Source organism: Sorex araneus, chromosome 5, assembly GCF_027595985.1.
Source record: "Sorex araneus isolate mSorAra2 chromosome 5, mSorAra2.pri, whole genome shotgun sequence".
NCBI lineage: Eukaryota > Metazoa > Chordata > Mammalia > Eulipotyphla > Soricidae > Sorex > Sorex araneus.
The window spans coordinates 109,117,225-109,188,420 of NC_073306.1; the positions used below are offsets into that span (position 1 = coordinate 109,117,225).

Here is a 71,196-nt window from a genome sequence, read left to right on the forward strand (position 1 = left end):
GGCATTCCATATGGTCCCCTTGAGAGCACTGCCAGAAGTCATTCCTGAGTGCAGAGCCAGGAGTAACCCCTGAGTATCGCCGGGTGTGACCCAAAATGCCAACAACAACCCCCACCCCACCCCCACCAAAACCAAAAAAACCCACAAATGTCCATACTCGATTTACTTATATACTTATATATTTTGTGAGCCTCCATTCCGTGATGGAGGCTTTCACATGATTCTCAAGAACAAATACTTGGGTAGGAGAGTTCAGAAGGCTGGAGCCGAGTTTTGCATGCAGACCCCAGCACCACATGGTCGCCCAGGCAGAGTACTGAGCCTAGTTGTGGCCCCCAAACAAAACTTTTTCGGTGGTAAAAGAACCTTGTAACTTCTGGAGTACTGAAAAGGTGGCACTTTTCAAGTGACCAGTGTTTGATTCCTTTCTCTGACGGTCGGGTAAGTCCCGGGGGTTCTCTGGGTGCCCGTGCGGTTGTCCCGCGGAGCCCCGCCTCGAAGCCGTGCCTCCCGCAGGCAGAGCAGGCGCGCGGACCGTGTTGTTCTCTCTCCGGCCTCGGGCTCGCATTTACGAGAAGGCAAGTAATCGAAATCAGGAACAGCTGAGTCTCTGGAGCTCCTTCCAGCTCCAGGCTCCCCCCCCCCGGGCCGGAGCCGCCTAGAGAGCCCGGGAGCCGGGCCTCTTCCGGCTTCCGCAGGAAGCGCGGCGCTGCCGGAAGTGACGACAGCGGGCGGGGGACGACCTGTCTCTTCCTCTCCACGCGGTGGACGGGAGTGCGCGGTCGCCGCAGCCGGTGCCGAGTGATGCCGGGGAAGCTTCTGAGTGACGCGGCCTCGGAGTCCGACGAAGCCATGGGGAAAGCGGAGAAGCCGCGCAAGCAGAGCGAGAAGGTGCCGCCGAGGGCCCGCGCCGCTGGGGCGCGGGAGGAGGGGCTCGGGGAGGCCGAGCCGGGGGCGCGCGGCGCGGAGCCGGCGGGTTTCGAGACCCGCGTGTGGACTTGGTCGGGGGCTGCCCCCCGCTCCCCCGCGGGCAGCTCGAGCCCCGAGGCTGGGCGACTCAAGAGCTCGCGGGCTGCGGACCTGGACCGGCCGGCGCGGGCCCCTCCGAGGCCGTCCGCGTGCCGGTCGGGTGTGCGCGTGCGTGGAGGGAGTGCTCGGGCCGGTGGGCACACGTGGGTGGCGCCTGCCGGGGCATCTGGCCACTCCAGGAAGGAAAGTATTTGGGTTTAGGCGATGAAGGATTTCGGTTTCTCATATTTATCGAGCGGCATTCCCGTGGCAGTATTTTTTTTAAAAAGTGTGCTAATTGCACCACTTTTTTTTTAAAAAAAAAGAAACAACTTATAGGGGCTGGAGCGATAGCACAGCGGGTAGGGCGTTTGCCTTGCACGCGGCCGACCCGGGTTCTAATCCCAGCATCCCATATGGTCCCCTGAGCACCGCCAGGGGTAATTCCTGAGTGCAGAGCCAGGAGTAACCCCTGTGCATCGCCGGGCGTGACCCAAAAACAAAAACAAAACAACATATATTTTTTATGGAGAGCTGTAAGTGTGTGTGCCCTAACAACCCCTCCTTGCTGTTGCTACTTTAGGTAGTGGTATTATTGGGAGGGTTTTTTGTTTGTTTGTTTGTTTTTCGGGGGAGGGGTGAGTTTGAGCTATACCCAGCGATGCTTAGGGAACCATATGTGGTGCCCGGGATGGGCCCAGGTGAGCAGCGAGCAAGGCAAGCTGCTGTATTTTCTTCACACGCCCTAGAAAGTAGTGCCGCAGACTGTTCTGAAATAAGGTCTCAGGGAACAAAGATCACCTCTGAACTTATGTTGTGACTTCTTAGTTTTTTTTCTTCTCTCTGCTTTTTTTGGATCTTTTTGATGAGGAGCTTGTAGAACAGCAACGTTTAGCGCAAAAGTGACCCTGGTTTACTTGGGCAAATTAGGAAGATCTTAACCAAACTTAATTACTTTCCAAAAAAGACCATCCGCGTAGGAAATTCATTATTACATCTAAAGGAAGGACCAATTGAAGGGTTGCGGAATGAGGATGGGACCGGATTATTTTTTTCAGTGTCTGAGGATGGTGATCCGTTATCCCTAGTTTGTGAACCTAGGGCTACTGCAAACCTCAGGTTTGGGGGAAGCCCCTGTAATTCTGGAATTGGTCGAGCTCCACCAGAGAGCTTTGAACAGATCACAACAATATTTGTTTAATTGTTTACAGCGATACTAGGTAGCTAACTTCTTAACACTTGGAAATGTTACAGAGGGTCAGGCGTCCCAGGTAAGAGCCTGGTTTGGTTCTGAGATTTCACCTATTTCATATTCTTGAAACTTGAGAGGGCTCTGGAAATTCACTTGCACTTTTGAAATTGGCAAGATACTGGCAGGAATTTTAGCAGAGAAGGAAATCTTAGGCAGCTGTGACTAGAAACAACCTGATTATTCACCGTTAAGATGAATTGTATTTGATCACTTTCTGTACTTGCATTTGGTTTAGAGCAAATTTGGTTTGTTGGTGCACCCCACACACAACCCTAGATATCTTCAGAAAATTTGATGGTAAGACCTATTCCATCCTACCAAAGTTGGAAGGCATTTTCCAACATACAAACATTGCATTGTTTGCCTCAAAGTTGCTAAGACTTGGGACTTAAAAGGGCATGGTAGGGGGCTGGAGAGATAGTCCAATAGGTAAGGTGCTTGCAGATGACTACTCCCCACATACCATATGGTCCCATAAGCCTGTCAGAAGTGATCGCTAAACACAGAATCAGCCCCGGGCACCATCAGGTGTGGCAAAACAAAACACACATTAGGCCGCTTGAGATTGCTTGTTGCAAGATGAAGATTCAAGTGGGAAATGCCTCAAATTGTGTTTGTTATCATATTACTGTGAAATCAGCCAGAATTGCTATAAATGAAATGGAAATTTAATGTTTGAATTTCACTTTTTTAGAAAAGTAAAAAGGAAAATCCAAAGCCTAACATGATTGAAGAGGCAGAAGAACAGGAAGAAATTGTTTCTCCCAAAGCTAAGAAAGTTAAAAGAAAAGCAGAGCCTTCTGAGGTGGAAATGAATTCCCTTAAGTCCAAAAAGGCAACAAAGAAAGAGGAGCCTTCTCCAGATGACATGTCTCCTAAAAGCAAAAGTGTGAAAAAGAAAAAGGAGTCTGTAGAAAAGAACATTAATTCCTCTAAAACCAAAAAGGTAAAAATCGAGGAGCCCTCTGAAGAAGAAATAGATACTCCAAAGCCCAAAAAGATGAAGAAAGAAAAAGAAATGAATGGAGAAATTGGGGCGAAAAGTCCCAAAATAAAGAATGGATTCTCTCATTCTGGACCTGATTCTAACTCCAGTGAAGCTGCCAGTGAAGAAAGTAACACCGAGTTACAGCAGGTAAAGTTTTGTTTTCATCTGTTGTTTCAGATAAGTTACGGTCACACATAGGATTGATAATTGGAAGGTAATTGAAGAGGGGTGACACCTGGTGGTAGGGAGTGCTCAGTGTGTATTGGGGGGGGGGTTTCCCTTGGAGTTGCCCAGATTTTATAACAATCTCACTTGGCATAAGAGTACTTCCTTTGGGGGCTGGAGCAATAGCACCGCGGGTAGGGCGTTTGCCTTGCACGCGGCCGACCCGGGTTCGATTCCCAGCATCCCATATGGTCCCCTGAGCACCGCCAGGAGTGATTCCTGCGTGCAGAGCCAAGAGTAACCCCTGTGCATCGCCAGGTGTGACCCAAAAAGCAAAAAAAAAAAAAAAAAAGAGTACTTCCTTTGCAAATCAGCGTGCCTGATTAGTGCAGGAACGTCTTCCCTCCACATTTGGCCTGCTTATATGCAACTCTCTTCCTAGTTTTCTTCTGCAGGGCTTCCCAGGTCATTAAGTGAGTCATTTTATTTAGATTGTTCATTGAAGAAGATGATTATGTGTCTAGAAGTGAAAAGAAAAATTTGTTTATTTCTTGCAGGAGGGGCTTGGGGGGGGTTCCCAAGTGGTGCCTAGGGAGCCTGGGGTTCCCACCAGCACAGTTGGACTGGGGCTTGGTTCAAGGGCATGAGTATCTGGCCTACTCTGAAAGTACTTGGGGGAATGATCAGCCACATGAAAGGCATTGCCTTACCCCTTATACTCTCTCTGGCCCCATGATCAACATTTTAACAGGTCTCCTCTGCTCTCCCTGTCCCCCCCTCTGATTATGGCATGTTCATATGATCAAGAGCAGTGTTTCTCCATCCACTCTTCCTAGGCCAGTGCTGGTCAGCAGGTGTCAGAGGTTAAACCTTTCTGGTATGCCTTGGCTGTAACTGCCAGTCTGGACTGGTACTAACTTGGACAGGTGCCGGTGTGCAGGTGTAAAGAGTCTCAGCAGCACTGAACTAGAGAGTTTAGAAACAGAAATTACTGGCCCTTTTGGCCCTGCTGCGGATCGAGCATGATGGAAGAGCCCAAAAGAGCGCCCTTGGACTCCAAGCAACCCACTGAACTAATTCCGGCACGGGATCAGAGACCCCACGGCGGGCTGCGACAGTGGAAACCGGGCATCCCCGAATTCTTTTAACCTCTCTCTCTTCAACCCCTTCCTCCTGAGCACAGCGCAGGGTCCACGACTTTCTGAGCGCAAAATGGAGACACCGAGCCAGCTGAAACAGGGCGTGCGCGGGAGACCCCAGGGGGGCGGGGGCGGGGGCGGTGACTTCCACCCACCGCAGATAGATACTTAAACCTACCTCCCCCACGTGTGCGTCTCCTTTGGCCCTGCTGCGGATCTCTAGGTTTCTCCATCTTATGAGCACCATAAAAGGGTAAAAGTTTGTAGTGATGTTATTTCTGGTTGTACTTTCCCTGAACTTTATACAGAAACCCAAAACCACGCGGCCTCGGCAGATGACCTAATGTCATCTTAGCATCAGCAATATGTAATGGTTCCTTTTTAACTGGTCGGACTTTGGTGGGAAATCCAACAAGAATAGTAAGTCTTTTGCTGAAATATTGAAGGCAATCAAAGTGGTAGCCATCTCTCTAGACTGAACTAAGCTATATCCCCACGCCGGCTGAGGAGAAATATCCTTCTTTCTCGGGAAGAAACGCGGCGTGGCATCAACCATAGTGTGATGTCCATTAAGCAAACAGACCTGGTGGCGTGGGAATGGGATATAAGGGGAAAAATTATGTACATGGAACAGCGGGACGCTGGTGGAATCTCGAGCCGGAGCCGATACCAGCGCAATACCTTTGGTTCCAGAAACTGCTTGCAGACACTCTACTAGTCTATCAACTAAGCCAGAGCCCCACGCCGGCTGATGATGGGAAATAACCATCTTTTTCGTTTTTTTTCCCCCTTTGTCAGGCAGCGTGGCGATTACTAAACAGGCGTGAACGGTGGCACGGGGCAAGGGGGGAAAAAGAAAAGTTATGTAACAAACAGCGGGACTTAATATCTCTATATTCTTAGCGATGGAGAACTATCAAATGCTTCCTTGGCAATAGGACTGTCTTTTTCTTTTTGGGGGGAAACCCCAGCAACGGTAGTGAGTTGTGTGTTGAAACATGGAATGTAATCGAGATAAGGCGTAAACGAAGTGAAACTTATCACTTACAAGGGTGGGGACTGGGGAGGTGGGAGGGGGCGGCAGGTATACTGGGGGGGTTGGTGATGGAATATGGGCACTGGTGAAGGGAAGGGTGTTAAAAAAAAAAAGAAAAAAAAAGAAACAGAAATTACTGAATAGAAAAAAGCTCTCGGGAGTTTCAGCGTTCTTTCAGTAAGTGCTGCGCTGCTTTTCAGGTTACAGAGTATTGTTGAAATTGTATTGCTTCCTTCGAGTAATTTAAATTCAGTCATTCTTATTTATTGTTCTGCAGTGTTGGGGATTGAACCTGGAGCTTCATAAATGCTGACACGTGCTTTACCACCAGTTCACGCTCCTCGCCCCTGAATGTGTTTCACTAAGATTTTATGAATAATTGCAATGCATTTTCTTTTAATTTTATTTCATTTTACTTTGCTTTTTGGGTCACACCCAGCGATGCACAGGGGTTACTCCTGGCTCATGCATTCAGGAATTACCCCTCGAGGTGCTCGGGGGACCATATTGGATGCTGGGAATTGAACCTGGGCAGGCCATGTGCAAGGCAAACGCCGTACCCACGGTGCTATCACTCCAGCCCCCTCAGTGTGTTTTCTTTTAAGGTCATATTTTAGAAAAAATTCTTTCTCAGAATATTTCTGCATATTAGCTTTTAGGGATAAAATTACTGATTTCTTTCTGTGGTTCTTAATTTTATAGGAAATGTCTGTGGAACAAAAAGAAGGCGCTTTCTCTAACTTTCCCATATCTGAAGATACTATTAAACTTCTCAAAGGTACTGTTTTTAGAAATACTGTATAAAGTTAGTATTATTGGAGCACTATTTTTTATTTTTAATTTGTATTTTTTGCCATAGCCAGCACTGTTCTGGTTATGTGGCTCTGTACACTGCTCTTCAGGTTCTGTGCTTACAGCTCCGGGGACCATATTGGGTGCTGGGGATTCAGCCTGGGTTGCCACATGCAAAAACAAGTACCCTACCCTCTACTATCTTAATAGCCCTTGTTGTGGGGGTGGGGGGGGTCATCACACTGTTGGTACTCAAGGCTTACTCCTAGCTCTATGCTCTGGGTCACTCCTGATAGTGACCTTATGCAGTGGCAGGAACCAAACCAGGGTGGGTCATATGTAAGGCAAGTGCCTTAACCCCTGTAATATCTCTCCAGCCCTCTAGCTGTTTTTAAAATTAGGCCTGGTGTACTCTGGATTCAAAGCATCTGATTTTTATGCTTGTCCTGATGAGATTTCATGACAAGTAGTTTAATCTTTTAGAGTATAAATATTTATGATAATATGGCACCTTAGAGTTTATTGACAACTTTATAAAGTTAAGCAGATTCCTGACTACAGAATGTTTGGCCTGACTTCGTTGATGTTGCCTCGAAGGTAGAATTTCTTTAATTCTGTAGCACCAGCAGCGTGGGGATGCCTCAGACCACCAGTGGGATTGGTGTTTTAGAGCTGCAGTGTCAGATAACGCTGGTCCTTTGTTTACAGCGCGTGGGGTGACGTTCCTGTTTCCTATACAAGCAAAGACATTTCACCATGTCTATAGTGGGAAGGACTTAATCGCACAAGCACGGACAGGAACTGGCAAGACCTTCTCCTTTGCCATCCCTTTGATTGAGAAACTTCTGGGACAATTGCAAGACCGGAAGAGAGGTCGTGCCCCTCAGGTAACTCTTAAGCGCAAGGGACTCTGAATCTGCAGAGGAAAGAAACTTATTTGGGGGTGGGCTGGGAAGAGACAGTGGCTTTGTTTTATTTGTCCTCATGGATGAAACTTAGACCACTCTGGAATTCAAAACACCCTCCCATTTGGTCCTGTTGGCTTTCTCTATGTACATTCAGTAGAGTGTAGAGGTTCAGGCCGGCAGTTTTGGAGCATAACTTGAGTTAAAGACCAGGCTTAGCTTCATAGCCTTTACTAGGTATAATACAGTTTTAATTGCCATAGTGAATATTACTGGTTTTTCACTCCAGTGGCGTATTTGATATGCCAAAAACAGTAACGACAAATCTTACAATGGAGATGTTATTGGTGCCCACTCGAGCAAATCGATGAACAACGGGATGACAGTGCTACAGAATGTTTTCCAAAGATGGTTCTGAAAATTATAATAAGAATAATGAATGTCAAGAATTTAGTAGTCTGGTATACAGTCCAAGCTCATATTTAGCTAATGCTATCAATGGTATTTTTGTTCCTTTCCTGGAATGTAGTTCTATTAACTCCACACAGCTTTCACTGCTCTGTGCAGTGAAATAAATAAATGGTGGAGCACCTTTTGGAGCACCATTTATTTGGGCACCTGCTTCTCATAATTGTTAAGATACAAACTTCTGAGTAGATTCGTCAGGTCTCCACAGATTGTACAGCACGTAGATATGTTGAAAATGCTTGGTAGGGTGAGTTTTTAATTTCCTGGTGAATTACATATTTGTTATTCATATTTGTTACGATAATACTGCTTAATACTTTAAACTCAGTCATTAGCTTTCCCTTTCCAGGTACTGGTTCTTGCACCCACCAGGGAGTTGGCAAATCAAGTGAGCAGAGATTTCAGTGACATCACAAAAAAGCTGGCAGTGGCTTGTTTTTATGGTGGAACTCCCTATGGAGGTCAAAGTAAGTAAATGCAGAAAAGTTTGAAAAAGCCATCCTTGGCTGAATGTCCTGATTGGGTTTCCTCTAATCTTGACAATTGACTTTACTGTGGTTTTTGGTTTTTTTGTTTTTTGTTTTTTTTGCTTTTTGTGTCACACCTGGCGATGCACAGGGGTTACTCCTGGCTTTGCACTCAGGAATTACTCCTGGCGGTGCTTAGGGGACCATATGGAATGCTGGGGATCGAACCCAGGTCGGCTGCGTGCAAGGCAAACCCACTGTGCTATTGCTCCAGCCCTTGACTTTACTGTTTTTGTTGGTTAGTGATGATCTTATTGCTAATGTTAAATTTGTATGTAGTTCTTTGAACTCCTGTATTTCTTTTAATTTAAAACCTGTAAAGGCATTTTATTGGACCCAAGGAGATAAGATTACAATTGCAACCTTTTTTGTTGTTGTTTTGTCTGTCCGCTGAATATTGCTGCCCCTGTTACATAGTGTTCTCTTTATTTCAGGAAGGTATTTATATTGATAGTATTTTAGCATTGACTTGCTGGGCTTGTGATTATTTCTAGCTCTGAATATAAGATAGGATTTACAACAGCCTGGATTTGAATCTAGGTCCTGATCACAGAAAAGCTTTGTGATTATAAATTACTTCTGACTTGATTTTTCTGTCCTTTAAGCCCATCTCAGGCACTTTTTTGGGGGTCTTGGGGAGGTAGGACTTAAATTCAAACCCAAAACTGAGGGCCTTACTAAGCTTGCAAGGCTGTGTCTACCACTGAACCACATCCCCATCCCTGCAGGCAATTTCTAAATTGGGGTTTGGGGGTTTGGCTAACTGGGCGGACAACTCAGTGCTTGGCCTGAGGATGCAGGGCAGCTGGAGTCCTATCTGGCAATGGTGGCAGGGTGGGATACCAGCCTTGAACCTGAGCCAGGCTCCTGGACATGCTTCGAGTGTGCCCTGATCGCTTATCGTCTCCCCAGCCCTGTTTTTTTAATTAAAAAAATTTCTTTCGGTGTGGGTGTTCTGGGGGTTGCTGGGTGAAGGGACCGTGTGGTACCATGGCTCGAACTTGGGGCTCCTGCATGCAAAGCATCTGCTCCAGCTTTTGAACCATATCCCCAAGCCCTCCTAACACTTAATCTCACTTTGTGAAACCTCCACACTTTCCACCAGCAAAGAAAGTTGTGTCTTTCCTTGTGCTTCTGTTAGTATTTTGTGATGAAATGCACTGGATTGTTATTTCTTATTTTCCCTACTATATTAAAATTTCCTTGAGTTTCCACACCTAGCATATTACCTTGTACTTGTAGCTAACAAATATTTTAGAGTAAAGATATCCTTAATTGGTATCTCAGACTGCTGAAAGAACTTAAAACACAGCATATCTTCTTTTGTGTTCTCCATAGTTGAACGGATGCGGAATGGGATTGATATCCTGGTTGGGACACCGGGCCGTATCAAAGACCACCTACAGAATGGCAAGTTAGATCTCACCAAACTGAAGCATGTTGTCCTGGATGAAGTTGACCAGATGTTGGATATGGGGTTTGCTGATCAAGTGGAAGAAATATTAAGTGTGGCATACAAGAAAGGTAAACTCCAAGTTTTAGAAACAGATGAATGAGTGGTGATTTACTAGTCTCTGGGATTAGGGTGTGACTTAGCCCCAATTTTTAAATCAACAAAATCTGATTTAAAAAAAAGCCGTGATTGTCACATAATTGCAGTAAAAGGAGATTGGGGAAGTAAAAGAAAAATTTCATATTGCACCAACTTCAGTTTTGTTGTATTTCTTCCTGACTTTGTGCTATTATATATATATTAATGTATATATGAAAATGTCATATTTCTGTGTTGTGATATAATTCATCTACACTTTTTTTTTTACTTTTTGGGTCACACCCAGCGATGCTCAGGGGTTCCTCCTGGCTCTGTACTCAGGAATTACTCCTGGTGGTGCTTGGGGGACCATATGGGATGCTGGGGATTGAACCCGGGTTGTCTGCATGCAAGGCAAACACCCTACCCGCTGTACTATCTCTCCAGCTCCTACACATTTTAATTTTAATATGTAATTATACATATTTTTATTTTTATTGAATCCGTGAGATAAAGCATGAAATTCTTCGATTATATTTTAATTAAAATATTTGTTATATAATTGCATTCTTTAAGCACACTAATTTATATTCCTGCAAACATAATAGAATGCAGATAGCATTTTCCACACCTCAGTGTTAGGAGTTGGGTGTTTTTGGTTTTGAACCAGACTTAGCAGTGCTCAGGAATCATTCCCCTTAGCAATATTCAGGAGACTGTATGTGGTATCAGGGATCTAATTGAGATTGGCCTGGCCTCATGCAAGCAAGAGAGCATGTTCACCCCTGTATTATCACAATGGGCCTGGAGTTAGTCTTTTAGATTAGATTTACAGAAGTGAAGTCACTAAATTGGAAGGTTAAATGTTAATGCTAAGTTATTCTTTTTTTTTTTTTTTTTTTTTGCTTTTTGGGTCACACCTGGCTATGCACAGGGGTTACTCCTGGCTCTACACTCAGAAATTACTCCTGGCGGTGCTCGGGGGACCATATGGGATGCTGGGAATCGAACCCCGGTCGGCTGCGTGCAAGGCAAACGCCCTACCCACTGTGCTATCGCTCCAGCCCCAATGCCAAGTTATTCTTTACTTTTGCTTTTTGGGTCACACCCAGTGTTGCTTGGGGGTTACTTCTAGCTCTGCACTCAGGAATTACTCCTAGCGGTGCTTGGGGGACCATATGGGATGCTAGGGATCGAACCTGGGTCGGCTGCATACAAGGCAAACACCCTCCCCACTGTACTATCGCTCCGACCTATGCCAAGTTATTTTTAACTGTTCTATCAGCTCCTACTGCCATTTTAAATATATGAATATGCAATGTTATTCTCAGAGCAGACCAAAATTTTATTCACCTCATGGTTCCCAAACCTCGCCAGGATGATCCCTGAGCACAGAGCAAGGAGTAAGTCCTGCGTGTCACTGGTTGTGGTGCTTTCACCTCCCCCTAGTCTCCCCAAATAGTAACGAAATGCAGAGCCAGAGAAATAGTACAGGAGGTGGAGTGCTTACCTTGCATGCAGCTAACCCAGGGTCTATCTCTGGCACCCTATGGGGTCACCTGAGCACTGCTGGGTGTGGGCATAGACATCCCTCATAGAAAAAAAAAATCCTTGGGAGTATAAGAGAGCGTAGAATTTGTTCTGGTATTTACTGCAGATTATTTGCTTATTGTTCTAAACTTGGTTTGTGGGCATATCATGATGGATAGAGTTCACTCATGCTTCATTAAGGCCAGTGGACAGAAATCCATGTACGATTTACTTAAAGTCCTTTTTTTTTTTTCCCCTGTTGGTTTTTGGATTACACCTAGTGATTTTCCTGACTCTGCACTCAGGAATTACTCCAGGTGATGCTGGGGATCAGACCTGGGTTGGCTGCATACAAGGCAAGAGTCCTCCCTGCTATATTATCTCTCTAGCCCCAGTGTCAGGACTTTTGAACATAAATTATTTTGTCAGTGTGTCTTTGAATTTGTCTTTCTCCTATACTGCCAGGCTTGGCCATAAGTGGTTGCTGAGGAATGTTGGGGAGCTGGATAAGATGCTGCTGGTTTAAGTTGTTTATATTATTTATGTTGGCTTCTCCCCCCCCCACACCCTCTCAAGATTCTGAAGACAATCCCCAAACACTGCTTTTTTCTGCAACTTGCCCTCATTGGGTGTTTAATGTTGCTAAGAAGTACATGAAGTCTTCATATGAACAGGTGGACTTGATTGGCAAAAAGACTCAGAAAGCGGCAATAACTGTGGAGGTAAGTGATCCATTTGGATGGGTGCACTAGTAATAAATTATGTATCTTTTCCCCCTATTAGATACTAGGAGTTAAATCCAAATGAAGAGACAAGTGAAAAAATACTCTTGAGATCTGCATATGTTTTGCAGATCTTATCCCCTGATCCTAAAATCTGAGTTAGATAAGCAGAAAGAAATTATACCTAGAATTTAAACATCAGAGGGCAACAGAGAAATGGATACTTTGTGTTGAATCCATTTTCATCATGGACTCTGAATTTTTTAGGCGGGATGGATGGGTCTTAGGAACTTTACCCAACCCAAGGAATTCTAAACTCAGGATACTAAAGAATTGACCTGGGTGGTAATTGGCCATTCTTAAGTAAATGAATTGGGGGTAGGGTGGGGGAACAACCCAAAAACAGCATACAGAAACAAAATCTTGTCAGTTATTTGACTCTTCAGGACTAGGAAATAGCATTTCTTGATCTACATTTACTGATTGTTAGGAAATAAAGGAGCCAGGTGCTCCTGGAGGGAAGGGGAAAGGCTTCAGTGCTTGACTGCCGGCTTCTGCTCCTCTGCACAGTGCAGTAGCAGCTCCCCGAGTTGGCTTCAGTACTCACTCTCTGCCCACTGTGGGTGGGCAGGTGATTGCAGGTCCCTGCACAGCACAAGTAACGGAAGTTTCCTCTTTCCTCAGCATCTGGCCATCAAGTGTCACTGGACTCAAAGGGCAGCAGTTATTGGGGACGTGATCCGAGTGTACAGTGGGTTTAACGGACGCACTATCATCTTCACTGAAACCAAGAAAGAAGCGCAGGAGTTGTCCCAGAGTTCATCCATTAAGCAGGTTGGTCTTTTCCTCCCCCTTTGCCTGGGAGGAAGTGAACTCAGCCTGCAGTATCAGACTCTGTCAGGGTTAGCTCACAGCCAACATACAAGCCAACAAAATGGACTTCATCACACTGGTTTATGGTTTTCTTTTTTTATAATGTAGGAGTACTGCTATTTATTCAGCCATTAATTAAGCTGATTGAACTGAGCATGAACTCCACTTTACTCTTTTTTTTTTTTTCTTTTTGGGTCACACCTGGCGATGCTCAGGGGTTACTACTGGCTCTGCACTCAGGAATTACTCCTGGTGGTGCTCGGGGACCATTGGGATGCTGGGAATTGAACCCAGGTTGGCCGTGTGCAAGGCAAACGCCCTACCCTCTGTACTGTTACTCCAGCCTCCCACATTACCTTTTTTTTTGTTGTTTAATTGAATCACCATGAGATAAGTTACAAAACTTTCATGTTCGAGATTCAACCATACAATGATTGAACACCCATCCCTCCACCAGTGCACACTTTCCACCACCATGTCCCCAGAATATCCCCCCTCCTCTTCCCAGTTCTTACCCTGCCTCCATGGCAGGCAATTTCCCCAATATTCTCTCTCTACTTTGGGCATTATGTTTTGCTTAAATTTTCTGGTGAAATTGGCTGGGTATGGTGCCTGGAGAGATCGCCGGCTCTGTGGTGTCTTTTGGGACACGCTGCTGTGTCTCTGGCTTTTGAGATTTATTTATGGGTCTCTGAAGCAAGGCCAGTAATAGAGTTTACAGGGTGGCACTGTGTAGGATAACATGGGGTTGTCCTTTCAGCCTTGCCACTGGGAACTTAGTTTGCCTTAGAGCAATGGCCTTTCTGTATGGACACAGGAGGACAGTTAATATTATGCTTTGTAACTTGGGAGCCGATTGACTCCAATAATACTTTCCTGGGCATTTGCTTTTTTTTTTTAAAAAAAAAAAATCCACTTAAATTGTTGTAGTAAATCTTCAAATATTTCTAGGAATGTCATTCTGTATGAGCACAGTAAGAGAGATATCAAACTTAAAGTGTGGTTCTTTCTGAGGACATCTCACTATATATTCCAGACCACAGTCCTCAGGTCAGGTTAGTCTTCCTAACCCCAGCAGGGTCCTGGTCTTGTCGTTACTTTTGGATCATGACAGCATTTGTCTATGACCATGCTCTCAACTTATAGTTGAGTATTGTGGCTCTTTGGTCTGGCACATTTTGATGCCAGGGTAGCTCACAGCTTGCCCTGGACCCATTCCGTCCCTCATCAAGACTCTGCTTTTGGGGTGCTAGGAACTAAGGGCAACTGAGTCGAGAAAGCCGATACCCAAGAGTAAATATTACTGGAGTCAATTAGCTCTCAAGTTACAAAGCATAATATTAACTGTCTTCCTGTGTCCATACAGAAAGGACATAGCTCTAAGGTAAACTAAGTTCCCTGAGGCAAGGCTGAAAGGACAAACCCCATATTATTCTACAGCGCTGGAGTTGGTTTGTGGGGGTGACTGCCAGTGCTTCCATGTGTATTGGGAAGTCGGGGGAGGTAGCCCACTCCAACTCCGTGAAAGCCTGGAGATTTCAGTCACAAAACCTGAGATACCTGAATTTTCAGCAGATTATATCTTGGCAAGGTCTGTCCTGAGAGGGTAGAGTCAGTCCCGGATATGGAGGCGATTTTGTATTGTGGAAGTAAGCAGCTGGGGGCACTGCTTGGGCGGGCCACCAGGCCAACTCCCTTCCCTCTGGTTTATCCCGTCTATTCAGCCATGTGCGGATCCGAGTTTAACTGTGGCTTTTGGTCTCTTTCAAGAGTTATCTATGGGTCTCTGAGATAAGGCCAATAAATGAGCTTGTATAGCTGAGCCGGAGGTGGTTTGTGGGCATTGCTCGCACATACCTAACTTTTGGCTGTTTAATTTTTTGATAAGTTTGGTCCCAAGTTGTTGGGGTCTGGCCTAAGGCATAGCGGCAATTTGCGGTGTCAGAAAGCCTGACCCTGGTGCACTTGCCCCGCAGGTACAGGCTGACCTGTTGGCGGCATCATACCCCCATTGCTTTTTTTTTTACCTATAAAAATACAAGGATACTGTTCTCTTCAGGATTAATGTTTGGAAGTAATTTTTGAGTTTTGCCCATGGAAGGCACATTTGAAGCAGCCTAAATATGTCTTCTAACAAGCCTGAGTGGTAAATTTATTTCTTCGGGTTTTGGGGACATACCCAACAATACTTAGGGCTCTGCACTCAGGGATCGTATCTGGCCAGACTGGGGGACCCTATGGGATGCTGGGGTTTGAGCCCAGGTTTGGCTGCATTTGAGGTAGGTGCCCTTCCCTTTTTCTCTGGGCCATGAATTTTTTTTTTCCCACATTCAGAGATGCTCAGGGGTACTCTCGCTGTGCACTCAGAAATTACTCCTGGTGTATTGGGGACCATATTGATGCTAGAAATCAAACCCAGGTTGCCTGCAAACACTGTTCGCTGTACTGTTCCTCTGCTCCTGATTTTATTCTTTCAATTTTTTTTTTTTTTGCTTTTTGGGTCACACCTGGCGATGCACAGGGGTTACTCCTGGCTCTGCACTCAGGAATTACTCCTGGCGGTGCTCAGGGGACCATATGGGATGCTGGGATTTGAACCCGGGTCGGCCGCGTGCAAGGCAAACGCCCTACCCGCTGTGCTATCGCTCCAGCCCCTATTCTTTCAATTTTTAATTTTGGCTACATGCAAGATAAGTGCTCTACTTGTGCACTATCTCTGTGGGCAATGATTTATTCTAATTTCTAAATTATTTTTAAATTTTGGGATTGGGGTCATAACTGGCAGTGTTTGGGCTGTTCCTGCCTTTGTATTCAAGGTTCATTTCTGGCGGCAGTCAAGAATCATTTGTGATGTAGGTGAGCAAATGGGTATGACTATGCAAGACCTGTGCCTTCTTCCCGATACTACTTTCCAGACCTAAAAGATCCCCCGTAGATCTTCATGTGGTTCATAAGCATAAGAATAAAGTGTCCAAGATCTCCATGACATGCTTCCTGAAGCCTGGTTCTGAAATTGACATATTACCTATCTGAGGTGAATGGGGAGTAGTACCCTATATCGTTGGGTCTGTTATTCTTAGCCATGTATTTCTTTGGCAGGATGCCGAGTCATTACATGGAGACATTCCACAGAAGCAAAGAGAAATTACCCTGAAGGGTTTTAGAAATGGTGATTTTGGTATTTTGGTTGCAACTAATGTTGCTGCTCGTGGGTTGGACATCCCTGAGGTTGACCTGGTTGTTCAAAGTTGCCCACCAAAAGTAAGTATTTTTATAACTTCCCTTATTTGGGCGGGGGTTGTGGGGTTCTAAGACAAATGAAAATAGTATACTTTCATGTGATTAATAATAGCTGTCTCTGGAGTAGTGGAGTACTAAGTCTGATTTATTTTTTTCTATGACTGTCATGGGACTGTGCCCTCAGACTGTAGTGGAATGTTGTCAGTGAGGAGAGGTTTGAGTAGAGAGTTCTGGAAGGCCGTGCAGTTTGGAGAGTAGACTTTCAAAGGGTGGGGCCAGAATAGATGAATCAGGAATTAGAGTTCAGTGGAGGGAGAGAAAAGTTACAGGACACCCTGTGCTTTAAAAGACCCTCAGCAAGTTCCTCCAGATTAAGGGTTGTTTACAGTGCTATAAAGACACCTGATCACTCTGAAGTCACCAGTGCTTCTAAAGTGTGTGACATAGGCCTTATGGAGTAACACACAGGACTGCTCAAGCCATAGAATGGCTGCTGAGCTCTTGAGATAACTGCAACTCCGATTTAAAATGTTTTTTTTTGTTTTTTTGCTTTTTGGGGGGGGGGTCACTCCTGGCTCATGCACTCAGGAATTACTCCTGGCGGTGCTCAGGGGACCATATGGGATTCTGGGATTCGAACCCAGGTCGGCCGCGTGCAAGGCAAACGCCCTACCCGCTGTACTATCACTCCAGCCCCATCCGATTTAAAATGTAAGATACACAGTGGGTTACAATAGTCTGTACACTGCATTTTGGAGACTTGCGTGGGGGGAAAACATCTCTTGGATAACTTGTAATTGAAGCTGAGCAGCTGTCTCCCCCAAGTTCCTGTACATGGTCGCATGTGGGCTCTGCATGGACTGTCCGGGTCTTTGTTTCTGTTGTTCGAGCCCTTGATGTTTTTACCTCACCAGGATGTGGAGTCCTATATTCATCGTTCTGGGCGAACAGGAAGAGCTGGAAGAACAGGGATCTGCATCTGCTTTTATCAGCACAAGGAGGAATATCAGTTAGTGCAAGTGGAACAGAAAGCGGTAAAGCGATTTTGGCCTTCAACAAATAAGATAATGTTTGGCTTCTCCATTCCGTTGTCAGTAATTTCCTAGAAACACACATGCTTTTATTGTGCTGGGGCTTGAGTCCAGGCATAGCAGAGGCTCTGCTCCGTTGCTTTTATTTCTTTTTGTAGCACGTTACCATGATTAAAAGCATTCTAGGATATAAACCAGAGGGTGGCCAAAAGATCAAAGGGATGAATTTTGAAATGAGGAAATAGCCGCTAATTCCTTAATAGGATTCTACCATTGAACTGTACCTCCCTCCCTTGTAGAAGAATTATTCTATGGGTATTTTGTCCAGGACATGGACTTCCTTAGCCAGTTTCCCCTTGAGTGGACTTTACTTAGTGAGTGACTTACTTACAGAGAAAATAGGGTGGGGAGGGGCCAGAATTATGGGACAGCGCTTAAGGCACTTGCCTTGCATGCAGCTCACCTGGGTAGTATGGTCCCCAGAGCCTCAGTTGATATGGCCCATAGCACTGTGGCACTGTTGTCCCGTTCATTGATTTGTTCGAGTAGGCACCAGTAACGTCTCCATTGTGAGATTTGTTGTTACTATTTTTGGCATATCAAGTACGCCATGGGTAGCTTGCCAGGCTCTGCTGTGCCAGCAGGATACTCTCGGTAGCTTGCTGGGCTCTCCGAGAGGGATGGAGGAATCAAACCCAGGTCGGCCGCATGCAAGGCAAACACCCTGCCCACTTTGCTGTTGCTCCAGTTTTATGGCTCATAAACAAAACAAAATAGAAAAATAGGACAAGGAGAAAGTGTGTCTTGTGTAGGAAGTTGATGAACAGTAGGTATTGTCATCATCAGTTGGAAGTCCTTGTCCCTGGTGAGATGGGCATTGTCTCTCGTCTTTGTCCAGAACAGCCTGTAACCCTGGGAAAGCAGGTGGCAAACATGAGCCTCTGTTCATGGCATTCTATGAAAAACCTGACAAGCACTCCATAAAATAGTTGGGGGCGTGGAAAAGCTCACAGGTCAGAGCACACTAGAGGCAGAATGGGAAATTATAAGTGCCTGGTTTGGCTGTTAGAATAGAAGAAAAAAGATAATGCTTTTGTTTCTAAGTTGTGACTGTTGTAACATAGTGTTAGATTTAGTAGGGAAAATAAAATGATACATCATATGCAGGGATTGCAGTACAATCTTGGTAGTTTCTCTAAAATCGAAACTATTCTAAAATGTCCTGGGCCGGAGCAATAGTACACTGGGTAGGGCGTTTGCTTTGCACACAGCCAACCTGGGTTCAATTCACGGCATGCCATATCATCCCTTGAGCATTGCCAGGAGTAAATTTTTTTTTTTTTTGCTTTTTGGGTCACATCCAGTGATGCACAGGGGTCACTCCTGGCTCATGCACTCAGGAATCACCCCTGGCAGTGCTCAATGGACCATATGGGATGCTGGGATTCAAACCCGGGTTGGCCGTGTGCAAGGCAAACGCCCTATCCGCTGTGCTATCGCTCCAGCCCATCCAGGGGTAATTCTTGAGTGCAGAACCAGGAGTAATCCCTGAGTATTGTGACCCAAAAAGCAAAAGCAAAAAAAAAAAATTCCTTTTGGTTGGGAATATAGGTCCATGGTAGGGTACTTGACTTACTTGTATGAGATCTTGAGAATAGATGGCCAAATACTTGTAATAAATGTATTCGTGGGGCTGAAGCAGTACCATAGGATGTAAAGCGTTTGCCTGGCATGCAACTGGCCCTAGTTCATTCCCCAGTTCTGCATGTGGTTATGATCAGTCCTGAGCAGGCTGGTGGTATCCCCAAGTACCCCCGCCCCAATAAAACATATAAAAGCAAGGAACTAATCGTCTCATTTTTTTAGTTGACCACATTGTACATTAAACTGAGATTTGTTTCCTTGTAGGGAATTAAATTTAAACGAATAGGTGTTCCTTCTGCAACAGAGATCATCAAAGCTTCCAGCAAAGATGCCATCAGGTATGTCTCTTAGCACTGCCATGGGCTTTTGGATGCTTATTCTAATGCTGCATAGCTTTATGCAATAATGCTGTTTGTTTTGATTTTTGGGGGGCCATATACAGCATTACTTAAGGGTACTATATGGGATGCTGGGGGATCAAACCCAGGTCTCTCTCCCTGGCTCCTGAGATAAAACTTGAGGGCTTTTTAAAAAAAAAGAACGGGTTTGATAAACAAAAAAGTAAAAAACTTTTGTTTGATGGAAATAAAAGTTATTTATTTGGAAGATGGCTCAGAAGAAGAAGACTACTGAATTGTGTTCAGTCCCCTGCACTCAAGATCTTCCAAGCACTGCTGGGCTTAGCGTGGGCAGCCTTGGCACCCCTGGCCTGAGCAGCACTGTATCACTGGGCTTGACTGATGACAGAATCATCAGGACTGCATGTTGTCCAGAATATCCCCTGGGCCTCAGAACCCCTGGGGAAGCCAGAAATACTGAGATGCTATTGGTCTTAAATATGCGCGCTTCTGTCCTGTGTTCTACTTTCTCCTAACAAATACGTATACCCAACTGTAGGCTTTTGGATTCTGTTCCTCCTACGGCCATCAGTCACTTCAAACAGTCGGCCGAGAAACTGATCGAGGAGAAGGGAGCTGTGGAAGCCCTGGCCGCTGCGCTGGCCCATATTTCAGGTGCCACCTCAGTGGACCAGCGCTCCTTGATCAACTCACAGGCGGTAAGGGGCCCTGTCACATTCCAGGATCCTTATATATTGGTGTTAGAACAGGTTCTGAAAGGCAAAATCAGACCTGACAAATAGTTTCACCTTTGGCATGATGTTGGTGGGGGCGGGGGGTTGTAGTTTAAAGGACATGGCAGAAAAGTAGATGGGCAATACCAGGCGCTCAGTGGAGGGGAGAAGGCAGTGGCTGCTGACGGCTGTCGTTTGGAAAATAAGGAAATGAGCTGGAGTTTAGATGGTTATTTTTGTAAACTCTGTAAACGTTCTAAAATGCCAACAGTTTTACACCTTCTTAAGTATGTGAGCTTATATGTAAATTATGACAACTTGTGAAAATAGATATAGGGACTAGAGCCATAGTATAGTGGGTAATGTGTTTGCCTCGCACACAGCCAACCTGGGTTCTATCCCAGCATCCTGTTTGGTCCTCTGAGCAATGTCAGGAATGATTCCTAAGTGCAGGGCCAGGAGCAGCCCCAGAGCATGGCCAGGTGTGACGCCAAAACCAAAAACTAAATAGTAATCAAACTATTTTTTTAAAAAGTAAAGAAAAAATATGGAATATACTTAACAAGCATGCCTCCAGACAGAAATAGTTTACTTCTGTTTCTTTTGAAGTGGGTTTGGCAGAGGGGGAGGGGGCGGGGGTGTTGTGAGGACGGCACACCTGGCAGTGTCTGGGGACTACTATGGTCTGTGCTCAGCAGTTTACACTCACAGTATATGTCTGGGGCGGTGGGGGGGGAGGGTGGTGCCAAGGGGGACAGGACCATATGAGGTACCAGGGATTTGAACTGGGGCTGATGGGATGCAAAGTAAACACCTTCAGCGCCATACTGTCTAGTTCTAAGAAGAATACTGAGAGATCCCTTATGTGCCTTGCCAGCTTTTCCCAGTGACATCTTTTGCAGGACTATCATGCACGGGGCTGGAGAGATAGTAATGCCGGGTTCAATCCCCAGCATCACTTATGGTCCCCCAGCCTTGCCAGGAGTGGTTCTGAGCGTTGCTGGGTGTAACCCAGCTCTCGTGACCTGGGGTGGCTCAGAGGTCTGAGCTCATTGTGCATGGTCCAGCCGCAAGGTCAGTCCTGGTACTTCATGTCCCCCAGCCCTGCTGGGTGTGCAGGTGTGGAGGCGAACATTGGCAGTCAACAGAGCAGGCCTCTGTCTGGGTTTTGGGTTTTTGTTTTTGTTTTTGTTTTTTGCTTTTTGGGTCACACCTAGCGATGCACAGGGATCACTCCTGGCTCTCCACTCAGGGGGACCATATGGGATGCTGGGAATTGAACTCGGGTCGGCCACGTGCAAGGCAAACGCCCTACCCGCTGCGCTATCACTCCAGCCCCTGGTTTTTTTTTTTTTTTTTCTAAGGAATAGAAGAGTTTACTGAAAAGCCAGTTCAGTTTTATTTACAGTATTCTATCTGTGGGTATGGAGGAAGTTTTCTAGAAATAATTTTGAAACACAAGGGCAGGTACTTACCAGTTTTTGCTGAGACGTTTAACTTTGTTCTCTCTTTTTTTTTTTTTTTTTTAACTTTGTTCTCTTTTCCACAAGGGCTTTGTGACCATGATCATGAAGTGCTCAATTGAAATGCCAAACATTAGTTATGCATGGAAGGAGCTTAAAGAGCAGCTGGGAGAGGATATTGATTCCAAAGTGAAGGGAATGGTGTTTCTCAAAGGAAAGCAGGTAAGACGGAGCTCTCTTGGCGGCCTTGCTGGGCTTTGGCTTTCTGGGACCGCTCTCACAGAAGGGCAGCCTCTCCCTTATTCTCTGCATCTTTCTCTTTTCCGGAATGGATGCACATTTCTCCGTTTTGCAGTATCTTTTCCCTCTGTGGCATCATTTACAACGTGACAGAGCCTCAAATCTCCCTGAAGTGCTTTCTCTGGCCTCAGAGCAATGTCTGAGACATTTTTTCTGTACTTCAGCATCTTTAGGGCACGAGTCTATTCTTAGCTCCATGAGTGCCTTAGAGAATATGTGAATAAAGATTCCCCAAAATTTAAAAATCAATCATGACCTGATGTTGCTTGCTGGTAATGATTGGGTAAAGTACTGGCTAGAAGGGTGCTCCTCATTAAAGCATTGTCATTAAAGGGGCCAGAGCAGGGCTAGAGTGATAGTACAGCAGGTAGGGCGCTTGTGCCTTGCACACAGCTGCTCCGGGTTCAATCTCCAGCATCTTGTATTGGCTCCTGAGCACCACCAGGAATGATTCCTGAGTTCAAGAGCCAGGAGTAATAAAAACTGAGCGCAGGAGCACAGCTGAAATGACCCAAGAAACCCAAAAGTCATCCAGAACTGCCAGGCTGGAGAGATAATACAGCAGGGGGAGGGTGTTTGCCTTGTATGCGGCTGACCTGGGTTCAGTCTCTGGCACCTCATGTGGTCCCTCGAGCGCACCACCGGGAGTGTTGATTCCTGAGTGCAGAGCCAGGAGAAAACCCTGACAACCTCTGGGTGTGGCCTAAAAAAACAAACAAAAAAACCCAAAACAAACAAACAAATAAAACCCCGCTCACCAGCAAGGGTAGTGGAATCAGTTATAGGAGTAGTTTGGCTATATTTGTAAAAGTCCAGTAAATGAGAAGAATCCTTAATTAAAGGCGATGGCAGTATTGTAACACTGTATCACTGTTATCCCTTGCTCATCAGTTTGCTCCAGCGGACAGCAATAACGTCTCCATTGTGAGATTTGTTACTGTTTTTGGCATATTGAATACATCATGGGTAGCTTGTCAGGCTCTGCCGTGCGGGCGAGATACTGGGTACCTTGCCGGGCTCTCTGAGAGGGACGGAGGAATCGAACCTGGGTCGGCTGAGTGCAAGGGAAACGCCCTACTCACTGTACTATCACTCACCAATAATGTCCTTTAAGGGTTTTCTTTTTCTTTTTCTTTTTTTCCCAGTTTTAGTATTAGTATTTTTAATTGGGGACCGTACCCCATAGTGTTTAGGGGCTACTCCTGGCTCACTGCTTGGTGCGGAGTGAACCCAGGTTTCTTGCATGCAAACCATTTGCTTAGCCTTTTGGGCCATCGCTGAACTGTTTTGTGTTTGGGGCCACGCCCAGTGGTGCTTTGTCCATGGAAAGGCCTCAGGTTCGGTACTAGGGATGGAACCGGACCTCCTGCATGCAAAGCACATGCTCAGCCCATCCAGCTCTCTGGCTTTTTCTTCTTTAATAGGGTCCACTCCTGGTGATGGGTATGGGCCTGACAGCTCGCTGCTGGAGTGCTAGGGGTAGGACTCAGAGCCTTCAATATGCTAGTGTGTGCTCCATTACCTTTGAGCTGTCTTTCCAGCTTACATTTATTTATCTTACAGATTTTTTTTTAATAGAATGATGGGAGAGATAGCAAACTATTAAACAAGATTTTTTTTTTTTCCCCTCAAGATCTTTTTTTCCCCCCCTCCCTGTTCCTAGTTTGGTAGTCCTGAATAGCTTATATTCGATTTGATGGAAGGCAATATATTTTTTCATGGTTTGAGACCCTAAGGTTTGGAACCATATTAGCATATTTCAAATACTTGTTCCTCAGAACTGGAGGGAGAAGTTCAGATGTCTGGAGGGCATGCCTGGCACGGAGAGGCCCCAGATTCCATGCCAGCAGGAGGGAAGAAATCAAACCAGGAACCAGTGTGACAAAGCACCCCACATAATTGTCTATTAAAAAATACTTCTGGAGTCAGAGAGGTAGTGTCCAGTTAAGGGCTTGCCTTGAGGGCCGTCGACTAATTTAGTCTTCAGCACCGTCTGGGCTCTCGACATCTCCAGGAGCCCTTCTGCCCACTGCACACACAGACCCACAAATAATTATACACATTTGGCTTTTGAGGGTGCCTTCTGGGGGGCAGGGTAGGATGTGTTTTTTTTTTTTTTTTTAATCTTGGTCTTTGGGAATACCACTTGATACACAGTGTGAAATTATAGTCAAGAACTGGGTGAAACTAACTGGCTTTTGCTTTGGTTTCCAGGGTGTGTGTTTTGACATCCCGACTGCTACAGCAACAGAAGTTCAGGTATTGTTCTCTTCTTGGATTTTGAAATCATTTAAATTGTAAAGTGTTCTTTATTGAAAATACCTAATAATAGAATGAGAAACAATGGCCCTAATTCTTTTACTAAAAGATACTATAAAACAAATCCCCTCTGCCCACACACACCTAAAAGATTTTTTTTTTTCCTTTTTGGATCACACCCGGCGATGTACAGGGGTTGCTCCTGGCTCTGCACTCAGGAATTACTCCTGGCAGTGCTCAGGGGACCATATGGGATGCTGGGAATTGAACCTGGTCGGCTGCATGCAAGGCAGATGCCCTACCCGCTGTGCTATTGTTCCAGCCCCCTAAAAGATTTTTATAGGGGCCAGATAAATAGTAAACAGCAGATAAAGCACTTGCCTTGAATCCTGCTGGCCCAGGTTCAGTCCCTGGCACCCCCCATAGCAGGAGTGATCCTTGAGCACAGCCAGGTGTGGCCCCAAAACAAAAAATTAGAAGCATGGGAGATGACCGCAGATGGCTGGGCCTGTGCTTCGAGTGTGGAAGCCAGCTTCTGGCCCTGGCAGCGCAGGTCTGTGGACTATACCACAGCGGAGCACCACAAAAGCCAAAACTAAAAAGAAATTCTGGGCCTTTCCCCCTGATATTTTTATTATTTGACTCATTTTCCTTGCTTTCTTCATGTAGACAGTAGTATCCAGCTTTTCTTCCTTGTATGTTATACGGGCATTGTAGAGACATTTTCAATTGTTTTGCCTTTTTTGGTTTTTTTTTCTGTGTGCTGTTGGGAATTTGTGTGATTGTGTATGTTCTGTTTTACTACCTCTATATTTTACTCCTGCAGTTAACCTTAGCCAGAAGGTACAGACACGATCTCTGTATTTTTTTGTTTGTTTGTTTTTACACTTTTTGAGTCACACTCAGCGACTCACAGGGTTTACTCCTGGCTCTGCACTCAGGAATTTCTCTTGGCTGTGCTTGGGAGACCATATGGGATGCTGGGAATCGAACCCGGGTTGGCTACATGCAAGGCAAACGCCCTACCTGCTGTGCTATTGCTCTAGCCCCACAATATCTGTTTTTCTCTTGGTCTGACATGGCATGCTCAGGGCACTATCTGGGATGGTGGTTATTGAACCCTGGTTAGCCACGTGCAAAGTGTTGTGCCAGTTGCACTCTTTTCTTCCCCTCATCCCTTTAAAAAGGCTAATAAGGAACAGAGGAGATAAAAACAAACTCTTGTTTCAACAGGAAAAATGGCATGATTCTCGGCGCTGGCAGCTGTCCGTGGCCACAGAGCAGCCAGAGCTGGAAGGACCCAAGGAAGGATATGGGAACTTCCGGGGACAGAGGGAAGGGAACAGAGGCTTCCGGGGACAGCGGGATAGAAGCAGAGGCTTCCGGGGACAGAGAGGAGGTGGCAACAAGAATAACAGATTTCAGAACAAAGGCCAGAAACGGAGTTTTAGTAAAGCCTTCGGTTAGTCAAACCCAGGGGATTTACAGGGCATAAGAGAACTGTTTGGCAACTGAACATTATTTTTCATACAGAGTTAAAACACATTGTGTTCCTTCCCAACTCCTTGCTGTCTCTGTTCCCCATTTCTTTGATACAAGCTTCATTTAATTTTCTTCATCTCGCTATTAGTGATGTTATTTTGACTTTCTGTGTCAGGTTGTCCTTTAACAAGGTATATGAATTCAGTTTTATTCTGATGTATTGTCTGTAGATTGCAGGATGAAATCAAGCGCACACATGCTTATACTTTTAAAGGTGATGTATCTTCGTACTTCAAAGTGTCTCAGTAGTGTTCTCTCCTCAGTACCTGTGGGGAATGCAGCAGTCCTTGGAGAAGCAATTTGAGGCATCCAGGCTTTCTTCTGTAATTGGCGTTCCTCGGCGACTGCCTAACCACTGGGCATATGGCCCTAGAACGAGTCTCCTGAGAACTGATACTGAGCAGCATTTTAAAGCAGAATTTTAAGTTTAGCTGAGATAATCACGAGGTTCATACCAGCACATGGCCTCTGTTGGGGAGGTGGTGGTGCAGCTGCTGGTGGGCAGAGATTAGCCACTGTTGTGTATTTTTATACAGTTTAATTTCTCAACATAAGGTGATTCATTCTTCAGATTTTACATATGTATTGACTTAAAAAATAGTAAACAAATTTCTACAAGGAATTTCAAATGATGACCTTTCTTCAAAAGGAGGCTGCACTAATTGTGACTAAAGATAATGTACTTCGTGTTGGAAGATGAACATTCTTAGCAAGAAGTAATTAAGGGAATGGTGGGCTCAAATTTGAATTGTTGAGCGTGTGTTAAATGATAATTAGTGAATATGCACTGTAAAGCATTCTTTTACTGGTGAAAACACTGGGCTATTAATGTTAGTAATTTCAATGGGTATAAGACAGTTTTAGATAGAAAGATCCAATTTAGCTTCTCAAAGACGTGGTTCCTATTTATAGACATAGTATCAGATGCCCCCCACTCTATTTATAGTCACACTGCACACAGTGCAGGGTTTTCCCATTTTGGCTGGTTGGAGACTTAATTTTTAAGACAAAAACCTGTGGGTGTTTTTTTTTTTTTTTCCAGGTTGTTTTGAGGTAATTGAGTAGGGCTGGCTAGATAAATATTTCTCCGGGAAACTTATGCATGGTTTAGGAGCTTAAAATACATTGTTTGCTCACTTTCAATTCCTAGGAATTCTGTGTTGGGAGGGACCGGAGCATTAGAGAAGTGGGTATGGTGCTTCCTTGCATGTGGTGCCACAGGTTCTATCCCTGGCACCCCAGTTGGTCCCCTAAGCCTGCCAGGAGTGATCCCTGAGCATGGCTAGGTATGGCTCAAAAACCAAAACAAATTCTCAGGGAATAAACTGGTAAAAAAAAGTTAAGAAACATGACCTGTCTTGTTTTCATTTATTAGTTTTCAATAAAATCTAGGTCCTGGCTTCTCATGTATTGGATCTTTCTAACTGCCTCTCCACTACCTAGTGGCAAGGGACTCAGTAGCCATCTCCACTCTGGATTCTTAAGGCAGTCTCCTTTTTGTGTTTGCATTTCATTCTGTTCCCCTTGAATCTAACTAGATATGTTTCGAATTTTCTAGATTTTTGAGGCCAGATACATGATTCATGACAGAGCCTCACTTGCCTTGGTCCCCCGGCTTGCTTCCCATCCCCAAATAATTCTCATTCCTCCAGCCACTTATCAATTTTATCACTTTTCATCCTACTCTTGACTTCTCAACAAGCCACAGGGACTAAGATGGTGTTCGACTGTCAACACATGTGCCTGTGGTTTAGTTTATTAAATTCCTGAGCATATTTTAATAACCATTACATCACAAAAAGGGGAGAAAAAGGATATGTGCCTATCCTTGATGCTGGAACCATGATAATGCAATTAACCTTAAGAATGATAAGCAGAAATCAAGAGTTAAGGGGGAAGGTTAATAGAAGTTTCTTTGAAATTTAAGGAAAACATGACTTTGAATAAATGAAGCTAAAATTTATCCTGAATCCTGGAATTCAAACCGTATTTATTACTGTAATTCTTCTACTATTTGGTTTAATTTGGCTCGTTGGGCTAGCCTGGGATATGTTAGCATTTTTACTATTTCTACAAGAGAAAATATTTTTCAATTTATGTATCAGACAATTTAAAGACCTTTTAAAATACAACCATTTTTATGTTGGAGCTATCTGTACAGCAGTTTATTTACAGTTGTACATAAAATGTTTTTACTATAAAATTGAGTTAATGTATAAAATACTGCTTTATGCCATAATAAAGGTATTGGTACTAACTGATGTTTCACCAGTGATATTTACCTGAAACTTGTCCCTCCCTCCTGTTGAAAATTGCTGTGGTGTGGTCTCAAAACAAGTTAAGATGCTTCCCAATCAGAGAAACTTCATTTTCTTGCCATTTGTGACCAGACACTTGATGTCGGCAAGGCACACAGATGGGTGCCAAACTCAGTGACAGTAAGTTTGTGAAGGAATTTATGTAGCCCCCAAATCCCTCTCTAAATATATCAGCAAGGGAAAAATTGTCACTGCAGGCGAAGCCAGTCCTGCAGCATTGCCTTATGTACCTGATGAAGATTGGTGCCAGCCATCACAAGATGTTGATATTATGCTCCCACTGAGAGATGCAGTGTGAAAGCCACATCTGATCTTCTCAGTCTAATGCAAAGAGGCCAGGATCTGCCAGTAAGGTCTAAGGGTCAGAGTTGGTTTTAATTATTTCAGGGGTATGCAAATACTTGGTTCTAAAAGTCAAAACTACGGACTGGGGCTGGGCGGGGGGGGGGGGGGGGGGCAGTACAGCACGTAAAGTGCTTGCTTTGCAAGCGACTGACCAGGGTTTGATCCCTGGAATTCCATACGGTCCTCAAACACCTCCAGGAACACAAAGTAAGCCTTCGGCATGGCCAGGTGTGACTCTCCCTCGTTCTTGAAAAGAATTATACAAATGGGTATAGTCAGCAAGATGACTCCTTCACTGTCATCACATTCCCATTTTTCCTTCCCATCCCCTGAATTCCGTTACTTGCACTTCTGGTTTATCAACTTCCTGTGTTTTTCTGTTCTGGCAGTTCTTGAGGAACCATATATGGTGCTGGGTATCAAACCGGCATTGGCTTGCATTCAGGACATACACCTTAGCCTGTATTTTCTCTGGCCCTATCCTTGTCTTTTTTTTCTATGCAAATGAGCTGATTATATATTCTTATTCTTAACTTTTGGGGGTATATGCAGTGCTTCTGGGGTGTCCAGAAGTGCTGGGGGGCCATGGGGTTCAAGACTACTGCAGAAGAAGCCTTCCATATGCACTCAGCTCCTTGAGCAATCTCCAACTATGTGTGTGTGTATATATACGTATATATGCATATATATATGTGCGCGCGCGCGTGTGTGTGTGTGTGTGTGTGTGTGTGTGTGTGTGTGTGTTTTCCATTTTTGGGTTACATTTGGTGTATTCAGAGCTTACTCCTGGCTCTGCTCAGGTCAACCCACTGTACTATGTCTCCAACCCTACCAGTTACAGTGTGTGTGTGTTGGGGGGGGGGGGCTTTGGGGAACATATATATGAATATGCATAGGTTGGAGGTTTTTTTTTTTTTTTTTGAGTTTATTTCTGAGTAGATTCCTAGGAGAGGAAAGGCTGAATCGAATGGTAAGTGCCTGGGGCCGGAGCAATAGCACAGCGGGTAGGGTGTTTGCCTTGCACGCGGCCGACCCAGGTTCGATTCCCGGCATCCCATATGGTCCCCCAAGCACTGCCAGGAGTAATTCCTGAGTGCAGAGCCAGGAGTAACCCCTGAGCATAGCTGGGTGTGACCCAAAAAGCAAAAAAAAAAAAAAAAAAAAGGTAAGTGCCTAACTTACATCAGCAGATTCCCTACTGGGAGGGTTCTACCATTTGCGTTCCTACTAACAATATCTGAGAGTTCCTGTTCTCCCATAACTTACCAACAGAACCAGATTTCAGGAGAGCTCAGAGGGCTGGAGTGCATGCTCAGACACAGGAGGCTGAGTCCCTGCTGTCTCATGGTCACCATTTTCCGTTTAAATACCATTTAAAGGTATTTTGCTATTTTAGTAACTATTATCTGCCCCACTTAATTCCTTATTTATTAAGTATCTTTAATATAAGTATCATTAAATACTTAATATTTAATATTAAGTATCTAATATCTGTTCAACAAAGTCTGCACAGTGCATATGGGTTGTTTCTTTTCTCTTTAAGTTTTCATTTGTTTGGTTCGGTTTGGTTTTTGGGCCACACCTGGCAATGTTCAGGAATTGCTCCTGACTGCATTCAGAGATCACACCTCGTGGGATTTGGAGTAATAGGGAGTGCCAAAGATCAAACCCACATCTGCTGTGTGCAAGGCAAGTGCCCTACCTCTACACAGCACCCTTTTTTTCTTTCTTTTTTTTTTTTTTTTGAAGTAAATAGATTTTATTCAGAAGTTTCTGAGGGAGGGAGGAAGGGATAAGTGGGAGAGAGAATAGTAAGAATATTCGCGCTCAAGAGAGACCTCGGGCTTCTCCAAGGGTGGAAAGAGCTCTGCACACATCCTAGCACTGGACATGAAAGCATGAAAGTACACATCTCAAGGGGGGAGATGCGGGCGACACATGGGCTCGGCCACATGGCACAAGCAGCACATGGGCTCAGGCAGCATATGCGCGCCCCTTGTTTTCTTTTTTAGTGCTTGTAATCTAAGTCAGCTTCACCTGTGAGGCATGTTATCTCCTACCAAGCTACATTTCCAGCCAACTTTATTTGGGGAGCACTACCTGGCATGCTCAGGGGTTACGCCTGGCTGTACTCAGGAATCACTCCTGGTAGGCTCGGGGGACCATATGGGATGCCAGGGATCGAATCCAGATTGGCAATGTGTAAGGTATGCACACTACCCTCTATACTATCTCTTCAGCCCCCAGACAAATTTCTTGAAGTCCTAGTTTCTCTGATTCTTTTTTCTTTCTCATCTCTTCTTCCTCCCTCCCTCCCCAGCTGGGGAGGAATTTAGTATAGGAATAAGTTCTTTTATTTTTTAAAGCCAGATCATTTGTTCTGTACATTCTGCCACACTGTAATTCTATCCAGATTGGAATTCTGCTGAGTCATCTCCCATCTGTTATTTAACAAGCTACTTTGCCATTGCATTTAAGATGGATAATTAGGCTAGAAGCTAATTAAGGATAATTAGCTGATCTGATTCTATTGTTTTTTTTCTTCTCTTTCAAGCAAACTTAATTGTAGATGGCAGAGTTTATTTCCATAACTGGGCAATGTTCAATTGTATCTGATGTCAGTACCAAGAGAATCCTAAATCCAAAATTTTGTTGGCATTCTAGCAAAATTGTGATAGTGTCCAACTTTTCATTCATTCACTGGAATACTGCTAAACAGAGAAACGAGGTTTCCTGGATTTCTCTAAAGGTGGGAAATGAGTTTTTCATTGTTACTATTGATTTATTATAACTTCATGGATTTTAACATATTTGATGCACTTTAATCCATTGCAGTTTTTTGGTTATGTTTTTGTTTAGCAAGGGCTGCTTAAAGTTTTTCATCAAAGCATGCATGCAGCCCATTGAGCCATCTCACCAGCCCAAGAGCCTCTTTAAATTGGCACCTTTGAGAGCAGAAAGATAGTGCAGTGAGAAAGTTTCTTGCCTTGCAGGAGGCCAATCTAGGTTTGATCCTAAACACCTCCTGTGTTCCTGTAGACCCACCCGGAGTGATCCCTGAGCCCAGAGTCAGGAATAAGCCCTGAGCACCACTGGGTGTGGCCCAAACCTCCCAAGTAAATAACACCTTTGGGGCTGAGGAGAGATAGTTTATCTGGAGTGCTGGGTACATGCTGGAGTGCATGCTTTGTATGTAGTTCTGGGTTCCCTATCATCATCATCATCATCATCATCATCCCGTTGATAGTTGAATTTCTCGAGCAGTCTCAGTAATGTCTCCATTCGTCCTAGCCCTGAGGTTTTAGAAGCCTCTCTTTACTCGTCCTTTCCAATGGTGCCGTGTTGGAGGCTCTTTCAGGGTCAGGGGAATGAAACCCATCATTGTTACTGGTTTTGGCATATGAATATGTCACAGGGAGTTTGCGAGGCTCTCCCATACAGGCAGGAAACTCTTGGTAGTTTGCCAGGTTCTCCCAGAGAGAGAACGAGGCTATAAGATGTCGCGCACTTCCAGGAGCTTGGTTTTATAGTCTGGATGTTGGCCGTTGGTGGGATTAAACGATGCCAGGAGAGGGGGGGCAGTCCCTGGGTGTGACTGCCTAGCTACTAGAAAATGGGGGATATGGGCGGAAGAGGCCCAGTCCTGATCCGAGCAGGCTTGGAGATCTCAGCCCCGGGTCTCACACACCTGGATTCCTCTGTTGGTTCCTTCATGTGTGAGGCTTGTCTGAATGTGTGGAGAGGAGCCTTGAGCATGGTTGTGGCTGGACTCCGGAGGTCTTCGGCCGTGGGGGCTCTGCTTGGGATGGGGAGGGAAACTGAAGCCCACCCCCTCTGAGGGGCCCCGGTGAAGACAGCCAGGTGCAGGGGCAAGAGACTCTCTGCCCTGGGTTCCCTATGGTCCCCTGAATACCAAATCAGTAGTAGCTTCCAAGCATGGCCTGATGTGACCCTCAAGTAATATCACTTAGGTTTAGGAATAGAAACATAAAACTTAGAAAAGTTAACATCAATCAGAGCAGATCAGAGGGCCCTGAGAGAGTACAACAGATCTATCACTTGCATGGGGCTGACCCATTTTGATCTGCAGCATCCCATATTCCCCAAAGTCTCTCAAGGAGTGATTCCTGAGCAGCCAGGTATTAGCCACAAAATGAAAGGAGCAAATCAGATTTAAGACATCCCACCAACCTCCATATATTCCAGCCATTTTGACTTGACAGTTGAAGAAATATTAGGGAAAAAGCCTTGTATGAGGTGGCTTGACACTACTTGAGGACATAACTCTTGTTATTTGGGAAGTAACCACATTCTAAAAATCTGAATGGATTTTGGATGAAATTCTGGATTTTCATTTTCACTGGATTCTGAAAATCAGTGTCTTAGGTCATTGTAATTGACCTACCATGTAAAGGTTTCTGCCTTTCAGCTTATAGAGTAAGCCATGTTTTTGTTTTGGGGCAACACCCAGCGGTGTTCAGGGTTTATACCTGGCTCTGTTCTCAGAGATCACGGTGGCAAGCTTGGGGGACCATATGGGATGCTGGGGTTCAAATGTGTGCGTGCAAGGCAAACACATTACTTGATGGACTAGTTCTCTGGCCCCAAGCCAAGTATATTTAGTATTCCCAATTATTCCCAAATAGTATTCCCAAATATTCTGTTACAGTAAGACTGTATTAGATATTTACTTTAAATTAAAAAAAAAAAAAAAAACTTTGGGCTCCCAAGAGATGTTCGCGAAGGGGCCAACTCCAGCAATATTGCCTGGTCTATTGCTAGCAGCCAGAGGATACAGAGCTGCCGGCCGGGCTGCAGGGGCTTTCACCCGCTCCATTCGGGGTCCAAGTGGGGCTGGGATTCGAACTTGGCATTGGCTCTTGTTTGGCCGAATTGCACTGCCCAAGCCCTAACGACTTCAGCTACTAGCTCACCGGGTGCAAGCCGAGATGAGCTCACCCCCGCCAAGGGCGGGGCCCACCGCACTGACGGCGTCATTTCTACGACAACCGTTGCTATGCTGACCAACACGCCTTCCCATTGGTCCCTGCGGGACGCCGCGGGCCTCCCGGCGGATCTCATTGGTCCCCATTCGGCCGTGCCGTAAGTGAAGTGTCGTAAAGCGGCGGGCGGGCGGGAGTCCCGGGCTGCGGAGGCCGCTATGGCGGGGGTTCCCTGGGCCGAGGTTCGTGAGAAATTCCAGGCGGCGCTGGCCCTGTCCCGGGTGGAGCTGCACAAAAACCCCGAGAAGGAGCCGTACAAGTCCAAGTACAGCGCCCGGGCGCTGCTGGAGGAGGTCAAGGCGCTGCTGGGGCCCGCGCCCGACGATGAGGAGGAGCGGCCCGAGGCCGAGGAGGGCGCCGGCCCCCCCGCGCCGGCGCCGCCGGCCGACGCGGCCGAGGCCGAGGGTCCCGTGGCCCAGGCGGCCGTGAGGCTGGCGGTGATCGAGTTTCACCTGGGCGTGAACCACATCGACACGGAGGAGCTGTCGGCAGGCGAGGAGCACCTGGCGAAGTGCCTGCGTCTGCTGCGCAGGTTCCGGCTGGCGCGGGACTGCGTCTCCCTCTACATCCAGGCGCAGGTGGGAGCCGTCTGCGGCGTGCCTCAGTGCCCTTCTCGGGCCTTTTGTCCGGCCCCGGGTGCTTCCATGACGACGAAGTGCCAAGGCTGGCTTTTTCACGCCCCTGTGGTCCCGTGGTCGGTTGGTTTGTCTGTCTGATGACAAATCTGTTTAATGCAGTCTTACTGTAACAGAATATTTGGGAATACTATTTATTTGGGAATGTTTAGGAATGCCAAATATACTGGGCTCGGGGCCGGAGAACCAGTCCGTGGAGTAACGTGCTTGCCTTGCACGCACACATTCGAACCCCAGCATCCCTCTGCATCTCCCTCTCGCCCCCTCCCTGCCCGCCCTCTGGAGAAGTCTGTCTTCTTGTTTGCTTTGTTTTGGACCACACCCGGCAGTGTTCAGGCATGATTCCTGGCTCTGTGCTCAGGGACCACCGATGGCGGGGCTCAGAGGATCCCCTGGGGTCCTCTGCGGGGGTCCAGCCCGGTTGTGGACCTCCCTGTTCCCTGGTGGGTGAAGTCAGCGCAACTGTTGGCTTCTCTCAGACAGAGCAAGTGAGGGGAAGCGGCCAGGCGAGAACAACAGTGTTTGAAACCAAACTTGGAAGACCTTCTGGCCCCTTTTCGTTGTTCTGTTGAGGCTGTCATCAAGCCCAGCCTGTCCTTCAGGGGAAGAGATTGTGTAAAGGCTAGAATACCTCGAGACAGGATCATGTGGAATTGTTTTAGCAGTTGCCTTCCCTACTACATACAAAGAATAATTAGTTCGTTGTTAATTAGACTCCAATACTCTGCCAAGAGTAGATACTGACTTTAAAACTATGAAACGCAAATTGGAAGATTTATAGTACCATCATTTATTTCTCTTCTCGTCATTTTCCAGAATAACTTGGGTATCTTGTGGTCTGAAAGAGAAGAAATTGAAACTGCACAAGCTTACTTAGAATCATCAGAAGCACTGTATAACCAGTATATGAAAGAGGTATGTTTCATGTCGGCAGTTTTGTTTTGATATAAAACAGTTCAAATTGAGGATAAGAATTTTTTGCTCATAATATTAATGTCATTGTTTTGTATACTTTGGGACTTCTTTGGAGTGCTTAGTATATTAGTCTGGTTGATCATCTATTACCTGAAATTATCTTATAGGTTTTAGGGTTCTTTAGTTTGGATTTGCGTCACACTCTTTAGTGATTGGGGGCTATCTTGACTGTGTTTGGGATTTGAATCAGGATCTGTGCCTTTCGTGACAAGTGCCTTATCTCCTCTCCAGCCCTAGGGTTCTTTTATTGGGCTCACCCAGTGGTGCTCAAGGCTTACTCCTGGCTCTGTGTGCAGGGATCATTCCTGGCGGGGCTCGGGACCATATGGGGTACAAGTACGTACTATACTGTCTCTGCAGTCCCAGTCCCAGAGTTCTTAAAATGAGTCCTTGGGTCGCGTCGAATAGCGACCTTTAAATATAGATGGATAGGAAATATTTTAATGTTACCCTAAAATACTTGTATTTTTATATTTTCACTTACAATATTTTTGGTTTGTTTTTGTTTTGGGGCCACACATGGAGATGCTCAGAGCATACTCCTGACTCTGCCCTCAGGGATCACTTGTGGCAGGCTCAGGGGACCATATAGGGTGGTACGGGATTTTACCCAGTTTGCTGTGTGCTGGGTAGACGCCCTACCAGCAGTACTGTCTCTCCAGCCCCCAAATAATCTAAAATGTTTATATTGATTTTCACTGAGAACTGCAGGGCTTAAAGGAAAGCAAGTGTTTTCCTTTTGAGAGAGGAGGGGCTGGGTTTGGGCCACGTCCAGCATTGCTCAGAGCTTACTCTGGGCTCAGGGACTCCTGACAGTGCTGGGGGACTGTATGTGGCCAACGACTTGAACTAAGTTTTGAGATGCACATCCTTAACCATGGTACTGTCTTTTCTCCTCTTACCCTTTTTTTTTTTTTGCCTCCCAAGCAGTGCTTAAGATGCCCAGAGGCTCCTCTTCGTGGTTGTTAGCCAGTTGGGCCTGTGGTTCAATGCGAAGGCCCGAGGGTATGGTGTTGCTTGGGACCAGTGGTGCACAGGGGCATTCAGGGCCCCCTCCAGGGCCTCTAGGACTGTGTCGGCTTTGCTTCGGGGACCGTATGGTGACTACCTGGGGGTCAAACCAGGATTGATGGCTTGGAAGGCCTGTGCATAAATTCCTGTGTTACCTCTTCAGCCTAGAGTTTGCTTTTTCAGTCAGCTACCAGGTGATGGTGATGATGCTCAGCTAGATAGGATGCGTCAAACGTTTCCTGCCTATAACCCCTATCACCAGAGGAACACGGGGCCAGAAGCACTCAGACTCATTCTGCAGCTGATTTTCAATTCTTTTTTGTTTGTTTTGGGGCCATACCTGCCAGTGCTCAGGGCTAACTCCTGGCTTTGTGTTCAGGGATCACTCCTAGCTGACTGGGGGGACCATATAAGGTGCTGGGAATTGAACCTGCATCAGCCTCATGCAAGGCTGTATTCTCAGTATTTATGACAGTTCCAGTTTCTTAAAGTCAATGATATTGCTTCATACCCATTCAGATCAACTCCAGGAGTATCAGTAATTCTCAATAATTGTTTTGTTTTGTTTGGGGACCATACTCAGCCATGCTCAGGGCTCACCCCCGGCAGGGCTTTGGAGAGTATATGTGGTTCTTGGGATAGAACCGAGTTGGCCCCATGCAAGGCAAGTGCCCTATCTGCTCTACTGTTTCTTTGGCCCCATTAATAAAATATTTTTAATGTTTCATAAATTATGACTTAATGGCAGAAGTTAGAATGTCACTTAAATATTTTATAGATTAAAAAACAAGGCTGGCACGATAGCATAGCGGGTAGGGCGTTTGCCTTGCACGCAGCTGACCTGGGTTCAATTCCCAGCATCCCATATGGTCCCCCAACACCGCCAGGAGTAATTCCTGAGTGCAGAGCCAGGAGTAACATTAATCATCACTGGGTTTGACCCAAAAAGCAAAAATAAATTAATTTTAAAAAAGTGAAGTAGATTAAAAAACAGATCTAAGTAGCGAAGATGTGTAAACAAGTGGCCCAGGATTTAAAATTGGTAGATTTAAAATTGGTAGGAGTTGGGGGCTGGAGCGATAGCACAGCGGGTAGGGCGTTTGCCTTGCACATGGCTGACCCGGGTTCGATCCCCAGCATCCCATATGGTCCCCTGAGCATCGCCAGGAGTAATTCCTGAGTGCAGAGCCAGGAGTAACCCCTGAGCATTGCCAGGTGTGTCCCAAAAAGAAAAAAAAAAATTGGTAGGAGTCAAGGACCCAGACTTTGTCCATTTCTCATATGTCAGATGGGGGAACCTTCCTATTAAGAGAACAAACCTTGTGGGAATCAGATTGTAAAGAAGTTGCTGCAGAGAGACTAAAAATGGGCTCTACAGAAATGAAATGGCTACAGTAACAAAAGGGAATATGCTGTAACTGTTAAAAGGTTAAAATTTTTGGATAATCAACTGCATGGTCAAGTACAGCATTACAGTGCATATGTGCTGCTTGATTAAACTGCAGTAAGAGGCCAGAGTGTTATGTAGTACAGTGGGTAAGGCACTTACCTTATGCACAGCTGACCTGGGTTCGATTCCCAGCACCATTTATGGTCCCACCAGGAGTGATACCTGGTATAGCTGAGCTCTGAGCAACAATTGTGACCCCAAACCCAAACCAAAACAAGACAAAAAAAAAAAAAACCCACCCTGTAATAGCATCTTTCCATGTTCAGTCCTTAACAAAGATGGTGTGGCAATTAAAAACTAACATTTCAGGGGCTGGAGAAATAATACATACAGCAGGCCATTGATTCGCTCTCAGGCGTCCCATATAGTCGCTCTGAGCCCACCAGGAGTGATACCTGAGCTTAGAGACAGGAATAAGCCTTGAGTATTGCCAGGTGTGTCCCAAGATAAATTGTTTTTAACAATTTCATTTTATGTATTTTTGGTTTGGGGGCCACACCAGCAATGCTCAGGGCTTACCCCTGACTCTGCACCCAGGAATTATCTTTGACTGTGCTCAAGGGACCACATGGGATGCTGAGGAACAAACCTGGGTTGGCTGTGTGCACGGCAAATATCCTACCCGCTGCAAGATTGCTCTGGCCCCCACATCTTAGTTTTAGGTAAAAATTTAGTTTTAGATGATAATACTAATAAAAACTAATATTTACTAAAATAGAACTGGAGCGATAGTATAGCGGGTAGGGCGTTTACCTTGCACGTGGCCAACCTGGGTTCGATTCCTCTGTCCCTCTCAGAGAGCCCGGCAAGCTACCGAGAGTATCCCACCTGCACGGCAGAGCCTGGCAAGCTCCCCGTGGTGTATTCAGTATGCCAAAAACAGTAACAAGTCTCACAATGGAGGCGTTCCTGGTGCCTGCTCAAGCAAATTGATGAGCAATAGGGTGACACTGCTATAGTGCATTTACTGAAATATTTACTGCTTAAGCTAGTTGCTTTTTTTTTGCTTTTGCTTTTTGGGTCACACCTGGCTGATGCACAGGGGTCACTCATTGCTCTGCACTCAGGAATTACCCCTGGCGGTGCTCAGGGGACCCTATGGGATGCTGGGAATCGAACCCGGGTCGGCCACGTGCAAGGCAAATGCCCTACCCGCTGTGCTATCACTCCAGCCCCCAGCTAGTTGCTTTTTTAAAAAAAATTTTTAAGTTTTTTTGGCCACACCTGGTGATGCTCAGGGTTATTCCTGGCTTTGCACTCAGGGATCACTTCTAGTGGTGCTGGGGACCATGCAGGATGCTGGTGATCGAACCCAGGTTGGCCATGTGCAAGGCAAGCGCCCTACCCACTGTACTATCTTTGCGCGCCCTGCATTTCATCCTTTTGCTCTTGCTACATTGAGGACTTTGTGAGGTGAGCAGAATTAGGGTTTTGAATTGATAGAATCAAGCTTTAAATGTGGCTTGTCTGACCCCAAAGTCTATTTTCTCTATGCTACTATCTTGCCTTCTCAGGTAATGTAGTTACATAAGAGAAAGGAATTCTTTTCCCCCCCATAAACTTCTAAAATTCTCAGAATTATTTTTTTCCTTATTTTGTAGATGAAGAATCAAAGGTTGACAAATTTAGGAAATTAAGTGACTCATCCAAGGCCACACAGATATTGAAACTGGGATTCTAACTACATACATTGGGCCTGATGGAGGGTCACTCCTGTCTGTGGGGTGCATTGGGGATCAGCAGGACCACCCCAGAGGTGCTTGTGGGATCAGGCAGTGCTGGGGTGACACTGGAGCCTCCCCGTGCAGTGCTTGTGATCTAGCTCAATGTGTCGTCTCTCTAGCCCTTTATTTTTAATACGGGCCTGCCCAGTTTTTTAATGGTTGCCCCCATGCTGGGAACTGCTCCCTGGTAAAAATCCAGTAGCAGTCTGGGTCTGACCCAACCTTCTCTGCAGCCTCCCTTGGTGGGTCAGTCAACACCAAATGTAAGATGCTTCTTTCGAACTGTGTAGTATAGCACACTCCCATGTCTGTGCCAGAATCGTGACAGCAAGGGAACAGTGATAGGCCGTAAACACTGCATAGATGGAGCGCTTGTTTGCTTTGTCAGCTCATTCACTAGGTGACATTACATTGTTTTCACTATGTGCCAGTCACTATGAGAAATGGTAGAAAATCTCAAATAGAAACATTGCTTCCATAACATGCTCCCTTTTGAGGGTTAAGATTGCAGTAAACACATGGAATTATATCCTCAGAGAATTTTAGAATATATATGTAGCCTACGTGTTCATAGGCCCCTAACACTTGTTTTTGGACCACACCTGGCAGTGCTCAGAGCTTACCACAGGCTCTGTGCTCAGGAGGGCTTGTATGACCATATGAAGCGCAGGGGATTGATCAACTGTACTATGTCTGCGGTCTCATGGGTCCTTAACACTTATCCCCTGGGGAATAGGCTACAAATAGAAGAATTAAAAGTCATGGGTGCTGGAGAGATAGTGTAGCAGGTAGGGCACTTGCCTTGCATGGAGCCTATCTGGGTTCAATCTGTAGCACCTCTTACGCCCCCCTTAGCCTGCCAGGAGTAATCTCTGAGCACAGACTCAGGCGTCAGCCCCAAGCACCACTGGTTGTGGCCAAAAAACAGGTAAGTCATGGCTCTTTTCCCCATTGAACTGTCATCATATTCCCCTCTTCCCCCTCCCCCGTTGGTGCTGGAGTTGGAGCCTGGGACCTCACACTTGCAGAACTGAACTACATTTCCAACCTCCTAGGAGAGTATTAGTTTGTTTTGTCTATTTTGGGGTTTTTGCAGTGGCTGGGGAGTATCACATCGAGTGATGCTCAGCGGTTATTCCTGGCTCTAGCGGTGTTCGGGGAACCATGTGGAATGCCAGGGATCAAACTTGGGTTGGCTGTGTGCAAGGCAAATGCTCTCCCTCCTATACTATGCTCTGGCACCAGGATTGTTTTGTTTTTGTTTTGGAGTCACATCTGGCATTGCTTAGGGCTTGCTTACTCCTGGCTCTGTGCTCAGAAATCACTCCTGGCAGGCTCAGGTTGTCTGTGTATAAGGCATACCTTGCCCATGGTACTATCACTCTGGCCTCAAAGGGTTTTAGTTTTTCCTCCAAAAGGACACACACAAAACCAAATCGAGGGGCTGGAGTGATAGCACAGCGGGTAGGGCGTTTGCCTTGCACGCGGCCGACCCGGGTTCGATTCCCAGCATCCCATATGGTCCCCTGAGCACTGCCAGGGGTGATTCCTGAGTGCAGAGCCAGGAGTAACCTCTGTGCATTGCCGGGTGTGACCCAAAAAGCAAAAAACAAAATAAAACAAAAAAAACCAAATTAAGTGTTAGTTTCCTTCCGTGTATAAGTACAAACTCTTGTGCATGGAATTGTTCATTTAAATGTGAAAATAACAAAATATTATAGTATTTTATTAAAAACTAGTATTAACATGGAAATATAAACAGAAAACCCTATTTCTATATTTTGGTTTTGGGCTAAGAACCTTAACTGCTGTTCTGTCTCTCACTCATGTTTGTTCTTGCTTTTTTTTGGGGGGGGGTCACACCCGGTAATGCACAGGGGTCACTCCTAGCTCTGCACTCAGGAATTACTCTTGGCGGTGCTCATGGGACCATGTGGGATGCTGGGAATCGAACCTGGGTCGGCCTCGTGCAAAGCAAACGCCCTACCCGCTGTGCTATTGCTGTACCTCGTTTGCTCTTAATTATATGTTTTGTTTTGTTTTACAAAGCTATTCATGATTGGATTTCAGTCATATAGTATTCCAACTCCCATTCCTCCACCAGTGTACATTTCCCAGCACCAGTGTCCCCAGGTTCCCTCCCATCACCCCCCACCCAGGATTAGTTTGATTCTTTTTTTTTTTTTTTTTTTTTTTTTTTTGCTTTTTGGGTCACACCCGGCAATGCACAGGGGTCATTCCTGGCTCATGCACTCAGGAATTTCCCCTGGCGGTGCTCAGGGGACCATACGGGATGCTGGGATTCGAACCCGGGTTGGCCGCGTGCAAGGCAAACGCCCTACCCGCTGTGCTATCACTCCAGCCCCAGGATTAGTTTGATTCTTGAGAGTTACATATGAAGTATAGTGGCTGTAACAGTGAAGTATGTAGATAAGAGAATGCATTGATTCTTAGAAAGACAAACTAGGCAAATTAAGTCCTCAAAACAGTTGAGATCTCTGAAGAATGATTTATCTTCTGTCTTTGCCCTGGGCCTTGCTTCCTGTCTTAGTCATCTTTACTTTCTGAGCAGTCTAAGAGCCAAGTCCTGGGGTCGGTGGTGTTTACCTCCAGAATGTTAGGCTGCGTGTTTTAATATGAATGGACTGCCTGGCTAGTGGGGTTTAGTGGGTTCAGTGTAAATGAGGGTGGGTTTGTAGAGGGGATTATCCTCATGAAAGTAGGATGAGGCAGAGCTTAAGCAGTTGTGATTTTTTTTTCTCTTTTTAGAAGATATTAGATGGGATTATAAATATTGCCAATATTAACTCATTTAATTTCCTCACAAACTCATGAAACAGGTAGTTATTTCCTTATTTTATAGATGAGGAAATAGAAGCACAAGAGATTGAATGTTGGGGCTGGAGCAATGTAGTACAGTGAGTGGGCAAGGCGTTTGCCTTGCACACAGCCAACCACAGTTGATCCCCAGCTCCCCATATGGTCATCCCTGAGCACAGAGCCAGGAGTAACCCCTGAGCAGCACTGGGTTTTGGGGGTTGGGGGAGAGAGGGGGAGAAGAAAAGAGGAGGAGGGGGGAAAGAGGGGGAGGAGATAGAGAGAGAGAGAGAGAGAGAGAGAAGGAGGGGGGAGGGGAGGAGAGGGCCTGCCTTCCTCAAGGCAATGAGCAGGCAGTCTGCTGGGTTTACTTTTCTTATTCTTTTCCAGAAAAAGATAATTAGAATAGTTGATCAAAGTTTCTGGGATGTTTTGGATTGTTCTATTTTGGGGTTGTATCTGCTGGTGCTCACGGCTTCTTCCCCGGCATTGCCAGGGATCAAACCTGGGTCTCACACACATAAAGCATGCACACGAATCCATTGATTATTATTACTATTATTTTTAGTGGTCAGATTAAAACAATATTACTCTAGGGACTTCTTTTTACCCCTTTTTTCCATGTCAATAGAGAATTTTGAAAGCTCTTTTTGTTGTTTTGGGTCACAATGGATGGAGATTAGCAGTCTACCTCCTGGCTGTTGGTGAAGAGCACTTGGGGAATGGTTGCTCTTGGCAGTGCTCAGGGGACCATAAGGTGCTAGAGATCGAAACCAGCACTCTGGCGCAGTGCACTCTCTCTCTAGCCCCTAAAAGAGCTCCTTTTAGGAGAATCAAGAATTAAAATATTTAAAGGTTGTATATCTTTGAAAGTAAATTGGTAGTGGTTTTTTTTTTTTCTTTTTGGGTCCCACCCGGCAATGCACAGGAGTCACTCCTGGCTCTGCACTCAGGAATTACTCCTGGCAGTGCTCGGGGGACCGTATGGGATGCTGGGAATCGAACACGGGTCAGCCGCGTGCAAGGCAAACGCCCTACCCGCTGTGCTATCACTCCAGCCCCTGGTAGATTTTTTTTTTAAGTGCATTTAAATATATTTAGAACATAGAGTTACAATTTAAATTTTTATTAGATGTGATATTGTAAGTAATCTTTTTTTAATCTGACTTTAAATTTCATGATTAAGAAAAAAGTCTGGGGCCAGAGAGATAGTACATTGGGTAGGGAACTTGCCTTGTTTGTTTTCTGGCACCCCAAATGGTCTGCATTCCAGCACCCCGTATGGTTCTGCAAGCCCCGCCAGGAGTGATTGCTGAATGCAGAGCCAGCAATGAACCCTGAGCATCACCAAGTGTGGCCCAAAAAAACAATAAAGAAAGTCTTAGGTATCGTGAAAATGAATTTGAAAGAGATGACGCTTTTAAGTGTTGCTTTCTCCAGATCCTCCAGCGGGTGGCGCTGGTGCTCAGGCTGCATTCTGTTTCTCTCTGTAGATTGGGAGTCCTCCCCTGGATCCTACTGAGCACTTTCTTCCTGAAGAAGAAAAACTTGCTGAACAAGAGAGATCAAAAAGGTGAGTGGGTACAGAAACCAGCCCCAGAGCTGTCTCAGCACAGTGGAGAGAAAAATAGTCGTTCAGAAAAAAAGCAATCTTTGAGTCACTTGGAAGGTTATAGAAAGTGGGTTCTGGGGGCATGGTTCAGGGGCAGTGCATGCCTTGAATATGTGAGGCCTTGGGGTTGGTCCCCAGCCTGACCCGGACGAAGGTAGAAGGTGCATTTACAGGTTGACCTCCATTTGACCTGCACCTGCCAGGTAACCCTGTTCAAATCTGAGGCTCCGTTGTCACTTAACTGTCACATAGATACAGCAGTCATTTAGCTCAGAGCATTGGTAGGAGGATCAGAGTAAGTATAAATGCTCCTTATAAGTAATGAACCATTAAGTCAATACTAATTTTTTCTTTATAGATTTGAGAAGGTTTATACACATAATTTATATTACCTGGCTCAAGTCTATCAGCACATGGAAATGTTCGAGAAGGCGGCTCACTATTGCCACAGCACCCTGAAGCGCCAGCTTGAGCACAATGCCTACCACCCGATGGAGTGGGCTATTAATGCTGCCACCTTATCACAGTTTTATATCAATAAGGTAAGCTGCTCTGGGCACTTATCAAATAGTTATTGGTAGTGTGAATAATAAAAAAAAAGAAAAGCAACAGTAGTATCTTGAAAATTCATCTTTTAAAAGCAAATCTTTTGTATTTTATAAGCTGAACAGAAAAATGCAACCCAGTTTGCCAGTGTACTCAGTTTTGAACCTTTTTTGGACCACAACTGGCAAGTTCCAGGGCTTACTCCTGGCTGTGTGTTCAGGGTGTGCCAGGGATTGAACCTGGGTCTGCCACATGGGGCAAGTACCCTATCTGCTATACTATCATTTGTCCATTTGTACCTTTTTATTGCATTGAATTTTTTTGAATCTTAAAATAGTTTTATCTTTTGTTACATGTTGCTAGCCCCCTAAAATTATGTAACCTTTGTCCAGTTCTTTAAAGTAGTCGTGCCAGCTCATTTATTTCATTTTAGGGGGATTATATTTAAAAGTACAGATTTTCTCTTGTAGATAAGGCTTTATCTGGATGCAGTGGTAATCTGGTAATAAGAGAATTTGTCTGAGGAAGTCGACTGTTAAATGTGTGCTTTGATAACAGCATGTGATGCATTCAGTTTTTTTTTTTTCCCAGAATTAACCCACATATAATGTTCCTATGTTAGAAATATCTCTGAGGGACTGAAGAAATAGTACAGTGATTAGGGCCATGGTCTTGTCTGAGTCCAACCTAAGTTCAGTCCATGAAAGTTAATGCTTGTTCCACATAAGCAATGTTCTGTTGCTTTGGGCCACATTCCCAGTGGTGTCAGGCAACCGTGCAGGGCTGAGGCTTGAAGCCTGCCCTTTTGCGGGCAAAGCATGTGATCCCTCTGCCTGCTGAGCTCTCACCATCCCCAATAACTTAAATTTTTTTTTTTTTTAAATTTTATTGAATCACCATGTGGAGGGTTACATAGTTCTCAGGATTATGTCAGTTATACAATACTCAAACACCCTTTCCTTCACCAGTGCCCATCTTCCATCACCAACCCCCCCAGTATACCTGCCACCCCCTCCCACCTCCCCAGTCCCCACCCTTGTAAGTGATAAGTTTCACTTCGTTTACGCCTTATCTCGATTACATTCCATGTTTCAACGCACAACTCACTACCGTTGTTGGGGTTTCCCCCAAAAAAGAAAAAGACAGTCCTATTGCCAAGGAGGCATTTGATAGTTCTCCACTGCTAAGAATATAGAGATATTAAGTCCCGCTGTTTGTTACATAACTTTTCTTTTTCCCCCTTGCCCCGAGCCACCGAGTTCACGCCTGTTTAATAATCGCCATGCTGCCTGACAAGGGAAAAAAAAAAGAAAACCGAAAAGGATGGTTATTTCCCGTCATCAGCAGGCGTGGGGCTCTGGCTTAGTTGATAGACTAGTAGAGTGTCTGCAAGCAGTTTCTGGAACCGAAGGTCTTGCGCTGGTATCAGCTCCGGCTCGAGATTCCACCAGCGTCTCACTGTTCCATGTACATAGTTTTTCCCCTTATATTCCATTCCCACGCCACCAGGTCTGTTTGCTTAATGGACATCACACTATAGTTGACACCACGCCGTGTTTCTTCCCGAGAAAGAAGAAACTTTCTTCTCCGCCAGCGTGGGGATATAGCTTAGTTCAGTCTAGAGAGATGGCTGCCACTTTGATTGGCTTCAATATTTCAGCAACATACTTACTATTCTTGTTAGGATCTCCCACAAAAGTCGGACCCATTAAAATGGAACCATTACATATTGCTGATGCTAAGATGACATTAGGTCATCTGCCGCGGCCGCGCGGTTTTGGGTTTCTATATAAAGTCCAGGGAAAGTACAACCAGAAATAACATCACTATAAACTTTTACCCTTTTGTGGTGCTCATAAGATGGAGAAACCTAGAGAGGGGCTCGGCGTCTCCATTTTGCGCTCAGAAAGCCGAGGCCCCTGCGCTGTGCTCGGGAGGAAGGAGTTGAGAGAGAGAGGTTAAAAGAATTGGGGGATGCCCGGTTCCCACTGTTTCAGCCCGCCGTGGGGTCTCCGATCGCGTGCCGGAATTAGTTCAGTGGGCTGCTTGGAGTCCAAGGGCGCTTCCTTGGGCTCTTCCATCATGCTCGCTCCGCAACAGGGTCCAAAGGGTTAAATTTTTTTTATTATACCTTAGTATCTGTGTGACATCTTATAGCCTACTTCTCCCTCTGAAGAACCTGGCAAGCTACCGAGGATTTCCTGCCCACATGGGAGAGCCTGTGGGCAAACTCCCCATGGTGTATTCATATGCCCAAACCAGTAACAATGCTGGGTCTTAATTCCCTGACCCCTGACCCTCAATCCCCTGACCCTGATCCCAATTCGGCATCATTGGGAAGAATGAGTAAAGAGAGGCTTCTAAAATCTCAAGGCTATATCGAATGGAGACGTTACTGAGACCGCTCAAGAAATTCGACAATCAACAGGATGATGATGATGATGATGATGATGATACCTTAGTATCTAGATTAGTGCTGTCAATATTCATAAAGTTTTAAGCGTCCATTACAATTATTGTAGATATGTAATTTTGAAGTTGCTAAACAAAGAGGCCTCCAAAGGATGAAAAAGTGCCCTAAACAGAGACCCTGGTAGTACTTTTTGATGATGACCATAGCAGAATGGATTCATGAGTTTAACTGAAGGCACTGGAATTTCTCCTGGTTTTGTTTTGGAGCCACATGTACAGGTGCTCAGTGTCTGGGGTTGGGGTCCCAGTAGTGTTCAGGGGGCCACATGGCATTGGGGATTGAGCACTGGGCTCTAGCGTGCACAGCGCCCGCTGCAGCCCCCTGAGCCATCTCCTGATCTATGGCATAGGATTTCTACCAGGGTTCAGACCTTTGATCAAAAGTCCTGAATGCAATGCTCTGTCACCATAGCCTCTTCTTTCCTCCTGCTAATCACTTTCCTGAATGAAGTTCTGGGACATAGGGTACACAGAAGCAGAACAAACAAAATCTTAGTAAGAATACAGCAGCAGATAATCAGAATATTAAGGAACTCTCATACACAGAGAATTACCAGAATTTCACAGACTTCTTAATTGGAAATAAAGTATTTCTATTGATGATACCTTACTGAGGATTAAGATCTTTGAGGAAAGGTGAAAGTGCATTTCAGTATTAAAAACTTCTAAGAGAAAAATGAATAAATAGGCTAATTAAGTGTATACCAATGTTCCAAATAATTTGGATAAACAGGAAACTCAGATTTGTTCATGTGTAATAGTTCAGAAAGATCTGTAACTCTGAAGCTGAGTTTTTCTTTTGGGGCCAGGTGTAGTCATGCCCAGGGGATTGATGGGGTGCTGGGGAGTGACTCCGGGTAGGCCATGAACAAGGCAAGTGCCCTACCCGCTGTACTTCACACTGGCCCTTTGATGTTCTTAGTATTGAACAACTCTCCAAGGTCTCCTTTGTAGGTTTTTCCTCTTTTGTGTGGGAGGGGGAACACTCCTGGTCTTGGGGAACCATATGGGGTTCCAGGGATTAAACCTGGTTTGACTGCATGCAAGGCAAATGCCCTATCTGCTTTACTGTCTGTCCACCCCCTGTTTTTCTTTTTAACCGACTTTATAAACTATCAGTTGCAAGAAATGCCGTCTGATAAGTGCATCCATTCTTGTTTATTTCTTCAGCTGTGCTTTATGGAGGCTAGGCACTGTTTATCAGCTGCTAATGTCATTTTCAGTCAGACTGGAAAGATTCTCACTACAGAAGATGGTAAGTTTGTGTTCATGTTTCACTCCATAGTATTCCAGAAACTATTATGTAATTTTACTTATTTTTTGGTGAGAGTGGGCACATATGGCAGTGCTGTAGGGCTGCTCTGTGTGGTCTGGGGGTCTTGTGGCCCGAGGATTAGTTCAAGGCGGGCTGCATCCATGTGTGCCTTAAAGCCTGCGTTATCTCTCCAGCTGCAGCAATGGGTTCTTGGTGGGCCGGGATGTGGCTCAGGGCAGAGCACGTGTCTGCCATGTGTGAGGTTCTCAGTTGATTCTGCTGAAAAAAGAAAGTGTGGGTTTTCTTGAAACAGGTTTTCTTAAAAGTTCACAGTTTTCTTTATCATTATGAATCAGAAGAATATAGAAGCTATGAAAGCTAAAAGAATGTTGACTATTAAATTAAACAGTTGATTTGGGGGCCACTCCTGTCAGCTGCTAGGGACTATCCAGGGTTGAACCGGGGTTGGCCACATGCAGGGCCTTCACCCATGTGCAAGCTTTCTGATTGGAGTCTATCAGGCCCTTGTCCAGAAACAATCAGGACTAAACAGCAAGTAAAAAAGTGTACAGCAGTGCTTTCATTGAGCACGCACAAATTATAAGTTTGGGTATTTGTTAAAAATAATTTGATAGTGATCTATCAAGAATATTGGGACTGTTCAAAGGGCTCGAGCATGTGCTTTACGTCCCGGAGCCCAGGTCTGAGCCCTGCGCTGTGTGACTGCCTCGAACTGTGTCGGGGACCCCTGAGCACTGCCAGGTGCGGCCTCAAAGCCAGCACGTAGCTTGAAAATGACAAAGCTCTGACCCAGTGTTTTCACTTGTACAAACCTCGACCCAGTGCTCAGGGAGAATCTGTTGCCTTAGTAATCAGGAGAGAAGGATGTGAAAAAAAATGAAAACAGTGCAAATGACAGCTGGTACCATTAATTTAGACAACCATACTTTGTATAATTTTAGCTCCCGAAACGGAAGGTGATGTCCCAGAGCTTTATCATCAGAGAAAAGGGGAAATAGCGAGATGCTGGATCAAATACTGTTTGGCTCTCCTGCAGAACGCCCAGCTTTCCATGCAGGTAATGCTGGGGAAAGTTGCCTTTTCTGCCCTAGATGAGTGGGAGGTAAATAACGGCTTAAGCTGGGAACTGCTCCTTGGGCGCCTGCATGTATGTGGAACACACTCGCTCTTCAGCCAAGGCTTTCAGTCTGCTTGAGACCAAATTCCCTCTTCCGGAAAGATTTGTCTTTGGCTAGACAAAGCTTTCAAGAGGTCAGGTGAGGGAGAAATATTAATTTATTTTTAAATGATAATAGTATTTATGTATTAGTGTGTGAATTAATATGTTACTATTTATAAGAATAAATATGCCTCTATCCCTGCCACTTCAGAGCTGTATGCTCAAGGGGTTTACTTTTTTTTTTTTTTCCTTTTTGGGTCCCACCCGGCAGTGCTCACCTGGGTTACTCCTGGCTCTGCACTCAGGAATTACTCCTGGCAGTCCTCAGGGGACCATATGGGATGCTGGGAATCAAACCCAGGTTGGCTACGTGCAAGGCAAACGCCCTACCCACTGTGCTATGGCTCCAGCCCTTCAAGGGGTTTACTTTTGTTAGTCCATACTGAGACCTAGTTTTCTTTTTTTTTTTCTTTTTGGGTCACATCCGCCGATGCAGGGGTTACTCCTGGCTCATGCACTCAGGAATTACTCCTGGTAGTGCTTGGGGGACCATATGGGATGCTGAGAATCAAACCAGGGTCAGCCGCATGCAAGGCAAATGCCCAACCTGCTGTGCTAACGCTGCAGCCCCATGAGACCTAGTTTTCAACCGGTATGAAAGACAGATCATTTGGATGCAGGGCCAGAGAGATAGTTCAACAGTCTGAGCACATGAGCACTGCCAGGTGAGGTCCCTCCACCCAAAGAAATCATTTAGATATAACTTACTAAATACAGAGTCTTAGGAGAGTTCCCAGAGGAATTATTTTTTTTCATTTGATTGTATTAACATCTAATGGTACTAGAAAATACGATCGATTTTTTTTGTTTTTGTTTTTGTTTTGGGATCACTCCTGATGGGCTCTGGGGATCATACTGTGTTGGCAGCATGAAGTCAAGGATCTTAACCCCTGTACATGTAAATGATTATCAAATACTCTTCTGAATTTTTCTTTAATTTTGCAATTTTTTTTCTTTGAGTTGGGGGAAATACCCAGCAACGCTCAGGGGTTATTCCTAGGAAGTGGAGAGGGTTGTTTCAGGGATGATACTAGATTGTGACTGTCCGACTGATCACAGTATTTCAGGGCCATTACATCCCTTCACAGAGTAACACGAGCATCAGAACCTGGTTGCTGAAGAGGAAGTTCTTGGAGAGCTCAGAGACGCTCTTGCTAGGCTGTAGATCTGGCCTTCATCCTCCCGAGGACAGCTCAGCCACGGGTAGAGGATGTCACCTATTAGCTAGTACGGTCCCCTAAAATAGCATACCAGTCTTTAATTTTCTTTGGCTTTTGGGACATACTCAGTAGGGTTGGAGTTGTTCCAGCATGTGATTTTAGGCCTCCTACATGCAAAGTATGCACTTAACTGGTTGAGCTGTTATGCTGGCTCTCCAGTTAGGGTGGTGTTTTTGTTGTGTGTGTGTGCTTTTTGGGTCATTCCTAGCAATTCTCGGGGGTTACTGCTGTGTTTGCACTGAGAAAACTCCTGGTGGTGCTTGGGGGACCATATGGGATGCCGGGGATTGAACCTACCTGCTGTACTATTGCTCTGGCCCCTAATTTTTTTTAATAATTAAAAATAATTAGCATTCATATGAGAAAAGAGGGAAAAAGCAGTAATTTGAGTTTTACATATAGCCTAGTATATAAAGGTCTTATAATTTCTACATCAATCTTAAAATTGAGGTCCTTTTAGATCAGAGAAATAGCATAGGGGTTTAAGTGCTTCCCTTGTATGCTGCCCACTCAAGTTTGATCCTCAGCTTTGTATATGGTGCCCTGAGCACTGCCAGGTGTGACTCAAACCCCCAACCCCCTACCCCATGCACACAAAAATAAATTAGGGTATTTTACTTTTATTTTTCACCAAGTCTTTGGAATTGGGTGTATAACATACCTCTGTAGCGCTACTTGGCGATATGTAGCCCCTTGGTCACCTTGTACACTGCGCTGATGGACTGTTCTGAACAGTGCCTGCCTGGAGAGACCATGCAGTTAGGAAGGACTTCCCTTATACACAGCTGACCTGGGTTTAGTTCCTTACACTCCCTGAGTACTTCTGGGTATAGACCAAAAATCAGAACTGAGCATCAAGGGACCTTATGTTTATTTTTTTTAACCATCTTTGTAGGTTTTGGTGAGCAGAGGGCCTACTCTGGCAGTGCTGGGTATCAAGCCCAGGGCTTCAGAATATTGAGCATGAGCTGTGATTCTTTGAGCTACTTCCAGCCCTGTGTTTTGTATTTTGTCCTGGGAGGTGGGGGAAGGGAGAATTAGCTAACTGTGGATGTAAATTTGACTTGACTCTATGTCTTAAAGAACCCCAGGGAACCGGAACGGTAATACAAGTGGGTGAAACGCTTGCATTGCACATGGTTGACCAGGGTTCAATCCCTTATGCCCTGTATGGTCTCCTGAGCACTACTAGGTATGGCCCAAAACAGCAATACCTTTTTTTTTTTAAAGAGCTCTAGAACCTCACTGTAATACACTTCATTAAATAGTATACATATCCTACCACCATTAATCTAAATGGCATCTCCATTAAATGTTTTAGGAGGTAGACTATTTTTGTTCACTTGTTAAAATAATGCTACTAAAGATGGGTACATGGGTCAGAAAGATAGTACAGAAGTTAAGGTGCTTGCTTTGCAAGTGTCTGACCTGGGTTCAGTTCTGGCACCACCAGGTATGGCCCAAAAAATACTTGAAATAATATATTGCAGGCATATTATGTTTCTCAGTTCTCAAGTTACTTTCACATACATTTTCTTATCTGAAGGAATCACTATAAATGAGTTTAGTTTCCCAAAGCAAATAAGTTGTATATAAGCGACGTCTTTGAATATCTTTTTCTAAATTAATTTTTTTTTTTTTTGCCTTTTGGGTCACACCCAGCAATGCTCAGGGGTTACTCCTGGCTTTGCACTCAGAAATTACTCCTGGCAGTGCTTGGGGGACCATATGGGATGCCGGGGATCGAACCCGGGTCAGCTGCGTGCAAGGCAAACGCCCTACCCGCTGTGCTATCGCTCCGGCCCCATCTTTTTTTTTTTTTTTTTTACTGGGGGACCGGGGGTCAGAACTGGGGCTCCTGTGTACTCCAACCCTTTGAGCTCTCTTTCGAGGACTTCCCAGATGTTTTGTTTCAATATAATTGAAATAGAATTAGACTTTTTTAGGGGGTAGGGAGGCTTGGGGGGAGTTATACCCAGCGATGCTCAGGATATCCTGGCAGTGCTCAGATCAGAGATTATATGTGATGTTGGGAGTTGGACCCAGGTCAGACACATGCAAGCAGACATACACCCTCCCCCTCAAAGCCCCCGTTGTACTACCTCTGGAGCTCTCGAGGTCCTCTAATTAGACACCATTTAAACTTCTCAGTTCATACTGCCATGGCCAGAAATGGTGACCTGCTAAACCAGACTGGGAAGGAAGAAACTTTATTCTTAGTCTTCGATATTGTTTGACAAGATCACAGTCCTATTTGACCATGTTTCGGGCTTTGTTTTCTTTTTTTTTCCCCTTTCAGGACAACATAGGAGAGCTTGATCTTGACAAGCAATATGAGCTTAGAACTTTAAGGAAAAAAGAACTAGATGAGGAAGAAAATGTTAGGAAAAAAGCCGTGCAGTTCGGAAGCGGTGAACTCTGTGACGCCATCTCTGCCATAGAGGAGAAAGTGGGCTACCTGAGGCCCTTAGATTTTGAAGAAGCCAGAGAACTTTTCTTACTGGGTCAGCACTATGTCTCTGAGGCCAAAGAGTTCTTTCAGATTGACGGTTATGTTACTGACCATATCGAGGTTGTTCAGGATCACAGTTCTCTGTTTAAGGTGCTCGCGTTCTTTGAAACTGACCTGGAGAGACGGTGCAAAATGCATAAACGACGAATAGCCATGCTGGAGCCTCTAATCGTAGACCTGAATCCTCAGTATTACCTGCTGGTCAACAGACAGATTCAGTTTGAGATTGCACATGCTTACTATGACATGATGGACTTGAAGGTGGCCATTGCTGACAAGCTGAGGGATCCCGACTCACACATCGTGAAGAAAATCAATAGCCTCAATAAGTCAGCACTGAAGTACTACCAGCTGTTCTTAGACTCCCTGAGAGACCCCAACAAAGTGTTTCCTGAGCACATAGGGGAAGATGTCCTTCGCCCTGCCATGTTAGCTAAGTTTCGAGTTGCTCGTCTCTATGGCAAAATCATCACCCCAGACCCCAAGAGAGAGTTAGAGAACTTGGCCACATCATTAGAACATTACAGATTCATCGTTGATTACTGTGAAAGGCACCCCGAGGCGGCCCAGGAGATCGAAGTGGAACTCGAACTGAGTAAAGAAATGGTGAGTCTTCTCCCCACAAAGATGGAGCGATTCAGAACCAAGATGGCTCTGGCTTGACCCTGCTTTCTAATGGGGGAGAAAGTGCAACAGAAAGCGATGTTTGCTGTCGTCAGAGGGGCCACTTCCATTGTGATGTTTATCCTTAGAGCCAGACAAGTGGTCTGAACCCAGCTCCCTCAGACTAGTTAGTCTTTGCTAGGACCTTAACCAACTTAACGATAACTGATAAATCTGATTATGTAAATGGCCTTGTTAAAATAACGTGATTCGTACTTTAAATTGCTCTTTCCTACTTAAATAGAAACCTTTCCTGCTCAGGTTCCCAAGGCAGGTTCTTAGTTGACTCAAACTTGATGATTAAACAGAACAAAAATACTGGGTTATTTACCTGGTAGAGAAGCCTGTTACTATATTAGAATTAAAAATGTAACTTACTATAATTATTCTTCCCTAAATTCTTTCCTAAATTCCCAGAGAACTCTTTCCTTTTGAAGATATTTAAAAAAAACTAAGTTATATTGTTGTAAAGTGGTTTGTCTTAATTATGAGGCCTTGCTGAAATATAATAAACTGACTTCTTTCACTAATAAAAGGCTGTTTCTTTTGTTTTCCTGGGAGAACTGGTTTGATGCTTCACATGTGGAGGCCTGTGTTCAGTCCCAGCATCATGCAGTCCCTGAGCACCATCCAGAACAACTCCTTAAGAGAGCTGGGGTACCTCTGAGCACCACCAAGTGTGTCCCCCAAACAAAAGATCATCAGTTTTATATTTGATACTTCATTGTATTTTCTTAACTTGAAACCAGAGAATGCCCTTTTTTGAAATTATTTGACCGCAGCTGGTGGTGCTCAGGACCATATGAAGTGCCTTGGATCAAATCGTGGTTGACCACATGCAAAGCAAGTGCTTTAACCTCTGTACTATTTGCACAGCCCCCAGAGAATAATTTCAGTACCATTACACAGAAACATTAAAACCCCATTTTTTTGAATAGCTGTTGAGCTACTACTGTGCACTGTTGGTCCATATTTTGTATTTCATACCGTCACTATAAGAAACAGAATTGACGGGTCGGAGCAATAGTCCAGCGAGGAAGTTGCTTGCCCTGCATATGGCTGGCCAGGGTGTGCTCCCTGGTACCCCATATGGCCTCCCAAGCCCCACCAGGAATAGGCCCTAAGCACAGTCAGGTGTAGTTCTCCAAAAAAGTACAGAATTGAAATGTATTCCTTGTTTAATGCTCAAATAAAAATCAGTTATAAAAGTTGGTGCGAAGAGAGCAAGGTCCTGGGTTCAGTCCCTGTCACCACCACATGGACCCCGGCAATTTAAACAAAGAGATAGTACAGTGGGGATGGCACTTGCCTTGCACACGGTTGACCTGGGTTCATTCCCCAGCACCCCATATGGTCGCCTGAGCCTTGCCAGGAATGATCCCTGAGTGCAAAGCCAGGAGTGAGCTCTTAGCACCCAACAAACAAAAAAGGAATTCTGTTTAGCAAGCTGTCATATGATACAGCAATTTCATTTCTGGTTGTTTATCTGGGGAAAAAGAAACTGTTAAACAGCACACCCCCTGTTTATCCCAGAATTATTACTAACACTAAGATATGAAAATTATTACTATCACTAAGATAAGCTGAATGGATATAGAAAATGTGCCCTCTTAAGCCTTCATAACTTTTTTCTTTAAACTGTTACTCAATTTGAGTTCAAAAGATAAAACGGAAAGATAGCAGGCCCCATTTTAAAGCCAATTTTTATCCTAATAGCATCATACATGACACAGCTACACATCCTGTTTGTAGTCACTTTTCACATTTTAAGGCTTGGCCTTTGGGCACTGTACAGATGGGTGAATAGGATGCATGCCTGTAGGAGGCTGAGGCTTGGTCCCCAGTACCACATGGTCCCCTGAGCACTGAGTTGAGAGTAGCCTCAGAGATACTACTGGGTTTGACTCTGCCTCCAGCAACCCCAAAGATGTTTTAGTTCTCAGCAATTCTTTCACAGGCTGGTTTGCAGTGACATCCTCAACTCAGAGTCTAGCATACAAACTCCTCCCCTGCCCTGGCACTGCTTCCCAAAAACAGCAACCCCTGGCCTTCAGACTAGACCAGTAATTCTCAAATTTCCTTGGTCCCATGGCATTTGGAATTATCCAGGATGCCAAAGATTTGTTTATAACAGTCTTCTATTTCTATATTTATTCACTTTGAAAATCAAAGGAACACAGTTATAAACAATTGGCTAAAATGACGACAAACACCAAACACATTGCATTGAAATAATTCTTTTTTTTTTTTTTTTTTTTTTTTTTTTGCTTTTTGGGTCACACCCAGCGATGTACAGGGATTATTCCTAACTCTGCACTCAGGAATTACTCCTGGTGGTGCTCGGGGGACCCTATGGGATGCTGGGAATCGAACCCGGGTTGGCCATGTGCAAGGCAAACGTCCTACCTGCTGTGCTATCACTCCAGCCCTGCATTGAAACAACTCTACAAAAATTTGGTGTTTCCATTCCAAAGTGGCATGTTATGTTTCTGCACACATCTTTACTGTCTTATAGGAAAAAGGTTGATTCCCCTAACTCTTGTGATGGAACATGGGTATTGGAAACCCCTCTGTTGTAAGAGTGGGCAGAAAAGGTAACATCTTTAGTGACAGGATTTATGGATCACTCACAGAACTTTGAGTACCAAACTTGAGAACTAAAGCAATACTGGTCAGACTTCGACAGTGAGCTGGGGTGACTAGTACTCAAGAAAGGCTGTACCTCAGTGTTGGGAGGGACAGGACCGATGCTACAGGTCAGAGAGAAACCAAGAGACCGTCAAGTGCAACAGCATGGAGAAAGTCGCAAGAATGAACGTGCTGTCCTATGCATAACAGTTTGTCTAATCACTTACAGGTATGGCCAGTGTTTCTCTTCTTAGTCTGAGAATCATCTGGCCAGGATGTATCCCAGGGTCAACTTTGGCTTCTTGAGGCTGGAGTGATGGTACAGCAGGTAGGGCATTTGCCATGTATGTGGCCAACCTGGCTTCCATTTTTGCCACCCCTGTGTACCTCCAGGAGTGATTCTTGAGCTCAGAGCCAGGAGTAACCCTTGAACACTGCTGGGTGAGGCCTCAAAACAAAAGTGCAAAACCAAACAAACTTGCCTTCCTGGGGGGTTGGAGGGGGTGGAGAGGGCTGACAGTGGCAGTACATACATGCGCGCGTGCATGTGAGTCTCTGCCTGTCTGTCCGTCCTTTAGTTGCTCCATACAAAATTAAAGAAAAAGACTTTGTTTGCTTTTATGAGGTGGGGTCCAGTTAGGGCTACCCTTGGCAGTGTTCAGGGCTTACTCCTGACTCTGCACTCAGGGATCCTGACAGTGAGGTAATATGGTTATAATAATGTGCAATTTTTTGGTGATTTACAAAATGACTGCACCCCTATCCACACATACATACATGCAAAGTGCCTAAGGAACAGGCAGTATCCAAGGATGGCAACCCCTAGGTCTTGGATTACAAAACCAAGATTACCAAGAAGAGGGGAAGAGGAGGACTGGACTGGAGGTGACATGGGGACAGTGATGGATCCTGGGCACTTCGGTTGTGGTGGGGTACAGTAACTTTGTACATCAAACCCGGAAATGTTAACACTAGTGTAACCATGTCACCTAAACGACAGTGACCATTTCATGTCTTTAAACATGAAAAAGAAGAGGTTTGTTTAAATGTCATTTTCCTTGCTTTGCTGCCATTCTCATGGGGCCAGGAGGAGAGCCCTGGCTGTGCTCCCACCACCCCCCCGCAGCTTGGGGAGAGTCATGCTCGCCTGGAGCTTTCCGGCTCCCTCGTCTGTTCATCTTGGCCTCTCAACAGTTTGAGCCGGGGCTGTCGGTTTGCCCCAGTCATGTGAAAGGAAGGACTGGAGAGATAACCACTCTCCTTTTTCTTAGTTTTTGTTTTGAACTAGAAATAAACTGCAGATTTCAAATGCTTTTTCTTTGCTTTTCTTTTTCTCTGGTGATGGTGGGTGGGTCACACCCAGTGGTGCAAAGGGCTTTTACTCCTGGCAGGGCTTTGGGGGACCATATGGGATGTTGGGGATCAAACCCAGGATGGCCTGGTGCAAGGCAAGCACCTTACCCACTGAACTATCACACTGGCCCCCAAGTGCTATTTCTTTTTTTTTTTTTTTTTTTTTTTTTTTGCTTTTTGGGTCACACCTGGCGATGCACAGGGGTTACTCCTGGCTCTGCACTCAGGAATTACCCCTGGCCGTGCTCAGGGGACCATATGGGATGCTGGGATTTGAACCCGGGTCGGCCGCGTGCAAGGCAAACGCCCTACCCGCTGTGCTATCTCTCCAGCCCCAATTTCTTTAGCCTATTGACCTAGTAGTTGGGGGTTGGCTGAGTTTCTAGAAAGGGCTGAATGGTGAGTCTATTAGACTTCAGGGTCATTTCATTGCCATTATGAGTATGGCTGTTAACACAGCCCTACACATCTCTTAAGTGAACTGTCTTCTAACCAGCTTTTCCTAGGAGAGTTAGCCTGTGGACAGAGTTGACAGAGAATTGCTTTTCCTGGTTTATTTTAGGTGTTACTTTCTATTTTATATGACATAAAGATGGTATTTCTGAGCACTCACAAGTCTGCCAAAGCCCCTCTGCCTAATTCCTTCTGGTGCTGACCTCACATAACTGTCTCCAAGACTTGGGCATGATGACCCACCCTTGACAGAGTGTAGAACTGAGGCCTGGCGAGAGCTGCAGGGACTTGAATGAGGCCCCGGAGCTTAGAATAAGGATCAGAGCATCGTCAGAGTAAGAGCAGAATAAGGAACATCGTCATAATGGCCCTGAAGTTACTGGCTAGAATGTATAGAGGAACAACTGTGTATCTGTGAAGCTGCTGACACGTCAGTCAGGCAGAAGCTAAACGAAGATAGCCTAAAACTACCCATTGCCCAAACCACGATATTTTTACAGGTATGCACAGATTTTTTTTTTAGTTATGCAGCAGTAAATAGATAATGGAATATTTCCAAACTTTTGATTGCTACCTAACTCGCTTGTCTGATTTGGTTGATCCCAGTTAGGAACCGTGGGCTGTGAGGAGATAAAACCCAAATACACTGAGCAGTGATGGTGTTCTGTTTGACTATTGTTTTTGATGACCACACCATGCCCAGGACTCACTCCTGGCTCTGAGCTTGGGGATCAATCCTGGTGGTGCTCAGGGAACAGCATGTGATGCCGGGGATGGAACGTCTGTGGTGCTAGGGTTGGCCATGTGCAATGCATGCACCCACCCGCTGTACTATTGCCAGTCCTGTAATGGTGGTTGTTAAAGGCCCCAGAGTCTCTGTGCACAGGGAGGCGCAAGGGGCAGTGCATAGACAGCTCTTCGGTCTTACTGCTTTCAAGAGAGATGGAATCTTCCCTCTTCCCTTCTATTGGGGCACTTGGTTGGGGGCTCAAATGCTTGGCTCCCTGGGGGTCACACACTCAGTTGTGTTTGCCGGGGAGCTGCACACCCCAGTTGGGGTGCTCACCCCACCCTGGGTTGTGGGTGTGAGATTGCACATGACTAGGTCTCGGCATCCCAAGTGACAGTGCTTCTGGGGTGTCCTGAGGCTTGAACCCTCATCTTCCTGCCCCAAAGATAATCCCTCCACCAAGAAGCCACATTCCGGCACCTGAGAGCTCTAATCACTGTGGGAGAGAGAATTAGGGCCTCTAATACTCACTCCAAAAGTTTTTAACCATTGGGGCCGGAGCGATAGCACAGCGGGTAGGGCGTTTGCATGAGGCCGACCCGGGTTCGATCCCCGGCATCCCATATGGTCCCCCAAGCACTGCCAGGAGTAATTCCTGAGTGCAAAACCAGGAGTAACCCCTGAACATCGCTGGGTGTGACCCAAAAAGCAAAAAAAAAAAAAAAAAAAAAGTTTTTAACCATTACTTTAATGATTGGACTTTGAAAAAAATCCAGACAGGGATTGGAGTGATAGGACAGCGGGTAGGGTGCTTGCCCTGCACCTGGCTGATCCTGGTTCAACCCCTAGCACCCCATATGGTCCCCTGAGCACTGCCCAGGAGTGATCCTTGAGTCCTAAGTCAGAAATAAGTCCTGAACACTGTTGGGGGAAGGAAGGAAGGGAGGGAGGGACAGAGGAAGGAAGGAAGGAAGGAAGGAAGGGAGGGAGGGAGGGAGGGAGGGAGGGAGGGAGGGAGGAAGGAAGCTTAGGGATTAATAAAGCCTGAGGGCTGGAGTGATAGCACAGCGGATAGGGCATTTGCCTTGCACGCGGCCGACCCGAGTTCGATTCCCAGCATCCCATATGGTCCCCTAGCACTGCCAGGAGTAATTCCTGAGTGCAGAGCCAGGAGTAACCCTTGTGCATCTCTGGGTGTGACCCGAAAAGCAAAAAAAAAAAAAAAAAATTAATAAAGCCTGAAACAAAGAAAGGTCTTCAAGAAAATATAGCTCTTGGAGCCGGAGAGATAATACAGTGAGTGGGTAAGGCACTTGTCTTGCATCAACCAGCCTGGGTGTGATTCCCTGTATCCGTGTCATTAACCCAAGCACCTCCAGGAGTGATCCTTGAGCTCAGAGCCAAAAGTAAGCCCTGAGCATCACTGGGTATGGTGATGCTAAACAAGCAAAAGCAACAACAACAAAAAGAAAATGTAGCTCTGGTAAAATCTCATCCCTAAAACCCAGACAGCCCTTCAAATCCCCACCGTGTCTAAGCCTCCTGTGGCTTCCTCTCTCAGGCAGCTCGCGGCCCAGGGTGAACTTCTAGTTTACAGGAGGCGACTAGAAGCCTCAAAATTGCTGTAGGCATAATTGAAGCCCCAAAGTACAATCCAGAAAAGCGGTCAACTCCGCCAACCTTCCCAAGAAGACCGAGTATCGGGGTCTGCCCTGCAGCTGTGCCCAGCTCTGTCCGATTTCCGCTGGGACAAGTTCATTTTCCGCAGGGGGCAGCTTATTAATTTACCTTTTCCCATCACCATCCAAGTGCTCAGCTACCCAGAGAAGCAACTGCTCTTTCCAGCCATGGGTCTTCTTCATAAGATCTTTACGCTTCCAATTTCCACCCAGAAGCTGTTGCATCAACACTAAGAACATGGTACAACCTTGTAAGAAATTGGGAAAATGGAAGCAGAGGGCCAGAGAAAGAGAGTTCAGCATGCCAGAACACATGCTTTGCATGCTGGAGGCCCTGGGTTCAACCCCAGAGTTGCACAGTCCCCTCAGCACCGAGAGAAGCAACCCCCAAGCACCAAACCAGGAGCTACTTCTGTGTGACCTCTGCCCTCACCAGGAAACAGAATGATCTACTGATTATGCAAAACTCTAAGCTGGTGTTCTACTCAGAAATGATTGTCCTTGCTACACGGACTGGACTCTGCTAGGGCCAAAGTGATAGCAGAGAGTAGGACTCTGGCCCTGCATACAGCCAACCTAGGTTCTGGGGCTGGAGTGATAGTACAGCAGGGAGGGCGTTTGCCTCACAGGTGGCCGACCCAGGTTCAATCCCCAGCATTCCCCCAGGGACGGTCCCCCGAGCTGTGCCAGGAGTAATTCCTGAGTGCACAGCCAGGAGTCACCTCTTTTTGAGTGTGACCCAAAAAGCAAAAAACAAAAACAAACAAAAACCCCAAGACCCCCCCCCCCCCCAAATAGCCAAGCTGGGTTCAATCCCAGGCACGCCATATGGTCCCCACATCAGGAGTGATCTCAGAGCCAGGGGTAAGCCCTGATCATTGCTGGGTGTGACCTGAGCCCTCTCCTATACCCACCCCGCCCCCCGCCAAAGAATTGAACTTTGCTTCTTCATATTTTTATTTGTGGGCCACATTCAGCTGTGCTCAGGGCTTATTCCTGGCTCTGTGCTCAGGGATCACTCCTGGCAGGGCATGGGGTACCCTAGGGGCTGCTGGGGATTGAACCCCAGTCAGTTGTATGCAAGGCATGTAGATAGTACCTTATCCACTTTACTATTACTATAGCCCCTGCTTCTGCATATTTAATCTATTTGTTTTATGCCTGTCCCCATAAAATATAACTTCATTCTACTTATAAATAAGGATAAATAATTCCCAAATTCCCTTGGAAAAGTATCTGAAGTTCCAGTCATTAAGGCTAAGCCAGATAGTCCAAATTGTAGTTTAATCCCACAGGTCTATTTTTGACATTATTTGTGAAGAATGGATCTTATTATATGTCTTTGACTGGACGTATGAAGTTAATTTAGGAAGGTGTTGACAGTGACTTAACTTGACACTTAGCTATATGACCTACGGGAAAGTCAGAGATTTCTCTGGGTGTTTGAGAGCTTGGCAGACACCCTCAGAGCAGCTGTTAATAAAGCATGAAGGCTCCAGTGAGCACTGTTCTGCAGAGATGTTACTAAGCTCTCTGGACTGAAAACCAAAGGTTCAAATGCAAGTACTGATCTCTAGAGAAGCCATTTCTCACACAGGCAGCTTTGAGGTATCAGGACCAGCAACAAGAATTGTTCTTTTGCTTTGTTTTTGTTTTGTTTTGGGGCCATGCCTGGAGATACTGCTGGATATCCTGATAATTCTCAGGAATTACTCCTGGTGGTACTTGGGAAACTATACAAGTTGCAGGGGATTGAACCTGGGGTTGGCCGCATGCAAGGCAAGTGCATTACTGGCTGTTCTATGCCTCTGGCCCCAGGGATTGCTTTTTTATTCTTTAGTGAATGTTGCAACAATGTTGCAATTTTACCGAGAGTCAGAGGCACTTTACTCGGAGAATAAATATATCTTTTGTGGAGGATCACGGGACTGCCTCCAGAGGTTTGATGTTATGGCCTGCCTGAGAGCAGCCTGTTCAACCTCCTTTTATTTATAAAATTAACATACAAACCAATCATATTCAGCCACATAGGCAAATATGCAAATCAACCAACAGAAATAGTAACCGCCACTTAAAGTTACAGTAACCAAAACATAAACCGTTTACATCCAGGCCTAGCTAGGCCTGAGATTTAAACCCTTTACATCCAGGCCTAGCTAGGCCTGAGATTATGGGATGTTGTATACCAACAGTGAAAGTGCGAATGCCAACTGGAGCGATAGCACAACGGGTAGGGCGTTTGCCTTGCACGTGGTTGACCTGAGTTCCTCCGCCCTCTCAGAGAGCCCCGCAAGCTATCGAGAGTATCTTGCCTGCATGGCAGAGCTTGGCAAGCTACCCATGGCATATTCGATATGCCAAAAACAGTAACAAGTCTCACGGTGGAGATGTTACTGGTGCCTGCTCGAGCAAATCGATGAACAATGGGATGACATTGCTACGGTGCAGTGCAGTGAATGCCGAGCGTAATGATCCCAGTGGTGGTGGTATCTGGAATAGGTTGTATTAATGTAAACTACAGGGCTCTGTTTCCTCAGGTCCAATGCCGGGATCACTTGCAGCAGGTAGAATTAGAGATTCCAATGCACGTTCTCAAGCTCTAGCTCAGGACTAATCAAATTCTGGGTTTGGGCTAATCAAGACTCAGGAATGTCCTATATTTTGATAGCAAGGAAGTTGTGTTAAGATTACACACATCCAGGGACCCTCTGCACCTAAAGACTTTGATTCCAAAGATGTAACACATTCGGGCATCCAGCGCAGCACCCGAGAACGATGCACTGGGACACCAAACTGGGCTACAACTCGGTGCTGCTGGGGGTGGATTTTTTTTTCCTCCCCACCCTGTCTTCCTGCATGGAAAGCGGTGGGCTGGCGGCACCATGTGGCAGGCGCCATCTTCTGTGACTCCAGACCCACAGGTATTCGGATTTTACTTTGGGGGCTCCCAGGAACTCATGGGAAGGGGGCGTAACCGGCACGCCCTCGGCCCAGATAAATCCGGAGCCGCTGAGCGCGAATCGGACCCTCTGCGCCTAAAGACTTTGAATTCAGAGACTTCTTACAGCAATGCACTGGGACTGTGAGCTGGGCTATGTAATTTCTGGCAGAATTTTCCCTGGACTTTATACAGAAATCCAAAACCGTGCGGACGCGTCCGCGCAACTTAACATTTATAATTGTCAGCAATGTGAATCGGTTCCATTTGAACAGGTCTGACTTGGGGGGGGAAACTCCAAATAATAACAGTAAGTTTTTGTTGAAAATATTGAAGGTTTTTAATGTAGCAGCCACCTCTGGACTGTGAACTAAGCAAAAGCCCCACGCTGGCTGACGTGGCGTGGCATACACCATACTATGAGGCGCAGGAAGAGGGATGAGGGGGAAAAAGAAAATGAAAAAAGGGAAAAGGAAAAAGAAAAAAAAAGAGAGAGAGAGTTATGTCAACTATAGTGAGTTTTGTGTTGAATTATGGAATGTAATCAAGGTAAAAAAAAATGAAGTGAAATTCATTAGTTATACAGTAGGGGGTAGGGGGTGGGGGCGGGGGTATACTGGGGTTTCTGGTGGTGGAATATGGGCACTGGTGAAGGGATGGGTGTTTGAATATTGTATAACTGACATATAAACCTGAGAACTTTGTAACTTTCCACATGGTGATTTAATAAAAATTAAAAAAAAAAAAGATTACACACATCCAATATAAAAACCTATGTCATTGGAATTAAGGGAAGGAAACCAACGTGTTTAGGGAAAGTGAAACTCCCAGAACCAAAAAGTAATTCTTTGTCCCTGGGGAGGTGGTGAGGATCAGCTTCTCCAGAGTCAACAGTAGCTCAATCCCTAGCATGAAAAACAAAGAAAAGAAAAAAAGTTGTTCTACAACTTTGGTTCCTGAGGAGACCCCTGCCATGGACAGAGGTATAAAAGGAATTTTCCCAGGAGCCACAACTCCCTCCAGGTCTCTGAGAACCTCCTACTGGACTGGGAACATTCTAGAATTCCCTGGGTGTTTGCCAGAGTAGGGCTAAGGTTGCTAACCACAGCACTTTTTCTTGTAGGACCCAAGGGGAAGACTCCTCAATAAGCTAAAAGTTCCCTGAAGGTGCTTTTTTTTTTTTTTTTTTTTTTGCTTTTTGGGTCACACCCAGCAATGCTCAGGGGTTCCTCCTGGCTCTGCACTCAGGAATTATTCCTGGCATTGCTCGGGGGACCATATGGGATGCCAGGGATCAAATCTGGGTTGGCTTCATGCAAGGCAAACACCCTACCCACTGTACTATCGTTCTGGCCCCTCCCTGAGGACTCTTTTTTTTTTAATAAGAATTTTATTTTATTGAATCACCATGTGGAAAATTACAATGCTTTCAGGCTTAAGTCTCAGCTATACAATGCTGAAACAACCATCCCTTCACCAGTGCCCATATCCCACCACCAAAAAAAAAACCCCACAGAGTACACCTCCCATCCTGCCCCCCCTGCATCCCCCCTCCCCCTTTGTAACTGATAAGTTTCAATTTACTTTCTGTTTACTTTGGTTACATTCAATATTTCAATACAAACCTCACTATTATTGTTAGGAGTACCCCACTAGAGTCAGACCTGTTGTGAAGAGATATGAGGTCACTTGGTTTTGGATTTCTGTACTTTAACAACTAAGTCCAGGGAGATTTCTTCCAGATACTGGATCATTGCAAGCTTGTAAACCCCATCTGTGGTCGTCATAATATGGCAGTCACCACGCCCTTCATCCCCGGAAAGGAAGAGGCAGAAAGAGAAATACCTTTCCCCTCCTGGGCGGGCACAGGGCCGTGGCTTAGTTCTCAGTCTGGAGACATTCTGCGAGGAGCTGCCCATGCCGAAAGTAGTGTTGCTGGGTCTGGATTCATGCTCATGCAGCTGCGGAGAGGCCGCACACACGTGCGGCCCTGGGGATCATATCTCGGTGGCTCCCTGAGGACTCTTGCAGAGTATTCTAGAATGTCTCCAGGAAGGCAAGGAAAAAGAAGAAAATGTGCTTGACAAGGAGTAGCACTGTAGCACTGTCATCCCCTTGTTCAAAGATTTGCTTGAGCGGGCACCAGTAACGTCTCCATCGTGAGACTTGTTACTGTTTTTGTCATATCGAATACGCCTCGGGTATCTTGGCAGGCTCTGCCAGGCATGCGGGCGGGATACTCTCGGTAGCTTGCTGGGCTCTCTGAGAGGGACAGAGGAATCGAACCCAGGTTGGCTGCGTGCAAGGCAAATGCCCTACCCGCTGTGCTATCACTCCAGTCCTGACAAGGAGTACAGATTGACAAAGCAGTCAATCTAGGAGGATTTGAAGGGAAACACCCAATGGTAATTTGGGAATGGAAATACCAAATGGTGCAGTGTTAGTTACCCTGCTTATACAGCCAGGACCATCTTTCAGAACTGAACTGTGACGTTTGGGAAGGAGCAACAGCAGAGATGCCTCCCCCCTCCCACGATGGGGACTGCTTTGTCAATCTGTACTCAGTGGAACTCAGTTAAATTAAAATGTGAGAGTCTGTGGACTGGAGTACAGGGGTCCCTACCTTTGCTTGCACAAGGCCAACCCAGGTTCAACCCTCAGCACCACATAAGGTCCCTGGGTGTGGCCCCAAACCAAACAACTCAGAAACCAAACAACTGTTTCTGAGGAGGCAGACAAGTCTTTGGGGCAGAATGCTTCTTCCCCAGGGAAATGCCCCAAGGTGTACCAATGTATTAAGATTTTGAACTCTCATTCTGAAGCTTGTTTTGGACAAAGAACTTTGAATTTGTTTGGATGAAAGAGTTTTTTGAATTTGGACATTTGGACTTTCTGAGAAGAACAAAATTAAAACAATGTCATCCGGGGACTGGAGGGATAGTACAGAGGGTAGGGCATTTGCCTTGCACACAGTTGACCCAGGTTGAATCCTGCCATCCCATATGGTCCCTCAAGCATCACCAGGAGTAATTCCTGAGTGCAGAGCCAGGAGTAACCCCTGAGCATCACCAGGTGTGACCCAGAAAGCCAAAAAAAAATTTTTTTTAAAACAAGACAATGTCATCTAAGTTTGCTACTTAGAATTTATTGACACAAACATATGGAAAAACAACAACAACAACAAGACCTAAGAGTTAGAAAAGGCTTATTAGAGTGTTTGTCTTGGTAAGAAAATTTCCTCTCTATGATATAAATAGCTTTCTGAAGACCTGGGGGAAGGGGTGGGGATCAGCTTTTCCAGACTCAAAAGTAGAACCTGAGTTCAACCCCTAGCATGGGTAAAAAGAAAAAAAGTTGTTCTACATGAATGCTAATGGAATATTAACTTACTTTTACATCTAAGTAATAACATTGAATTAAAAGATAAATCCTTTCATAATCATGTATAAAGGCAACTAGAATCAGACTTCTACCGATCTCCCATATTACATCTTTTGCTAAGGTCCATTTATTCACAACTCATAAACCACACTGGCCTTCCACAAACACTCCACACTTGTTCTCCTTTAAGATCAATTTTTTTCTGTCTCATATATTCTGTGATCCTCACTCTTCACATACATAGTTGTTCATTTTCATGGAGTCATGTTACATGTATCAAAAATCAAAGTGTTTAAGAGAAGGAGATACTACAGATCAATAAATGGACACAAAGATCCCCAACAAAATATTTGCAAATTGAATTCACAAGACATGAAAAGGATCATACATGATCCAGTGGGATTTATTTCAGGGATGCAAGGATGGCTGGTCATACACAAGTTAATATAATACATCAACAAAAGGAAAGATAAAAATAATATGATCATATCAATAGACACAGTAGCTTTAGACAAGATTCAAAATCCATTTATGAGGAAAAAAAAACCTCCCAACATAATCGGGATAGATGAAAAATATCTCAACATAGTTAAGGCCAAATATGACAAACTCAAAGCTAACACTGTCCACAGTGGTGAGAACGAGGCTTTTCCTGCAGGTCAGATGCAAAAGAAGTATGTCCACTGTCAACCGCTATTATTCACCATAGTATTGGAACTCCCAGCCATAATTAGTAGGCAAGAAAAACAAGTAAAAGGCATCCAACTTGGAAAGAAAGACTGTTGCTTTTAGTGGATATCGTGCTAATGCACATAAAAAATGCTAAAGACTCCACTAAAATGTGTCTGGAGGGATAGTATAGTGGTTAGGTCTCTTACCTTGCACGTGGCTGACCCTGTTGCATCTTTATCACTTTATATGGTCCCCAGGGCACTTCTAAAAGTGAGCCCTGTGTTGAAAGGTAGGAGGAAACCCTGGAGGCACCCAGGATGTGATCCCACAAATAAAAAGCAGTCCTACTAAAATGATTAGAAACAATCAAGAAAATAAGTCCCTCCCCCAAATCCTTTTTTTGTTCTGGAGAGACAATACAATGGATAAATGCTAGCCTTATAAGTGGCCAACCCAGGTTTGATCCTGGCATCCCTCAAGCCTCTAGGAATGATTCTTAAGCACAGAGCTAGAAGTTAAGCTGTGAGCATGGTTAGCAATGGTTCCAAAACCAAAATTGAAATTAGCTTTATGAAATGATTCAGGAACTCTATGCTTCATTATCCAACACTAAAACACAAATTCAAAAAGATGTATGCACAATCATGTTCCCTGCAGTGCTATTTACACTAGCCAAGATTTAAATTATAGATAATTTAGAGACAATAGAATACTACTCAACTGTTAGAGAAGATGAAATCCACTCCCCCTTACTTTTTTTGTTTGTTTGTTTGTTGATAGGTCATACCCAGAGGCCAGAGGTACTCAGGGCTTACTTCTGGCTCCACACACATGAGTCACTCCTGCTGGGCTTGGGGATCATATGGGATGCTGGGATCGAATGCAAGTCAGCCATGTGCAAGGCAAGCGCCCTACCCACTGTACTGTCTCTTTGGCCCTGAAATCTTCCCTTTTGATACAACGGGGATGGCACAAAGGGCTAAAGTGAAGTCAGAAGGAAAAAAAATATCGATGATCTCACTCATAGGTGGTATATAAAGCAAGAGGAGAGACATGTCTAGTTAAAACCTTCAGTAGATTCTGACTATTCTGAAGTTACCAACCAGGAGGCCGAACAGGGGGAGGTCAAAGCTCTGTGGTGGAGAGACAGTAGCACTCTGAGGCATGGGGAGTACCTCATATTCCTAAAACATGAGAACTTCTGGAGTTTAATAGCCCATGGTTCCATAATAACATCAATCTACAAAATAACTAAAACCAGTAAGAGACGTAGGACAGCCTCCACTCGCCTGATAACCCTCTCAGAGCTGATAGACAGCACCCGCACAGCTAGTGAGAAACTTTTGATGAGGAAGCCTGTGAATGTGTTCACTGTGGACTAAAGTCCTGCACTGCCCCCTCTCGCCCCCCCCCCCACGCTCCAGCACACACAATTTTCACCCAATTTGGGCTTTGGACTAAGAAGTTCCCATAGTTTGGGAATAAATACCAACCAAGCCTTGCTTGAACGCTAGCTACTCATCCTGTGGTAGGTAACAAACCCTGAAAATGGGGGAACTAGCTCGGATGAAAAAATTCTAATGTGGAAATGGTGGATTTGGGTAGAAACATACAGAGGGATGGATGATCAGCCTCCTACATTAATTCAGAAGGCAGCTGTTCGCCTATATTGTACCTGCTGGGGATTGTCTTTTTGTCTTGTTTTGGTTTTATTCATTTTTGTTTGGAGGCTACGCTTAGCTGGATCTGAGAGCCAATCCTGGCAGTGCTTGGGGATGATTATGATACGAGAGATCATAGAAGGGAACCAGCTTCTCAAAAGCACAGCGTGTGGACCAGCCCAGACCTAGCTCCCCAGTTTTTGCTGGAGTCTCGAGGGTGGAGTGTGACTAAGTAGAAGCAGTCAGGCAATGGGGTTTCACATCCTGACTCACATCGCTCAGTCATAGATGGTTCACAAGATGGATCCGTTGGCACAGCACCCTCTGGAGTTGGCAGCCTGTGAACTTGAGAACTTTTAATGAAAGAACTGAGCCTGAAGAGAATCAGTATAATATGCTGAACCAATATCTATCAAATCAGCAATTAGTTCATGAGAAAAATCTGTTAAGGAAAATCAGCATGATCTTTTCTTAAGACTCCAGAGGCATAGCTAATATACTCGTTATTTGGTCAAGAACATGACAGGAAAGGCTGTTATCTAGTTTTATCATACATCTCAACTCAGCAGAGAGAGATGACTTTGTGATAATGAAGTACAACATTTGGCAATCAAATGCATTAGAAGAAGAAACAAGACTAAAATCTCCAGAACCTAGCTCAGACGACATTCAAATGGCCACCTGGCATATGAAAAGATACTTCTGGGGCTGGAGCAATAGGACAGCGGGGAGGGCATTGGCCTTGCATGCAGTTGACTTGGGTTTGGTCCCCTGAGCATCACCAGGGGTGATTCCTGAGCATAGAGCTAGGAGTAACCCCTGAGTATGGCCAGGGGTAACCCAAAACCAAAAAAAAAATTTTTTTTGAGAAATAAATTTTTATTTATTTATTTATTTATTTATTTATTTATTTTATTGAGTCACTGTGAGATAGTTACATGAGGCTGACACCCAAGGACAGTAGATACAAGGGCCAGGGGGATTGCCCCATAGCTGGAACACTGCTTCATGAGCAAAGGGGAGAAAGCAGATGGAATAGAGAAGGGATCACCAAGAAAATGGTGGCTGGAGGCACCCACAAACTTCGAACTTGAGTAAACTTGTGGGTAAGAACAGGGAAAATTATGTTAGTCATGAAGGTATTTCTGCAAATCACCTAGAATATGTGATCCATGTATTACAGTTAAGAGTTAATAAAGCAGAATTATTTTTATTAAAAAGGAGAGGCCACCTAAGAAAATGACCCTGTGACAAATGGCTGTAGAACAGCTTAGGGCAAAACTTAATCATTGAGTCATTGTCTTTTAATTTTTTTTAATTTTTATTTTTTTTAATTAAAAAAATTTTTTTAATAAAAAATTTATTTTATTGAATCACCATGTGGAAGATTACAATGCTTTCAGGCTTAGGTCTCAGTTATACAATGCTGAAACAACCATCCCTTCACCAGTGCCCATATACCACCACCAAAAAAACAAAAAAAAAACAAACCACATAGTACACCTCCCATCCCGCCCCCCCACCCCCCGCCTTGTAACTGATAACTTTCATTTTACTTTCTGTTTACTTAAAACCAAACATTTTTTTTGTTGTTGTTGTTTTGCTTTTTGGGTCACACCCGGTGATGCACAGGGGTTACTTCTGGCTCATGCACTCAGGAATTACTCCTGGCGGTGCTCATGGGACCGTATGGGATGCTGGGAATCGAACCTGGTTCAGCCACGTGGAAGGAAAACACCCTACCTGCTGTGCTATTGCTCCAGCCCCTAAAAAAGCCAAAAAATTTTTTTATAAAAGTAAAGATGTTTATTGTCAGTAACCATTAGGGAAAAGGAAATCAAGCCCACAGTGAGATGGGTTTACTCACATCACGTCTTAGTGAGTGGTTATTATCAGAAGGCAGGAAGTGGCAAGTGTTGGTGAGGAAGTGGAGAAAGGAAACCTTCACAAACTGGTGAAGGGAAATCAATGGTGTGGTCACAGTGAATAGTGCAGTGAGTCTTCTAGAAGTTGGAGGTAGACAGAGCACTGGATAAAGAAACAGTGGTCTGCAGGGCTGGAGCATGTACAGCAAGAAGGGTGTTTGCCTTGCACATTACTGACCTGGGTTTGATCCTTGGTGCCCCATATAGATCTCCTAAGCACTGCCAGGAATAAGTCCTAAGTGAAGATCCAGGAGTAACCCCTGAGCACAGCTGGTGTGGACCCCAAAGCAAACAAGCAAACAAAAAAGAAGCAGTGGTATAGCACTACTTGGTTATAAGAAAAGATGACATCATGTGATTTGCTACTGCATGGATGGTGCTGGAGCAGATCATGCTGGGTGAACTCAGCCAGGAGAGGGGCAGACACAGAATGATGTTTCTCATGTGTGGGTATTCAGAAACATAGTAAGGGAACAACAAGTGGACAAAGG

General features: G+C 45.2%; 2 protein-coding genes across 2 annotated transcripts; both read left to right on the top strand.

The window, feature by feature from the left end:
- Positions 1-246: 246 nt before the first annotated feature.
- On the top strand, positions 247-27,742 carry DDX21 (DExD-box helicase 21). Its single transcript, XM_004617111.2, has 15 exons — positions 247-891; positions 2,955-3,395; positions 6,291-6,366; positions 7,089-7,267; positions 8,103-8,220; positions 9,619-9,804; positions 11,918-12,063; positions 12,748-12,897; positions 16,036-16,197; positions 17,091-17,210; positions 19,116-19,189; positions 19,749-19,908; positions 21,474-21,608; positions 23,901-23,945; positions 25,179-27,742. The coding sequence occupies exons 1-15, from the start codon at positions 805-807 to the stop codon at positions 25,410-25,412; spliced, it is 2,313 nt and encodes a 770-aa protein (XP_004617168.1). The 5' UTR covers positions 247-804; the 3' UTR covers positions 25,413-27,742.
- Positions 27,743-33,289: 5,547 nt separating this feature from the next.
- On the top strand, positions 33,290-53,820 carry KIFBP (kinesin family binding protein). The gene is made up of 7 exons (XM_004617112.2): positions 33,290-33,731; positions 34,605-34,703; positions 43,259-43,338; positions 43,736-43,919; positions 47,566-47,650; positions 48,613-48,728; positions 52,410-53,820. Exons 1-7 carry the CDS (start codon positions 33,312-33,314, stop codon positions 53,283-53,285), a joined length of 1,860 nt encoding a protein of 619 aa, XP_004617169.1. The 5' UTR covers positions 33,290-33,311; the 3' UTR covers positions 53,286-53,820.
- Positions 53,821-71,196: the final 17,376 nt, after the last annotated feature.

Bases quoted from the DNA above. Each gene is read 5' to 3' on its own strand.
- DDX21 (XM_004617111.2), top strand. From the start codon at position 805: ATGCCGGGGAAGCTTCTGAGTGACGCGGCCTCGGAGTCCGACGAAGCC. The intron at 6,367-7,088 runs GTACTGTTTTTA...CTTTGTTTACAG, and splicing joins TACTATTAAACTTCTCAAAG to CGCGTGGGGTGACGTTCCTG. The intron at 7,268-8,102 runs GTAACTCTTAAG...TTCCCTTTCCAG, and splicing joins AGAGAGGTCGTGCCCCTCAG to GTACTGGTTCTTGCACCCAC.
- KIFBP (XM_004617112.2), top strand. From the start codon at position 33,312: ATGGCGGGGGTTCCCTGGGCCGAGGTTCGTGAGAAATTCCAGGCGGCG. The intron at 43,920-47,565 runs GTAAGCTGCTCT...TTATTTCTTCAG, and splicing joins CACAGTTTTATATCAATAAG to CTGTGCTTTATGGAGGCTAG. The intron at 48,729-52,409 runs GTAATGCTGGGG...TTCCCCTTTCAG, and splicing joins ACGCCCAGCTTTCCATGCAG to GACAACATAGGAGAGCTTGA.